At 41.2% G+C, this 72,089-nt stretch overlaps 2 protein-coding genes across 6 annotated transcripts; both read right to left on the bottom strand.

The window, feature by feature from the left end:
* Window positions 1-57,436: 57,436 nt before the first annotated feature.
* Window positions 57,437-66,918, bottom strand: LOC141599077 (uncharacterized). Of its 5 annotated transcripts, XM_074418976.1 has the most exons (11): window positions 66,641-66,918; window positions 66,261-66,394; window positions 65,703-65,817; window positions 65,459-65,558; window positions 64,101-64,328; window positions 63,023-63,230; window positions 62,174-62,255; window positions 61,974-62,082; window positions 61,288-61,864; window positions 60,766-60,883; window positions 57,437-57,756 (listed from the first exon to the last, which is right to left on the bottom strand). In XM_074418976.1, exons 4-7 carry the CDS (start codon window positions 65,491-65,493, stop codon window positions 62,202-62,204), a joined length of 525 nt encoding a protein of 174 aa, XP_074275077.1. In that variant the 5' UTR covers window positions 65,494-65,558; window positions 65,703-65,817; window positions 66,261-66,394; window positions 66,641-66,918; the 3' UTR covers window positions 57,437-57,756; window positions 60,766-60,883; window positions 61,288-61,864; window positions 61,974-62,082; window positions 62,174-62,201. The 5 variants fall into 5 exon arrangements, with proteins under 5 accessions (XP_074275077.1, XP_074275078.1, XP_074275076.1 ...); XM_074418977.1 differs by lacking the exon at window positions 66,261-66,394 and having other exon boundaries at window positions 65,703-65,840; XM_074418975.1 differs by lacking the exon at window positions 66,261-66,394.
* On the bottom strand, window positions 61,299-62,200 carry LOC141600574 (putative AAA domain-containing protein C24B10.10c). Its single transcript, XM_074420815.1, has 3 exons — window positions 62,174-62,200; window positions 61,974-62,051; window positions 61,299-61,826 (listed from the first exon to the last, which is right to left on the bottom strand). Exons 1-3 carry the CDS (start codon window positions 62,198-62,200, stop codon window positions 61,299-61,301), a joined length of 633 nt encoding a protein of 210 aa, XP_074276916.1.
* Window positions 66,919-72,089: the final 5,171 nt, after the last annotated feature.

Genomic DNA, 72,089 nt, shown 5'->3' with positions numbered 1-72,089 from the left:
ACATCAACAAACAAAACAACAATCCGTGCATGTTCAACCAAAACTCACCAGGAACAGCAGCAAACAAACAACAATATATGTTTAACTGGTAAGCACTTTCGAAAACTCGTAACATAGTCATCTCACCTACTCCACCACAACCGGTGACAACATCGCAAAATTGCCACCAACAGCCGCACCACAGTGCGAAAATACCCGCATCACAACAAAGAGATACCGTGCCATACACAATCCCATAAACACTGACTCAATATAACATCTTGGACAACAAAATTACTCAAAACGCTTTACAGTTTATGACACAACATATTATACGGAATAAATAGACAAGAATCTCATGCATACCTTCCATACTTTTCATGGATTAAACCTATATCATGAATACACATGCAAGTATAACCAGTCTTGTCAGACCACCCAACTATCACTTTTTTTTTTTTTTTTTTTTTTTTTATCATCATTCCATTAAGTTACCGTATCCAACATATATTACAAACATTCATATAACAACTTTATGACTATCACACCATACCGCATCTCGTGAGGTCACAACCTCACACAAACATTTACATACTCCTAAGACCCATAATCACATCCAAATAGCCAATCCTGATTACGTAAGTTACCACTTGACAATGAATACCTCTTATCCGGACTTAACTCAGGTGCCCTTCATAACATATCTTCTTTTACACACATTTATCACCACCCAGTGAACGTAGCCATATCATCTGTACCCAACTACTAACGAATACCTCATATATCCATACCTTAAAATCCCTCATAACCAAACATTAATCACCTTCACAAAATCAACCTCATTAGAACAACTAACTTCCCCAAAATAACATCATCCTCAACCACTAGTGACAATACTATAACACCAACATTTTTCATGTGACTACTCTCTTACTATCACTTCTTAATATAACAATCCTTTTTCTCCCTTTGGTTCTCATCCCAAACGACAAACATCAAATATATCAACAAAAATCACCTCAACACTATTTCCAATTTCATCCGTAATCGTATCGTCACCCGACTCACCACCAAAATCTCATATCGTGCAAATTCTTTACCCAAATTTTGCTTTCTTTAATTCCTCGAAATTCATGATTATCATGTTGTCCTGGAACTTCTATATAATCAGTAACTCAAATCCTCATGATAGCATCATACATCTCTACGATTCCTTACTTTTATATCACATATTCTCCGTGAACATGTTCCTAGTTTTACTCCCCTTATTCTTTTCTTTTACCCTCGACAAACTCCCTTAATGATTCAACTCTTCATTATTTCTGTCTAACTCTTAAGTGCTCCGGTTACCTTCACATTGCTCCAAACTCAATCCCCATTATTTTATGTCGATATCATCTCACTCTTTCTTACCATGGGTCTTCTCTCATTATACTATAACTCTCAATTGTCACTAATCTATCCATAAAATCAACGTTTAAAGTTCAAACAATTGCATCTCCCTTTTTACATCACTAGGAAACCAAAATTCATCTCATAACGTTAGCTGCCCAAAGAATTACTCACTAGGCTCACATCGTGAAAATTCCAAATTCCCAAACTTGGTCACCATCTACAAATCCACGTCGCGACATAACTCTATCTAAGTTCACTATATAACCCTCTTCTCTATCCCTCTAAAGCAACCTTTCATTACATATATCCTTAAGCAACACAATGCTAACCGTCTCCCTCTATAAGTCCTTACACATCCCGAAATGTCACTATTCGTATCTCTCATCTCAATCTTTCATTCTCATGCTTCTTTGCACTTACATCACCCTTGCCCATATACACTTACTTTTATACTACTCAATACACGACTATTTCACTCATCATATCTCACAAAACATGCTCTTTACCTCGATTAGCTTATCATTCTTCCCTTTCCTTTTTCCACTATCTCTCACAACCACATTAACACATGTCTTCTTTATCCAACACATGTCCCTCATAAGCCGTTATTCTCAATGTCATAACTTCCGGTAACTTACGTATCAAGACCGTCTCACATATAAAAGAATGCGTTAAGACTCAAAACATACATGTGTATATACCCTACGGCTCAAAACAATGTAAAAACATAGCCACCGGCTCAAAACAAAAGTAAGAACATAGCCACCGACTCAAAGTGGCCGCCCAAAGAGGTACTCGGTCGAGTACATAACATACTAGGTCGATTACAAGGTACTCGGTCGAGTAACTATATTACTCGGTCGAGTTTTCGACTCAGAAGCAAACTCAATTATCGCAGAAGGATTACTCGGTCGAGTATTGGGAATACTCGGCCGAGTAGACCTTACTCGGTCGAGTATGAGACCACTCGGCCGAGTTCACGACTCCAGACGCTAAACAGTATTATCACAGAGAGATTACTCGGCCGAATATGGAATACTCGGTCGAGTATAAAAGACACTCGGCCGAGTAGTCCCTACTCGGTCGAGTATAGGCGCAGTTCACAGCACCGTCCAGTTTTCGTAAAACAGTCGTATCTCACTCGTTACTTGGTCATTTTGGGCGTGTGACCTATCGTTAGAATCGTAAGAGGACAAGCTATCACCTCAACTTGGAATCACAGCAATATCTTTTCTAGAACTCGTCTTATGACAGTTTTAAGACAACCCTTCCAAAATCGGTTTGTATACAAATCAAAATTTCTTTTCAAAACAACTTTAACATGCATAAAACAAACAATAACGACCCAATGCTTCTGAAAACCAGTACATAGTTGAACATTTATCATATTCACCTTAAAATTAAACACCACATTTACATATACAGACGCATGACCTTAATCACATGCTTCTACCAACAATCAAGCATTAAAATCATCAGATTCATATGCACATGTACCACTACCATACTTCATGCTCAACATTGTATTAAACAGGTAACATGATCACATTCTTCATGCTCAATATCAACCAGATACAATTTCACAATTCACTTTTCATCTTTTACCATGTTCCAACACATAACATGCCAACATATTCCATGCTCAAAGTTTCAACATCAACAAATCGTCGATACATCTTTCAACTATTACCATATTCCACTTCTTTCCTCCTTTAATCCAACCATGCACAAGATTCAAACTACGGATATCAAACACACATAACTCAAACATATAACGCTTTCCCCCATGTGACCGGCTTGAGATCGTAAGGGCCTTAATGCGACTTCGGACGTCTCCCAAGTCTTTGCGGTAGCTCCAAACAACTCTCCCCGGGTTCATTTTATTTAGACTCCCTAAGTTCATTGAGTTCATTAGTTTTGGGTGCCGGAATCGTCGTCTCTGATACCACTTTGTAACACCCCCTCATACCAAGGTACCTTACCAAGGACTACCCTAGCATGAAAGGCTGTTACCATCTCGGTTTCCCAAGGTTAGTATATCAAAGTTACAAATTCCAAACAACATTTATTAAAGTATAAAAGTTAAAGATTTCATTATCTCAGACCAACTCAAAATAAACGTACAAGGTCTTAATACAAATGAATTCCAAGACATCTAAACTCATAACAACGGAAGCTAGACTTGACGTGGTGACTCCCCATGACCGTCCCATAGCTAAACATCTCATTACACTGTCACAATCGCTCACCATCCCCGAATGGATCACCGCAGTTTTACAAAACAACAACACGGGTCGGACTACTCAATCAATATAAGACAACAACAATACAACCAAATGATCATCGATCTCACACAAGAACCGACTACACACCGAAGTGTGTAGCCCCGCCAGATTACCCATCGCAATGTAATCCTCGCCGCCGATGGGTGACCGCACCCATCCCCACCTAGTCCAACTCATCAACGAGCGACTAACAATCCCTGTCCCTTAATGTGCACATCCCCTCCCGTGGCGGGTTCCACGGAGGGCGAACTAGGGTGTGAAGCCACTCCCGCAAGTGACTCCACCACAATCACACACACAAGATCACAAACTGTCACAACACCACAATCGTCACAGCACAACCACACCAATACCGTCACCACAACACCCAACCTCCGATGATCAGCAGATAACAACAATTATAAAACATAATGCAATCTCAATCAATTAACAGTACTGAGTAGGAGAAACCCTACCTTTTCGCAATCCGCTATGCTGCAATCAATCATACAAATGCATAACAATTACCACATCGTCACCTACAACAACAATCACATAATTCCAATCACTAACTGCAAAACCCCATTTCCCCCAATTCCGTAAACACACAGTAACCCCAACGAATACAACAACATAGAATAACACTTACCAACAGTAGGATGAGGAAATGTACGTAAGGACTCCGAAGGTTTCGCAATCAACAAAGCAAAGGGGGTGATTAGGGAATAATTAGGGATAGATTAGGGTTACGTAAGAATGATGAAGTAGAAATGATATTTTGAAACTGACGCGGATATAAAATAAATCTTAAACGCACCCTAATCAAACCGTCGAAATAACACTTCGCCAAACCGGACACTCGGTCGAGTAAGTGTATACTCGGCCGAGTGTCCCATACTCGGTCGAGTGTTCACTTTACTCGGCCGAGTGTTCCTCGGCAGAACCAAAACAATACACAACCTCGGCACTACTCGGCCGAGTAGGCTCTACTCGGTCGAGTAGTCACCAAGGAAAATCCGTAGTGTTACAATCTTCCCTCCTTAAAAAGAACTTCGTCCCGAAGTTCACACTCTACTATAAAACAAAGCACAACACTACGCCACAAGACTATACCAACCACATATAACAACACCATAGAACTATACAAGTCACCACAAAAATCATTATCCCGACTCAAAGCAAAACAACAACAATACAAAACACGACCGCGAAGTTCCAACCTAACCTATAAAACATGGACACTTAACACCAACTCCACAAACCACTCTTCCTTCCACAACATGGCTCACGATATCGTCTCAACTATAGCATAGGCTCTCAATACTGACTCCATAACATTACCCAATAACCACAATATAATGTTGCCAACCTTGTATCACTTCCATAACACTCAATAGCACTCAATCCACAAAAGAAGATCAATCATAAAAACGGAATGTTACATTCTACCACTCTTAAAAGGAACTTCGTCCTCGAAGTTTACTCACACTCCTCAACATCATCATCCAGCTGCCAAAACTCTCGAACTCATAAATATCATCATTCAACTGTCAACACTGTTGAAATATTCTCTCATTGCTAAACATCGAACTACTACAAGCACGGTCATGACCTTTAATAAAATCAACACAATTATCCGTCCTTTATGCTACACCAACACTCTACTTCCAGTTATACTACCATATGCACAACCATCAAAATCTCTTTTATCGCATCCTACTCCTCTTAAGATAAATGTTACGTCCTCGTAACTCACTAATACTAGATCCTTAGTTATACCTTTCATTATCTTCATCACCACCACATGTCAAAGATAACCACTTATAATCTGAACAGTCGCCATGCATATATCTTAGGCTCTCTTACTTAAACAACTCTCATCCTTCAATTCACTCGTCACACCCCCTAACCTATACCTCAAAATCCTTAACTTAACCCAAAACTTCAACTCTTCCACATTACCGCAACATGACATATATCTTTATATAAACTATATAAAACTCATATCACCAAAAGCATAATTCACACTCCACACTTGTTACGTACACTCACACTAGCTCCTCAAGTTCTTTTCTTTCATTACCGCAAAACTCATACATAACTGAACATGACACTAATTCCCAATATCCTGCACCCACTATCTCAACAAAAGATTATGAACCACTTGTCGCTTTCAGATCATTACAACACATATTCCACGAATCACTTGCCATGACTATGACTACCGATGCCTCATCTTAAAACAAGATAAAAATTACTGTAACAACTTCTCACAACTGTGTCCCATCAACAGAATATCACTATACCATGGCAACAACGAAAACATATACAACTCTCTTTCACATCATACTCTACCCTCATTCCCAAGCTGAAACTGGTAAGAAACATCAACAAACAAAACAACAGTCTGCATGTTCAACCAAAACTCACCAGGAACAGCAGCAAACAAACAACAATATATGTTTAACTGGTAAGCACTTTCGAAAACTCGTAACATAGTCATCTCACCTACTCCACCACAACCGGTGACAACATCGCAAAATTGCCACCAACAGCCGCACCACAGTGCGAAAATACCCGCATCACAACAGTAGATACCGTGCCATACACAATCCCATAAACACTGACTCAATATAACATCTTGGACAACAAAATTACTCAAAATCGCTTTGCAGTTATGACACAACATATTATACGGAATAAATAGACAAGAATCTCATGCATACCTTCCATACTTTTCATGGATTAAACCTATATCATGAATACACATGCAAGTATAACCAGTCTTGTCAGACCACCCAACTATCACTCACTTTTTTTTTTTTTTTTTTTTTTTTTTTTTTTTTTTTTTATCATCATTCCATTAAGTTACCGTATCCAACATATATTACAAACATTCATATAACAACTTTATGACTATCACACCATACCGCATCTCGTGAGGTCACAACCTCACACAAACATTTACATACTCCTAAGACCCATAATCACATCCAAATAGCCAATCCTGATTACGTAAGTTACCACTTGACAATGAATACCTCTTATCCGGACTTAACTCAGGTGCCCTTCATAACATATCTTCTTTTACACACATTTATCACCACCCTATTAACGTAGCCATATCATCTGTACCCAACTACTAACGAATACCTCATATATCCATACCTTAAAATCCCTCATAACCAAACATTAATCACCTTCACAAAATCAACCTCATTAGAACAACTAACTTCCCCAAAATAACATCATCCTCAACCACTAGTGACAATACTATAACACCAACATTTTTCATGTGACTACTCTCTTACTATCACTTCTTAATATAACAATCCTTTTTCTCCCTTTGGTTCTCATCCCAAACGACAAACATCAAATATATCAACAAAAATCACCTCAACACTATTTCCAATTTCATCCGTAATCGTATCGTCACCCGACTCACCACCAAAATCTCATATCGTGCAAATTCTTTACCCAAATTTTGCTTTCTTTAATTCCTCGAAATTCATGATTATCATGTTGTCCTGGAACTTCTATATAATCAGTAACTCAAATCCTCATGATAGCATCATACATCTCTACGATTCCTTACTTTTATATCACATATTCTCCGTGAACATGTTCCTAGTTTTACTCCCCTTATTCTTTTCTTTTACCCTCGACAAACTCCCTTAATGATTCAACTCTTCATTATTTCTGTCTAACTCTTAAGTGCTCCGGTTACCTTCACATTGCTCCAAACTCAATCCCCATTATTTTATGTCGATATCATCTCACTCTTTCTTACCATGGGTCTTCTCTCATTATACTATAACTCCCAATTGTCACTAATCTATCCATAAAATCAACGTTTAAAGTTCAAACAATTGCATCTCCCTTTTTACATCACTAGGAAACCAAAATTCATCTCATAACGTTAGCTGCCCAAAGAATTACTCACTAGGCTCACATCGTGAAAATTCCAAATTCCCAAACTTGGTCACCATCTACAAATCCACGTCGCGACATAACTCTATCTAAGTTCACTATATAACCCTCTTCTCTATCCCTCTAAAGCAACCTTTCATTACATATATCCTTAAGCAACACAATGCTAACCGTCTCCCTCTATAAGTCCTTACACATCCCGAAATGTCACTATTCGTATCTCTCATCTCAATCTTTCATTCTCATGCTTCTTTGCACTTACATCACCCTTGCCCATATACACTTACTTTTATACTACTCAATACACGACTATTTCACTCATCATATCTCACAAAACATGCTCTTTACCTCGATTAGCTTATCATTCTTCCCTTTCCTTTTTCCACTATCTCTCACAACCACATTAACACATGTCTTCTTTATCCAACACATGTCCCTCATAAGCCGTTATTCTCAATGTCATAACTTCCTAGAACTTACGTATCAAGACCGTCTCACATATAAAAGAATGCGTTAAGACTCAAAACATACATGTGTATATACCCTACGACTCAAAACAATGTAAAAAACATAGCCACCGGCTCAAAACAAAAGTAAGAACATAGCCACCGACTCAAAGTGGCCGCCCAAAGAGGTACTCGGTCGAGTACATAACATACTAGGTCGATTACAAGGTACTCGGTCGAGTAACTATATTACTCGGTCGAGTTTTCGACTCGAAGCAAACTCAATTATCGCGAAGGATTACTCGGTCGAGTATTGGGAATACTCGGCCGAGTAGACCTTACTCGGTCGAGTATGAGACCACTCGGCCGAGTTCACGACTCCGACGCTAAACAAGTATTATCACGGAGAGATTACTCGGCCGAATATGGAATACTCGGTCGAGTATAAAAGACACTCGGCCGAGTAGTCCCTACTCGGTCGAGTATAGGCGCATTCACAAAGACCGTCCAGTTTTCGTAAAACAGTCGTATCTCACTCGTTACTTGGTCATTTTGGGCGTGTGACCTATCGTTAGAATCGTAAGAGGACAAGCTATCACCTCAACTTGGAATCACAGCAATATCTTTTCTATAACTCGTCTTATGACAGTTTTAAGACAACCCTTCCAAAATCGGTTTGTATACAAATCAAAATTTCTTTTCAAAACAACTTTAACATGCATAAAACAAACAATAACGACCCAATGCTTCTGAAAACCAGTACATAGTTGAACATTTATCATATTCACCTTAAAATTAAACACCACATTTACATATACAGACGCATGACCTTAATCACATGCTTCTACCAACAATCAAGCATTAAAATCATCAGATTCATATGCACATGTACCACTACCATACTTCATGCTCAACATTGTATTAAACAGGTAACATGATCACATTCTTCATGCTCAATATCAACCAGATACAATTTCACAATTCACTTTTCATCTTTTACCATGTTCCAACACATAACATGCCAACATATTCCATGCTCAAAGTTTCAACATCAACAAATCGTCGATACATCTTTCAACTATTACCATATTCCACTTCTTTCCTCCTTTAATCCAACCATGCACAAGATTCAAACTACAGATATCAAACACACATAACTCAAACATATAACAGTTTCCCCCCATGTGACCGGCTTGAGATCGTAAGGGCCTTAGTGCGACTCCGGGACGTCTCCCAAGTCTTTGCGGTAGCTCCAAACAACTCTCCCCGGGTTCATTTTATTTAGACTCCCTAAGTTCATTGAGTTCATTAGTTTTGGGTGCCGGAATCGTCGTCTCTGATACCACTTTGTAACACCCCCTCATACCAAGGTACCTTACCAAGGACTACCCTAGCATGAAAGGCTGTTACCATCTCGGTTTCCCAAGGTTAGTATATCAAAGTTACAAATTCCAAACAACATTTATTAAAGTATAAAAGTTAAAGATTTCATTATCTCAGACCAACTCAAAATAAACGTACAAGGTCTTAATACAAATGAATTCCAAGACATCTAAACTCATAACAACGGAAGCTAGACTTGACGTGGTGACTCCCCATGACTGTCCCATAGCTAAACATCTGCATTACCTGTCACAATCTGCTCACCATCCCCGAATGGATCACCGCAGGTTTTACAAAACAACAACACGGGTCGGATTACTCAATCAATATAAGACAACAACAATACAACCAACCGATCATCGATCTCACACAAGAACCGACTACACACCGAAGTGTGTAGCCCCGCCAGATTACCCATCGCAATGGTAATCCTCGCCGCCGATGGTGACCGCAGCCCATCCCCACCTAGTCCAGCTCATCAACGAGCGACTAACAATCCCTGTCCCTTAATGTGCACATCCCCTCCCGTGGCGGGTTCCACGGAGGGCGAACTAGGGTGTGAAGCCACTCCCGCAAGTGACTCCACCACAATCACACACACAGCATCACAGCTGTCACAACACCACAATCGTCACAGCACAACCACACCAATACCGTCACCACAACACCCAACCTCCGATGATCAGCAGATAACAACAATTATAAAACATAATGCAATCTCAATCAATTAACAGTACTGAGTAGGAGAAACCCTACCTTTTCGCAATCCGCTATGCTGCAATCAATCATACAAATGCATAACAATTACCACATCGTCACCTACAACAACAATCACATAATTCCAATCACTAACTGCAAAACCCCATTTCCCCCAATTCCGTAAACACACAGTAACCCCAACGAATACAACAACATAGAATAACACTTACCAACAGTAGGATGAGGAAATGTACGTAAGGACTCCGAAGGTTTCGCAATCAACAAAGCAAAGGGGGTGATTAGGGAATAATTAGGGAGAGATTAGGGTTACGTAAGAATGATGAAGTAGAAATGATATTTTGAAACTGACGCGGATATAAAATAAATCTTAAACGCACCCTAATCAAACCGTCGAAATAACACTTCGCCAAACCGGACACTCGGTCGAGTAAGTGTATACTCGGCCGAGTGTCCCATACTCGGTCGAGTGTTCACTTTACTCGGCCGAGTGTTCCTCGGCAGAACCAAAACAATACACAACCTCAGCACTACTCGGCCGAGTAGGTTCTACTCGGTCGAGTAGTCACCAAGGAGAATCCGTAGTGTTACACTAGGAGCCTGTTTTAATCCATAAAGCGCTTTATCAAGTTTAAAAATGTGGTTGGGAAACTCGTTGTTTACAAAGCCCGGAGGTTGTTCAACAAACACTTCTTCATCAAGGTATCCATTTAAAAATGCGGTTTTGACATCCATTTGAAAAAGCTTTATACCTTGAAAAGACGCAAAAGCAACAAGCATTCGTATGGCCTCAAGCCTAGCTACCGGTGCAAAGGTTTCATCATAATCAATTCCTTATTGTTGGTTAAAACCTTGCACCACTAGTCTAGCTTTATTCCTTACGATTTCTCCGACATCATCTAGCTTGTTGCGAAAGACCCACCGTGTACCAATTACAGTACGTTGGGAGGGCCTAGGGACAAGATGCCATACCTTGTTCCTTTCAAATTGCTCCAATTCCTCTTGCATTGCTATCATCCAGCATTCATCAGTCAAGGCTACTGTGACATGGTCTGGTTCAATTTGTGAGATGAAAGCATTGTGTGCACAGAAATTTTGAAGCGATGATCTAGTTTTTATTCCAGAGGTTAGGTCACTGGTTAGATTTGATAAAGGATGTGAGCTTTGGTTTTTCCATTTTTTGGGAATAAGTGAGTTAGAGGATTCGGTTTGTTCGTCTGCAACAGTAGAGGGGACTGTTGCATGAGGATTGTTTGAAGGAGGTGATTGTGGTTCGTTTATGATTAGATTGGGCTGTTCTTCACCATCCTTGTTCCCCCTGGATGAGGTAGAATCATCTTGTGTAGGAGGACGATTAGTTCCCCCTGAATTTTGGACATCCTCCTCATGCAACAGTGGCTCCAACTGTTGCTTAGCCTCTTCCACCACTTGATCCATATCATGTCGTGTCATACCAATCTCAAAATCATCATCATATTCATCATCCTCATCATCAACCTGTGTGTTTGACACAAAAAGACTAGATTCGTCAAATATTACATGAACACTTTCTTCCATTTTCATAGTCCTTTTGTTATAAACCTTATAGGCTTTACTATGATCGGAATAACCAACAAAAACTCCTTCATCACTACGAGCATCAAATCTTTTCCATTATTGTGCACAAAGCATTTACTACCAAAGCATTTTAAGTGTGAAAGATTAGGTTTTCTTCCTCGTAGTAGTTCATAGGGAGTTTTCTCAGTGATTTTTCTAATCATGACACGGTTGTAAATATAACAAGATGTGTTTACGGCTTCGGCCCAAAAATTCTTAGGAACTTTAGAGCTAATGAGCATGGTCCTAGCCATATTTTCAAGAGTTCGGTTCATTCTTTCCACAACCCTATTTTGTTGTGGGGTTCTTGCGGCCGAAAAGTTATGACTAATACCATTCTCATTACAATAAGACTCAAATGACAAGTTCTCAAACTCGGTTCCATGGTCGGATCTCAATGAGACAAGTTTATAACCAAATTTGTTTTGAACTTTTTTGACCCAAATTAAGAACTCATCAAATGTTTGGTCCTTAGAACTTAAGAAGAGAAGCCAAACAAATCTTGTGAAGTCATCTACAATGACACAAATATAACGACTTCCACCTCTACTCACAATGCGCATGGGACCACATAAATCAATATGAATGAGTTCAAGAGGTAAGGAAGTGCTAACAACCTTTTTGGATTTAAATGGGCATTTAACTTGTTTTCCTTTAACACAATCATCACAAAGTGATTTAAATTCAAACTTAATGTTAGGAATGCCGTCAACTAGATCAAGTCTCTCGAGGGTGTTAAGTGTCTTAGCATTTACATGACCAAGTCGTTTGTGCCAAAGCCAAGGGTCGTTCTTTTGAACACTCATGCATGATAGTGATTGACCCAACAATGAATATAAGTTAGTCATGTAGACATATTTGACATGTTTACCTTCAAGTATGAGTTCTCTAGTTTTTCCATTGATGATTCTACATTCACTAGCAAGAAATTCAACAATATTACCTCGATCACATAGTTGTGAAATGCTCAAGAGATTGTGTTTCAAACCTTTGACAAGCAACACTTTGTCCACGCATAATGACTTTGACTTACCAACTTTTCCAATACCAATGATTTCACCTTTCTTGTTGTCGCCAAAAGTCACCATGCCACCATCGTAGGCTTCTAGCGAGAGGAATTAGTTTTCATCTCTCGTCATGTGACGAGAGCATCCACTGTCTAAGTACCAATTGTTGCTGCCCCTCACTAATGCCTATAAGAAATCAAACATTTAGTTTAGGAACCCAAACAAGTGGATTTTTAGTGTTTCTTTCTAAGTCACGGACTTTTTTTTCACAACCATTAAACTCATGACCTATTTTGCCACAATAGTTACAAATGATGTACTCAGGAAGACCAGCATACTTTCTTCTTCTGAAGTCAGTTTGACTTGGATCCTGGTTTCGAGTGCAACAGTGTGTGCTACTTTTGCATTTGAAACCAAGTCCAGCTTTCTTTGCAAATTTTTCATATTCTTGTGATTGTTTCAAGAGAAACTCCAAAACATTCTGACTTCCTTCCCATTTTAAGTAGAACATCTTAGCCTCATCTAGCTCTTTATTCAATGTTTCGATTTTAGCAAGATGATTAAGATTCAATTTACCTAAATTGTCGAAAGCTTGTTTTGCAAGTCTTGCTTCATCACTAAGTAACATCCCAATTTGTTCCAATTGTTTATTATCCCTTCGACACAATTTGAGGTCATCTAGAAGAGTGTCACGTTCCTTAGTCAAAGAAGACACTAATTCCGTGAGAGTATCTATTTCTTTTCTCGACTCAGATGCCACAAAGAGAGACCTCTCGTGGCATGAGTCCTGTTCAAACCCTTTTTAACATCTCAATTTGAGCAAGAAGGTCATCATTTGTTTTTTGAGCTCGTTCTAAGGCACTTTTGACATGACTAGACTCATCATTTAACATTTCAGCAATCTTAACAAGATCATCCTTTTCGTTGTTACGAGTAGCTAAGTCAATCAAAAGTTGGTCACGTTCTTGAGTTAGTGACGACACATTTCCTTTGTTAGAACTGGATGCAACAGTGCAGGGATCTGTTGCACCGGTTTCATCGACTTTGTTGGCTAAAAACAAATTTTGTTTTCGAAGCTTTTTGATTTCTTTCTCAAGACTCAATATGGAACTAGGTTGATCATTCTCATTTAGACTTTCTTTTAGGACGACATTTTCCTCAGCTATGTCCTCAATTTCGATTTGCATAGCTTCCAACTTATTAGTTTGGACACGACATTTATCAATAAATTGATCAAGGAGGAGACAAATTTTGTCTTTAGAGAAGGATCGAACCTTTTTCTTGAGCTTAATTACCTCATGGCCTGAATCTGAGTCGGAGTCTGCTGAATGAGCCATAAGACATTTGATGTCTTCTTTCTTTGAAGATTTGGAACCACTTTTTGAAGAGCTAGAAGAGATGCACAATTTGGCGTCTAATTCATCCTCAAGGACATCGTCCTCTTCAGAATCAGACATTTCCCAAATAGAAGTCATTACCTTGTTTTTGTAATCACGTTTTGAAAAGTCACGTTTTTCCTTAGGTTTGATATCGTTCCACTTTGGGCATTCTTTGATTTGGTGACCTTTGTCACCACATTTAAAGCAACCAACAGTGGAGTTAGATCTTCTCTTAGGAAAACGGCGTTTACTAGAGTTGTTGCTATACCTTTGAGAGTTTCGACCATTTATCATGCCAACAATGTTTTTAGTGAACATTGCAAACTCATCGTCTTCATCCTCCTCATCACTTGAGAGAGCATTAAGAGCGAGTCCTTTCCCTTTAGAGCTTTCACTAGAACGCTTCATGAGAGTTAACTCATGAGCCATAAGTGAGCCCATAAGTTCATCAAGGGTGAGCAAAGAAAGGTCCTTAGCTTCCTCAATAGCCGTAACCTTCGGTTGCCACTTTTCAGTTAGGCTACGAAGGATTTTACGGACTAAATCCTCGGATTGAAAACTCCTACCTAAACTCTTAAGGTTATTGACAATACTAGAAAAACGTGAAGACAAACTATTAATTGACTCATCTCGTTCCATATTGAACATCTCATATTGTTGCATGAGAAGATCAATACGGTATTTCTTGACTTGTGACGTTCCCTCATAAGCAAGGCTTAGGGTGTCCCAAATCTCTTTGGCCGAAGCACATCCAGATATACGATTAATCTCTTGGTCACCGATCCCATATTGAAGAATGGACATGGCCTTAGAGTTTTTCTCGATTTTCTTATAGTCGGCCTCAACATACTTATCCTCGCTTTTCAAGGTACTAGTGCCATCAGCATTAGTCACTTCGATTTTGAGGGGTCCCTTTTGAATGATTAACCAACATTCATAGTCCGCACTTTTGACATAGTGCTTCATGCGATGTTTCCACCAGGCATAGTTTTCTACCTTGAAAATGGGATACTTAGTGTGTTTTGAATCGTCCATAACTATAGGATCAACTCTTTGGATTTAACCAATATCAAGAGCACGAGGCTCTGATACCAATTGAAGAGTTAAGAACGATTAACACCTAAGAGGGGGAGGGGGTGAATTAGGTGTACCTTTTAAAATTTTATCCTTAACTTGGTTAATTAATTAACTTAAGTAAAGAATATTGAAGTACAAGACTTGAGAGACTTAATTGAATGTAAGTTCACAAGAAGGTACAACAGTTCTATGTCACAGTATAGGTGACTGTGACACAGAACTTGATTAGGTACAAGCGAGAAATAGCAAAGTGGAAGAACGTAAAAGTAAATGAACAAACAAACGACATTTTAAAAATTGGTTCAGCCTCTACTCCGAGGCCTACGTCCAACCGTTATTTTATTGCCTGTTTAGAAATTTACTCAAACTTACTAAACCCCTTACAATGAAAATAACTTGCCAACCTACTCCGGTTGCACTCAAACTTAAAGCTACTCCGCTTCAAGAGTTTATGGGTTCTATCTCAAGGTGTTACAGAATATTGAATCTCAAGAGTTCACTAAATGAACATGGAGATCACAATGAAGATCTAACACGAGAATCATGGAACAAACTCATTATGTCACAGTACAGCGAACTGATACTTGGAGGTTTTACAGCTTTTTCGAAAAACAATTTGAAGACTTTAAAATCAGAAAAACGTTTTGCAAACACTTGAAGAGCAAAGCTTTAAATGCACAAATGATTTACAAGGTTTCTTCAGCCATATCTGGAGATGTGACGGTCTCAGCTGAAGAACTAGAAATAGGAGATGAAGGTGGATCCTCCTCAAATAACTCGTTCTCGTAATAACTGGACAGAGTACTCAGCTCTTCCTCTGTCGGCAATACTCTAGATGATTGTCTCAACTCACGCAAAGTCTTCTCGATCTCAGGATCTAACGGTAGTAATTCACCACCCTGTGACCTGCGCATAAGAGGAAACTACAAGTAGAATATGAAAACAGTTTAAGGAACAGATGTCTCTTAAACTAAGAAAAAGACTAAAATAAAAACAACTAAAAATTGAACAATTGCCTCCCCGGCAACGGCGCCAAAATTTGATACCGTCGTAGAGTATCAAAGATAAAATTTATAATCCAAACTACTACTATAGATAGTGGCAGTCAGGGTCGAACCACAAGGAGGCAAGCAATTTAAAGTTGTCTAATTTAAGTCAAAAGTAACAGTTTTTAGGGGGGGGGGGGGGTTTGATTTGAATGATTCTATAACTAAAGGCAATAAAATTAAAACTAAACTAAAGCAAATAAATGGGCACTTAAAGAAAATAAATGAAATCAAATATTAAAAAGATGCTAAGATGGTCGATTCACTGTAGTTTCGACGGCAGTATCCTAGGTAAGTCTGAAATAATCACGTAAGACGGGAAAATAAGAAGTCCTCTCGGTCCATTCTTAGTAGGTAGCATCTTTCGATCTAGCTACGGGTCCCTAAGTATCACTAATACCGACTCTCGCCCTAAAAGTGATTCTTAAAAGCCTAAATTTTACCTATCTTTCGATCTCAGTATAATTTAGTCGTTTCAATTGGTAGTCTAATTCTCTCCCCTATCTTCCGATCTAATGGGTCGGTCAATTACTAAGTATTCAACTAGTCGCGTGCACTCGATTTGTCAAATTATGCAATTTAATTAATTAAAACGGAGTTGATCTCACGTAAGCGGTCGATCGACCAGTTAAGCCAGTCGATCGACCATGACGCAACTCAGGTCTACGAAATCTACGCCGCCTACACTACAGGTCCCCTACATCTTAGCACGAAGGGTTTAGCTACTCATGATAGAATTTATAACAACAACGAAATTAACAATTAACGAAATTGGATGCATGATTAAATAAACTAAGCAAATAAGATATATAAACGAAATAAGGCTTTGGGAAACTATCTATGCAATCTAAATCTATGAATGAATAAAAGCAAACTGAAATCAAGGAATCAGAATTACCGAATGAAAGCAGGAAGAAGAATCCGAAAGCACGAACTTTATTAACGAAAATAAAGCAAATTGTATTGAATTATTATTAACTAAATGCTAATCTACGAAATCTGATGCTAAAACTTGATATTGAATCCTAAAAATTTGATCTCTAAAATTCCATGATTTTCTTAAAACAAGGGTTCACGTTATATAGGAATATATCGTGACTCTTATTCCTAAAACCTAATTGCAATGGGCTTCTAATTCTCGTCCTTTTAATTCATGCGTCGGTCTCGTGGTATGGTCGATCGACCACTGGAACCAGTCGTTCGACCAAGCTCCGCTGAACAGTAGTTTCTAATAATCGTGCTCTGGTCGATCGACCACTTCAGCAGGTATTTTGCTCCAAAAGCCTCGTAAATTTGTCTTTCAGGCCTCGATACGCGCACCAAGTTTGCTTCCCGAATCTTTACTTCACGTCAGGTCCTATGCTTAGTACTCGGGGACGGATTCGGCTCATTTTCCGCTGCATTCTTCCCATTTCTGCAATATTACACAAAAACACGAAAGTAGACAAAAATTGGGAAAATAGTAGTATAAACTACATAATAGAGATCTGAAATGTGTGTAAAATAGGGTGTAAAACATCATATTTAGGACACGCATCATATAACTTAGGGGTCGTTTGGTTCAAACATTAGATGTGTAATGGAATGGATTCTAACTCCAAGAAGGTATGGAGTTAGAACCCCATACATGTTTAAAGTTGTTTGGTTCAATCCGGGAATGGGAATTATAATGTGTTGGGTGGAATGGAGTTGGAAACTTGAGGGGAGATATGGGTATGAGATTCCAAGGGGTTGGAATGGAGTTAGAATCCATCAGGTATCTAACTCCATTCCAAAATGCTCCAACCAAACATTGGAATGGGCTGAATCCATTCCCATCCATTCCAAAAGCTCCAACCAAACACCCCCTTATTGTTGTTAGTAAGACCATTCTCATGCATAGGTCGCGCTAATTAGGTCGCGACCCGGTGTAATACTACGGTTTTATGAGTCTCTGGGTACTCTATCGAGTGGGGCTTACTCTGTCGAGTAAGGGTGTTTTGATTTACGAAACAATATTTTGTATGTAGGGTACTCGATCGAGTAGCCTTGGCACTCGATCGAGTAAGTAGCACTCGATCGAGTACGTTAGTTACTCGATCGAGTAGCTCGGTTGACGGGTTATGTTTTGACGGGTTTTGTTAATAATGCGGATTAGTATATATATTATGTCGTCATCTTTATTAAACACTTTTTATAAACCTAATTCACTCAAAGGAGATTTCAAACTACGTTATTCTCTTCATCCGCATGATTGGCAAATCCCGGAGCTTGAGAGGTCGGATTTCATTGTTCTTTGTGTCTTTGTGATCCTTGCGTCAAGGGTAAGTTCTACATACCAGTTTTATAGCGTTTGGTTAAGATTGTTTAAACTCTAATTTGTGGATTTGGGGGTTTTATGATTAGTTGTGTATGTAGTAATTATACGATTATGTGAATAGGAGGAGGATTCGTAGAAGAACGATTTTGAGACAGCTGCTAGATCGTCTGCTGTTTGTGATTGCATTTCAGGTAGGGTTTTCCCTACTCGGTATTAGTTACATGATATGTGTGGTGAATTGTGCTGTAGTTAGTGATTGTTGTTTGGTTCAGGCGGTTGTTGATTTTGGTGTTTTGGTTACTGTTTTGTCTATCTGTGTTCTTCGGGGCGTGTCCCTGGCTGAGTAGAGTCACTTGCGGGAGTGGCTTCATGCCCATGATTCGCCTTCTGTGGAACCCGCCACAGAAGGGATGTGCACATTAATGGACTTGGGTTTATCGCTCGATGGAGATGAGCGGGGATTTGGTGGGTACGGCTGCGGTCCCCCACTGGCGGTGTGGAGTATCTGTTGCGATGGGTACTCTGGCAGGGCTACACACTTTAGTGTGTAGTCAGTTATGTGGAGATTGATTATGGAGATCGGGGTTTGATGTGACGATTGAGCTGTTTGGTAATTGTTGTGTTGTATCTTGTTTTGTGTAATTAGTACTGACCCCGTTTAATTGTTTTAAAAACTGTGGTGATCCATTCGGGGATGGTGAGCAGTTGTTGAGCAGGTTTGACTAGAGGCATTTGGGCTAGCTGGGATGTGTCACCACGAGCTGATTAGAGTCTTCCGCTGTCATATTTTAGTTGTTTAGACATTTGGTTTTCGAGAACATGTATTGTACCTTTTGTTAGTTTGGATTTGGATTTGTAATTACTTTAAACAGTTTGGCTATTTAAATTATGTTTCTTTATTGTCATTTGATTATCATTGCCTCGGGAAACCGAGATGGTGACGTTCTTATACCTGAGTGGTCCTGGTAAGACACTTGGAGTATGGGGGTGTCACAAAGTGGTATCAGAGCGACGATCCTGAAACCTGTAACTAATGAATTTAATGAACATAGGGTGTCAATTAAAATGAACCCGGGGTAGAAGTTGTAGGAGCTAATGCAAAGGCTTGGGAGACGTCCTAAAGTCGCGAACTCGCCCTGCAATTTTGAACCGGTCACATGGGGTATGTGTCAGGGTCGTATGTGTGTCTTTTGGTTTGTATGTGTACTTAGTGGCATGTGTAATGAATCGTTGGATGTTGAATGTGGAAAATTGGAAATATGGAGTAGCAGATGAAAGATGTGTGATTCACATGTTGAAATGGATGAAAAGCATGATTTATGTTATAATATGGCATTTTGATAATATGAAGTAAATTGGTTTGTTGATTTTATAAAGAGTTGTGTAGAAATGCATGTGTAGTTACGGTTATTTTGTTGAAATTATAAAACTTGTATATTATGTTGGGAAAGTGAGATAAACATGCGGGTAGTGTATGCGAGTCTGCATGACTCGATCGAGTGGGGGGCACTCGATCGAGTAGGTGAGGTGCTCGATCGAGTGGGTGTAACTCGGTCGAGTAGGTAGTTTGATGTTTTTCTGTCAGAATCGTGTTTTTGGGTACTCGATCGAGTACATAGGGGCACTCGATCGAGTAGGGGACGCTCGATTGAGTGGTTGGTCAGCTCGGTCGAGTATGTTTGTGATCAGAGGTCTGATTAGGTTATGGAGTCGAGGTACTCGATCGAGTTGGTTGGGCACTCGATCGAGTAGCCTCAACTCGATCGAGTGGGTTCTGGTACTCGATCGAGTGGGGTCTGAGCAGGCTATATACTTGTTTTGGGTTATAGTATGCGTGTTTATATCTACCTTTTCTTATATAGTTACAAGATGCCGCCAAAGAGAAACGCCCTTTATGCTAGAGCTGAGAGTATGTCAGTCGATGACATAGTAAAGATGTTAGAGCACCAAGATGCTCTCACAGATGCGTTGAAGAGAGTGGGGAAGGATAAAGATGTTGATCATTCAAAGATTAGTCTCTACATAGCGAGGTTTAACCCGAAAGAGTACAAGGGGACCGGGGAGCCAATTCTTCTGGATAATTGGCACAGAGAGATGGAGAACATCCTGGATTTGGTGCACTGCCCGGATGAGATGAAAGTGGAACAAGATGCATTCTACTTGAGGGAGGCGGCAGGAGAGTGGTGGGATAAGGTAAAGGTGAATGCTAGAGATATGTATGCGAGGCAGGGGTTACCTGCTATTCCTTGGGAAGAGTTTAGAAAGGCTATGAGGCGAGAGTTCGTGCCGGAGCATGTGAGGAGTAAGCTGAGAGAGGAATTTGATGGGTTTAAGATGGCATCTGATATGACGGTGGCTGAGTACTACCGACAGTTTAATGAGAAGGCTAGGTATGCTGAGGACATGGGGTTGAGTGATGAGAACTTAGCTCTGAGATTTGAGAAGGGGTTGACCCCAAGATCATGGAGAAACTACATGTGGGTGTCCTTACGGATGTTAAGGAAGCTTATGAGAGAGCTGAGAGGGCTGAGCGGCTAGTGGAGATGACTCGAGAGAGAGGTGCTGAGAAAAGAAAGGCTGAGAGTGAGGGAGGTGGCCAATCCAACTATTTGAAAGGTAACCACACTCAGGCGAGAGCATATCCATCGGGCTCGGGGTTTAGCGCTGGGGCTTCTTTCGGGAGAGGTCGTGGTAGTAGTGGTGGTAGCTGGGGTATGACCTGCTACAACTGTGGCGGTATAGGCCACAAGAGACATGAGTGCACCAGTGCGGTGAGTGGAGGTTTTCAGAGGCCGGGACAGGGGAGCTTTTCTCAGGGTCCTGCACAGAGTTATGCGGGTAATAGACCGGCTGGGTCATGGAACAACAAGGGAGGTTAGAGCAACAACGGTGGGGGCAACCGTAATGGCGGTAACTCTTATCAGAAACCAGCTACGAACACCAACAACAACCATGGGTCGGGTGCTAAACCGGCTACTTCAGCTAGTACTGTCCAGGGAGGTGGGCGAAAGACCGATGGCAAGTCGTTCATGATGGAGAAGAAAGCAGCTGAGGACGACGCTCATGTTATCACTGGTACTTTTCTTGTTAATGGTGTTTATACCTTCGTTTTGTTTGATTCGGGGGCATCACAGTCGTTTGTATCTTCGGGTCATGTTAAACAGTTGGGTCTGAGAGAGTATGAGTCTGTAAGAGAGGAAGTTTTTATACCTTCGGGTGAGTTTGTATCGTGTGGGAGGTTGTATAGAGATGTATCCATGTTAGTTGGGCAAGTTGATCTACCTGTAGACTTGCTAGAGTTTCCTTTAGACGGTTTTGAGATGATAGTCGGGATGGATTGGTTGGGAAAGTACAAAGCTAAGATAGATTGTCATCAAAAGAAAGTTTCTCTGAGAGGTCCTAAGGGGATTAGTGTGTCTTATCGTGGGTTTGTGGTCAAACCCAAAGTTAAGTTGATTGCAGTTGTGACCTTGAAGTCTTATTTGAGGAAGGGGTGCCCGATGATCTTGTGTCATATGAGAGATGAAAGGATGGAGAGTCCGACAGTTGAGCAGATACCAGTTGTGGGCGAGTTTCCAGATGTCTTTCCAGAGGAGATTCCGGGGTTGCCACCGAAGAGGGAGATAGATTTCAGTGTTGAGCCTGAAACCGGGGATGGGGCCAATCTCTAAGGCACCGTACCGGATGGGTCCTAAGGAGTTGGAGGAGCTCAAGAAGCAGTTAAATGATTTGATTGAGAGGGGATACATTAGACCTAGTGTATTACCGTGGGGAGCGCCAGTTTTGTTTGTGAAAAAGAAAGATGGGAGCCTGAGGTTGTGCATAGATTACAGGGAGTTGAACAGGGTGACGATGAAGAACAAGTATCCTTTGCCAAGGATAGATGACCTGTTTGATCAGTTGAGTGGTGCAACAGTCTTTTCTAAGATTGATTTGAGGTCGGGGTACCATCAGGTGAAGATTAGAGAGGAGGACATACCAAAGACAGCTTTCACGTCGAGGTATGGCCATTATGAGTATGTAGTGATGTCGTTTGGGTTATCTAATGCACCAGCTGTGTTTATGGACTTGATGAACAGAGTCTTGATCGATTTTGGACAAGTTTGTGGTGGTTTTCATAGATGACATCTTAGTCTTTTCCAAGACTAAGGAGGAGCATGAGGAGCATCTCAGGATTGTGTTGCAGACCTTGAGGGAGCATGAGTTGTATGCCAAGTTGTCCAAGTGTGAGTTCTGGTTAGAGAAAGTTGCCTTTCTGGGGCATGTGATTTCAAAGGAAGGGGTAGCTGTGGATCCTGCAAAGATTGAGGCAGTTACCAAGTGGGAAGCACCAAAGAATGTAGCTGAGATAAGGAGTTTCTTGGGTTTAGCTGGATATTACAGACGGTTCGTGAAAGATTTCTCCAAGATTGCTAGACCTATTACAGCTTTGATGAGGAAAGAGAACAGGTTTCGTTGGGATGGGAGTTGTGAGACGGCGTTCCAAACATTAAAGGAGCGTTTGACCACAGCTCCAATCTTAGCATTGCCTGAAGGGAGTGAGAACTTTGAAGTGTATACAGATGCTTCAAAGAATGGTTTGGGATGTGTGTTGATGCAGAACGGTAAGGTAATTGCCTATGCTTCTAGGCAATTGAAGCCTTATGAGGAGAATTATCCTACACATGATCTGGAGTTGGGTGCAGTTGTGTTTGCTCTCAAGATTTGGAGACATTACCTATATGGGGCGACCTTTAAGGTATTTTCAGATCACAAGAGTCTCAAGTACATCTTCACTCAAAAGGAGTTGAACATGAGACAGAGGAGGTGGATGGAGCTGATTGGCGATTATGACATGGATATTATCTACCATGAAGGGAAGGCCAATGTAGTTGCAGATGCTTTGAGTAGCAAGAGTGTACATTCTTTGTGCACAGCTATATCGTTGATGAGATTGAGAGATGAGGTTGGGAGGTTTGGGATACATATGATCCAGAAAGGGGATGCCATGGGATATTTGACGGTGCAGCCTGATCTTTATGATGATATTCGCGGTAAACAGGAGTTGGATCCCAAGATGGTGGAGTGGAGAGCTGGAGTAGAGAAAGGGACAGTGTCTAGATTCTCTATTCATACAGATGGTAATTTGAGGTTTGATGGGAGGTGGTGTGTCCCTAATGATGAGGAGCTGAAAAAGACAATCATGACAGAAGCTCATTGTACACCATATTCGGTACATCCAGGTGGTGACAAGTTATACAAGGATTTAAAGAAGACTTTCTGGTGGCCTGGGATGAAGAAAGAAACAGCTGAGTTTGTGGCCCGTTGTTTGACATGTCAGAGAGTTAAAGGGGAGCAGCGACGACCACAAGGTAAGATTCAGTCTTTAGAGGTACTTGAGTGGAAGTGGGAGTCCATCTCTATGGATTTTATCGTGGGTTTCCCGAAGAGTCACCAGGGTAACAACATGATATGGGTTATAGTGGATCGACTGACCAAGTCAGCTCATTTTGTGCCAATGAAAGATACATGGACTAAGGCACAGTTAGTTATGGCTTATCGAAAGAATGTGTTGAGATTGCATGGAGTGCCTAAAGACATAGTATCTGACAGAGATTCGAGATTTATCTCAAGGTTTTGGAAAGAGTTGCAGGAGTCTTTGGGAACGACATTGAAGATGAGTACAGCATTTCATCCTGCGACAGATGGTCAGACTGAGAGGACAATCAAGACTCTTGAGGATATGTTACGAGCTTGTGTGATGGATTTTGGTGGTAGCTGGGAACAGAGGTTACATTTTATTGAGTTTTCTTACAACAACAGCTATCACACCAGTATTGGCATGGCGCCATTTGAGGCTTTATATGGGAGGAGACGTAGGAGTCCGATCTGTTAGGACGACAGTGCTGAGGCAGTGGTTTTAGGACCAGAGATGGTACATGAGATGGTTGAGCAGATTAAGCTGATCAGGGAGAGGATGAGAGCGGCTCAGGATAGACAAAAGAGTTATGCAGATCTACATCGCTGGGACATAGAGTTTCAGGTTGGGGACAAGGTTCTTCTAAAAGTGTCTTCTATGCGTGGGGTCATGAGATTTGGTAAGAAAGGTGTTTTGGCAGGATTTTTATTGATCTAGAGCGTCCTGCCAGGGATTTATATGTAGGGTGATCTAACTCGAATAACTCGCCTGATTGGTATAATTAAATGTAAAACAAACTAATAAATAATGACACAAGGATTTATACGTGGAAAAACCCTGGGAATAAGGGAAAAAAACCACGGGCACCAAGCCAGGAGTGATTGTTACTATGGTTTTAGATAGCCTGACAGAGTATTGTTATATCAGGCGTGACAGGCGAATATATAGCTTAAGAATACAAAGAATATGAGTAAAAGTGATGGTCTCTCCGATGATCCTTCTCGTCTTCTCTTCTCTTCTATTTATAAGTGACTTCTTCCTCCTTCTCATGCCGTTTCGGTTTTCCTGGTAAATAGGGAATGTGCCCTATTTACCCGGAGGTAGTTGCTTCTCTCTTAGCCGTTGTTTTGACTGCTTCTTTTATCATAGCTATTTGGAATTAGTCTTCCTTTTTTGTAGGAGACATATATCAACTGCCTATTTGTTGCCTGCAGTGGCCTGGTGCTTCTCCTTTTTAGGCTGCTGGTTATCTTTCGCCTGTCTTTTACCAACTCCTGCTTGGTGCCTATCCGTGTTGAAGTAATGCCTGATTTTAGTTATCTTTTGCCTGGAAGTTGTCCTTGGTCATTGTCCGCCTATATCAGTCGGGCGGGATAATTTAGGGCCCAACAATTGCCCCTTATCTGCTTATTCCTTTATTGGGTCTGGCCAGGAATGAGGAGATAAAAATTTGGGCCAGGCAAGTGATTTGTGCAGGGACTTTCTATCGGATTCAGAATTTGTGTTTGGTTCAACTTCTTGCAACGGTTATTTGTCATTAATAGGGTAGGTTCACAAAACCCTAGGAGAGTCATGATTAGTCTCTACCACTTGCTTTTCTAGCCGTTTAGGATTTGCGGTTATAAATAGCCTTCCTTTGCCGTGATTGTTTCCATATCTCAATCTCCAAATTTCTTCTTTCTCTTTCTAAAAATTCTTTCTTTGAAAAATTCATCTTCCAGAAAAAATAATATATGGCTGGTGGCAGGAGAAGAACAGCAGCTTCAAAAGTTCCTGCTGAGGTTGAAAAAGTTCCTGTTGAAGTTGAAATGGTTTCTGTTGAGGTTGAGGGGGTCCCTGATATCATCCCTGAGGATGATGGGGTGGAGATTGTCGCTCTTCCAGAGATTCTGTCTATGTCTTATAAGGGGGTTGAATATTCTCCTAATAAGGCTTTGGCGGTTTCTTTCCATGAGGCCAATCAACTGAAACCTGCTTTTGAGCATTATATAAAGGGCAGGGGCCTCATTCCTCATGGGGCTGAGGTTTGGATTCCTGAGAATGGTCCTGTCAGGGCTAATTGGAGTAGCCCGGGTTGGTTCTGTATTTTTGAGTGGGCTTTCAGGGGTGGTGGTCAACTTCCCCTTTCTCCTTTTATGACTGAGGTGATTAGGGCTATTAGGGTTCCTCCATTTCAACTCATGCCAATGGTTTGGAAGATTGTCCATTCTATTGAGCATTTATGTTCTAAGCATAAGTTGGTTATTACCCTGGATGATTTTAAGAATGTCTATCACCCGAAGAGTCATTCTCTTTGGGAGGTTTAATTTTCGAGTCGGTCAAAGATGGCTCACCCGATCACCAATTTTGATTCAGGGGGATGATAAAGGTCTGGGCTCAAACTTATATGTTTATCAAGGTGACTCAATTGCCCCCGACCTGGACTATCTCAATTACCCAAATTGTTGAAGGAGGTAATCTTTCTTTCCCGCATTATTTTTTGGTTTGGTAATAATATTTTTGGAGAGTTTACTTACTTTGCCCCCGCTTTCTTTTAGTAAATGATTGGGTGAATGATCCACGATCTTTGAGGGGTCGATCGACCGGATAGCGGCGTTTATGGCGTTGCTCAAGAGGAGAGGGCTTGGCCCGCCTGCCTGGGGGCAAGCGCTATGCCTCGTTTTAAGAAGGCTAAGTTGAGCACGTATAAGCCTGTGAAGAGCACTAAGGTTCCAGGGGCATCTTCGTCAGGGAGTAAGTTCTTTTGCTTGTTTTGTCATTCTGTTTCTGTGGACAGCGGGCCGCCCACGGGGGCGCTTGGGACGAGGGGAGCTCGGGAACGACAAGCGTTTGCATTTTGTAAGGAGTCGCCACCAATTTTTATGGGAAATTGGAACCGTTCGAATACCTCATGTCATGTCAAGACATAAAGTAGTGACATGAACACTAAGCAATCGTTACCCTTAGCATTCTATGTCTAGAATGACTCTCGTGGATGCCAATGAACACGGGTGCTCACGGAGATCTGGAGTAAGGGGTGAGGGTACGTATTAGGAAGCTCTTTTGATCGAACACCTAATCCCGCCCGCCTCGATAGCGGCCTCTACTAATGATTAGGGAAGTTTATTCGTACTTGATATACCGTCGGCTATATGCATGCAATGCAACATCCATTGATTAATCCTAACATGTGAATTAAGACTAAGTCGGTTGACAATTAGTTAACATACAATTTATGTCGAAGTAGGATTTAATATTCATTTACATGTGAAAACATACAAGAAATAGGATAAATACAATAAAAGAAAATTACATTAAAGGAAATTACATTAATTACAACGGATTAGGCGATTTATGTCGAAAATACCTTTAAAACGGATAATTTGAGAAAAAGAAATAAAAGAATAAATTAGAAAGAAATACGAATAAGTCAGAAGGTGATAATACAGGTATTAGTCGATTAATACGTAGCTAAATAACTAAGTCAAGGCAGAAGAGGAGTTCAGAGACAGAACTCATCCTGGAACAGGCGCAGCAGACACTGCGCCCTTTGGAAGAGGCGCAGCAGTTGCTGCGTCTGTTCCAAGGGTGAGTTCTGGCTGTGAAGCCGGAACTGCAAACCGTTACCGTTAATTGGTGATTTAATAGATTGATTGCGATTTAGACTCGGATGAAAGTGATTAATGGATTATTTACATATGAATGGGTCAATAAAACAGCAAAATATGGATGAGACGGAATTAAGACGGATTAATTATGTGAAGGGTCGATGTTAATAAATGATTGATTAGACTAAACAAACAAACAAATTAATTAACTAAACATGACGAACTATCAATGAATATGGATGCAAATATATCAACGATGAACTCCAGAAACTCAACATGAACGAAATTGAACTTCTAAAACCCAGATTTGAATATTAATGACGAAAACCCGTAAATATTGATTATCTAGGATTTAAGTCGGAACAATGATGAATTAAGCGTATTAATGATGAATGAACGATTATATACATGTGAATTGATATGTTATTACGATGAACGAATTAATGAACAAAAAGAAACAAATAAAACAAACACAAACACGAATTACAGAGGACGGAGAAGAAGAAAAGAAGCAGGAACTGCGGCAGCCTCACGAAGAGGCGCAGCAGGTGCCGCGCTCCTTCGAAGAGGCGCAGCAGTTGCTGCGTCCTTTCTCTTCGTCTGTCTACTGGAAATCCGCAAAAAAGGTTTTAAAGTACGGTTTTAGAAATCGGTTTTAATGGTGTTTTCGACATAAATCTTACAATGGTGATACGAAAAGTAAATAAAAATAAATAAAGGAATTATTACACCCTCAGACTTACATGTTGACGGAACGAGATGAACTAAGATATCGATTAGTGAATGCTCGACGCGAATGCAAGGAAAGAATGCCCTCGAAAGAGGAAAACGATTTAACAAGTTGATTAATTAGATTGATTGAGTGTAGTGGTCAAATTGGTCGGTCATGCAACGGAGAGGCTGGTACCCGGAAGGATCCGAGCTTACGTGGTCGAAGGTTCAAGCACGTAGGCGCCAATTAGTAAGAACGAAGTCTAGAATGCAAAGGGAGAAGAGAAGGGCGGACACTCGCGTGAGAAATATGAGGAACGAAGGCTCCTATTTATACTAATCACACGGAGGAATAGGGTTTCGGAGACTCTTTGGAAGTGAATCTCGGAAAGATATAAAAAAGATACGTAAAATCATGCAAAGAAGGGCACGGGAAGAGGCGCAGCGAGCCCACTGCGTCTCTTGGAAGAGGCGCAAAGACTGGCTTGCGTCTATTCCCAGGAGGTTTCCTCCTGTTTAAGAAAGATTTCCGTGTTTAAGTTATGGTAGGACGGATTTAATTCGATTATCTTTTGAATATTACGGGATATTATTTGCCAAAAGATAAAATTTGATAAATATGGAATAGAAATATCCTAACATTCCAACATTCGACTCGGATTTAACAAATGGCTATCGAAAAATGGAGACGGTTTTACCCGACTCAAATGTACTCTAATTATCGCCAAAACGACCGTATCGGTACGTAGATGACAACTAAGAGGTTGACATTAATTTTTGAGCAATCACTTGACGATAATCTTACGAACCGTCACAAATCGTTCCGCGAATCAAACATGCGGCCCAATCATCACCGGGTGGTTTGCGAGGGGTGCGAAACGAGGTGTCTCTGAGCCCCCACTTTGACCGAGGCTTGGACAAGGCGAAAGTCAAAGTATAGCCATCAGTCAATCAAGATTACAACTCGACGACTATGGCGACGCGAGGCCGCTCAAGGGGTCTGAGCCAAGGACCTGTCGTCGGGAACATTTTAGAGTCTTTCGACTATCGGGAGGGTCGTTTAAAGTCCATTAGACTACGTAAGGAGGCTCGCCACCATAAGAAGAGACCATACCGAGATACCCCGGGTGAAGCGGAATCAAGACGCTTCGGCAAAAAAAACTCTTTGGTCTGAAGATAACTTGGTGTCTGAAGGCATTAGGGGGTCACAGGGATTCTGAAGAAGCTTCTTAATACTTCCGAAGGCTAACTCTGAAGGCTACCTCTCACTAAAGGGAGGGCTGAAGGATAATTCTCTCTAAAGGGAAGGTTGAAGGATACTTCTCTCTAAAGGACTGAAAAGGGGTTATCTGAAGGCTTGGGAATCTAAAAGGATTGGGAATCTAAAAGGATTGGGATCCTGTAGTTAAAAAGTCCTAATTTCGGGCTTACGAACCTAAGAAAGAAGGCTTTGGGTTTGGGAACTTCTGGAGAGCGACACCCTGTCGAACTCCGCGGGGAAACAGGAAATATTGAAAGCAGCAGGACGTCGGTAGAAACTGCTGTGGGAATCCGCTTGCGTTGGTCTCAAGCGAACTCTGGCGAAATTTGAAGTCGAATCTGCTTGCGTCGGTCTCAAGCGGACTCTCGTTGGGGAATATGTCGACGACTAGGAACATCTTGATCGTCGAAAGAGAAGGTCTTGAGCGAGCAGCACTGCAAAATACTACTGCGCTGAAACAAGAAGAGCAATACTGCAAAATACTGCTGTGAGGGATGAACTTGGACGATACTGCAAAATATTGTCGCGCTGGATAAGATGCGGGCCGGAACGAAGAAATCGTCGAAACGGACCGAAATGATAAAAAATGTCGTCGAGGAAGAGGCGCACCAAAGATGGGCCCACGAATAACGAACTCATAACGAATTTTTGAAAATTCGTAAGGAGGGAACAAAAGGAGGAGGCGCAGCAAGAGCTGCGTCTCTTGGAAGAGGCGCAGCACCTGCTGCGTCCTTTCCCCAATTCGGCAATTCTTGCGTAAAAACGCGAAATCAGAGGGGTTTTAATTCATTATTTCGAAACACAAATCCTTCAATTTCTCTCTCAAATCTTCACCATTTCCGTCAAGGTTGGATTCAAAAGCTTGCTCGGAATATGACTAATCGAGGTATGTGCTTTAATCTTGCATTAATCTTCCGTATTTGTCGAATTTTGAGCCGCGAACATTAGGGTTTTCGACCCTTTTACTCGAAAATTTGGGGCTTTTCCCCCAAATGGATTTGTCTTGCCAAATTGATGCTAGAAATGAATAATAGGCAATGTTAGGAACATAACCATGCATTCACTTTGAATTTCCATCGAGTTTCGAGCCCTTGAGCGAATTTTGAGACGGTTTCACAGCTAGATCGAAAATGGCTTCGAAAACGGCCTTAGGATTGCCCATTTGTGATGAAATTTGATATTTGGGACCCTTGGGTGACGGGTAAACTCCCTGTCATCTCGGAATTTTGGTTGGTGACAACTTTTGCAGGACACTTCTTAGGGCATAACCGCCATTGTAGCGAAATGCTGCCGAATTTTCGACTCGAACTCGGAACTAGGTCTTGATTTTGGACTTGACTTGACCCAATTTGTCACATGAGTGATTGAATTGGTGAGAACATGGCCAAGGATGGCCAGGAAGGATAGCTTCCAGGGCCCCGGAGGCCCGAAAACTTCTTAATCAAAGGCTCGCCGTCACGTGACGCGCCTAAATTTTTAATGTTGCGGTGATGATGCTTCCACTTCCGGAGGACTCCCATGGAGGTAGACGCCAGTGCGGTTGAGGAGGCTTTGGAGCAGGCTTTCACCGACGCGGTGATGGCCGCTGCAGACGAGGTTCCCGAGGAGGAGGTCGATGAGGAGGAGATTCCGCGACGGGCCCACCTCGGACGAGGGGGTCGTCACCGAGAGGAGCTCCGCGTGGGCCGAGACACGGGAGAGTAGGCACCTTGTGTGGGCTGCAGAGGGTCACTTGTCCTCAGACGGTGAAGAGTTTGGTAAATAGGAATTCCCTAACTCATTACTTATCCTTTTCTATTTAAATTCCTTTTGAATTTATTTCAAAACTAAAGATAGCTTTATTTCAAATCATAACAGAGGCCGGAACATCCTGTCGTTCTCGGGTACACGACGGCGATGGAGCATTACGAGCGGTCATCGGCGGAGGAGAGGGCCATGATCGAGCGCGGAGCGTTTGGTCCTCCTGGTTCGTGTCCGGAGAGATATCGTGAAGAGGAAGTTGCGGGCCAACCTTAGCCTGGTCCGCGCTTTCTTGGATCGATTTTGGGATACGACTTCCACGTTTCACCTGCCTTTCGGTGAGGTGGGAGTCACTTTGGAGGATTACGGCATGATTTCTGCCGCCGTGCGGATCGAGGAGATGGTATGGCCGAGACGGCATGAGGGCGGATTCGGCCGAGGCGAGGAGGTTGATCGGCTGGAACCCGTCGCCGAAGGTGTTGCGGTGCGGGTTTGGTACCCGTACCTATGTTCGGGATTACTTTGCGGGAAGACCCCGGTATCGGTGGTGATCGATGGGAGGGAGACGGCTCCTCCTCCTTGTACAAAATGAAGCGAGGGCAGGGCTCGCTTGTGGCTTTGGTGGTTCTTGTCTTCGATCTACCTTGGAGACAAGGGTGAGAGGCTATCGACGAAGCTTCTTCCCTTTCTTTCGACCCGAGTTCCCTAGGGCGTTGGGGCCCGGGTCATCACTGGTTTTGCGGTCCTCATCCGCTTTATGAGGGCCATGGTTCGTCCGGAGTTGATGGAGAAGGGGACTTCTCCTGGTCTTTGTCGGACACAGGCTCTGTTGGAGGTATGAACCTTCCTTTGATAGCGAAATAAATTCCCCCCTTTTTTTTTATCAGAGATCGAAAGATCGTCATTGACTATTCTGTTTTATAGGCGTGGGTGTACTCTTACTTCCCGAGCCTCGCGCCCAAGAGGACGGAGCCGTTGGAGAGGGCCTATCCGTGGTGAGGGATTGGGTCATGTGCTTGGACGAAGAGCAAGCGTTCTTCTCACAACATCTACCTACGGATGTGAACGCTCTTGGTGAGCGCGTGAGTATTCCGTTTGTATTCGTTTTTTTGCCGTTTGCTTTAATTTGATCATAGGAATGACCTTTGCCTTCATGTCATCACAAAGGTGCCCAGGACCTTGGGCGGAGTACGCCGGAGCGCCTCCTTTTGTTCTTTGAGGTCCTCCGTCCTAGGAGCTCGAGTCGGCTGTTGTTGTGGACGTCGATGGGTCCTGTATGGTATCTGGGCGAGCGGTTAGCTCGTCAGTGCTTTCGGGGCGCGTTGACGGTTCCCGTCGATCCTCCGAGGACGATGTTCAGGGAGCCTTCTGAGGCTGAGAGAGAGGCAGACTTAGCTGGTGCTGGTGGTGACGACCTTCTTCTGCCTGGCGAGGACTACTCGGCGTTCCTTTACGGGAGGTTGGCGTACTGGCCAGTAGTGGTGAGCATCCTTTATTTCTTTGGTTTGACTTTGAGAGTTACGACGAAAGATCGTCAATTAATGAGAGTCATTTGTCTTTACAGGAGGTTGAGGCGGCGGGCATCGAGCCCCCAGTGTACCCCGAGACTCTTGAGTACACCGACGCGACTGGGAGGACGACGATCTCCGAGTTGCGTGACTTTGACGTAGCGGTGACGGATGCTGGCCTAGACGACTGGCAGCATCTGATCCGGAGGGTGAGCCTCTAGCTTATTTCTTGTGTAAGAACACATTTGATTAAACTTGTTCAATTTGCTAAGAACTTCTTTGAAATGCAGGTCGCGCCATCTCGGTTCGTGGCACTATGGAGAGTGGCCAACCGGCTACGAGCTACCGCCATCGAGGCACTCGTCGGTGGTCGAGGTCGTCAGGTATGAACCTTATTTTGATTTTGATTTTGATTTTATTTTGATTTTTGGATGAATTGGTTGACATGAGCCAACTTGTTGTTTGTTTAAAGGCTGATCGTGAGTCGGAGCGAGAGTTGACCCAGGCTCGAGAGGAGACGGCTCGCTTGTTGAGGGAGCTCGAGTTTCGGGACGCCGAGATTGCCGCTCTCACGGCGAGGGTTGCTGAGTTGGAGGGTGCCCAGCAGTAGTTTTGTAGACTTGTATATTTGTACATTTGATTTTGAAACATTTTTGGACTTGTTTTGGGGCGCAAGCCCCCAGTTTGCCTGGACTTTTTGATTTGTTTGGGGCGAAGCCCCCAGTTTGCTTGTGCATTTGTACCTTGTTCGGGGCGCAAGCCCCCAGTTTGCTTGTGCATTTGCTTTTTGTTGCATATATGGCGGCCTGAGTGCCTTTGCTGCTGGGTTGTGTTGATTGTACCTGCAGGTTAGTTCTTGAACAAGTTTGGTAGACAACGGTTTACGCCGTCATGCTGCCGAAAATTTACATGGAAAAAAAAAAAACACGCAACACATACATTTTATATACACATAAGGCCTTTAATTAGTGCAAAATGAGACTCGAAAAGGACGCGAAAATGCAAAAAATTGTCGGAAATGACCGGACAGTAGGGAGGGCTACCCCCGCAAAAAAAAGAGAAATCTATAAGTTAGAAATATTGAAATTTGAAATTTTATTAAAATGAAAATGAAATGATTTAAAGTGTGCTGTAATGGCGGAAGTGTCGATGTCGCCTCGAAATGCGTGCCCGCGAATTTAGGAAACCTGAAGCATGGTAAATTTCTCGGATTTACCAAAATAAAATCCCGTAGGAATAGGAAATTATTCGTTATAGAATTAGGAAAGATCCAAACACGGAAATCACAGAGTGAATTGGGAAGAGGCGCAGATAAGTCGCGTCCCTTTGAAGAGGCGCAAAGTGCCGCGCTGTTCCCAAGCAGTCGATTCGACGGATTTTTGGAAACAAAGCAATTAGTATAAATAGAAGCGTCGATGAAGCTTTAAATCATATAATTCTTCCGTCTCTTCTTCGTTGATTCACACATAAAAACTCCCAATAAATTTTCAAGAGAAAATTATGAATACTTTGGAGATCCGCTTGAAGGAATGGACTAAAGAGTTTTCGAACATTGAGAAGCACGATATGGGTGCTTATAACCTTGGGTCTTTGTTGAGTTTGAAACTCATTAAGGTTGTAAAACCGTTCTTGGATGCTTGCCTTGATTATTGGGATCCAAATTACCATGTTTTTGCGTTCCCCGGAGGTGATATTTGTCCTTTTCCAGAGGAAATTGCTGCTATTGGCGGGTGGGACCCCGAACATTTACCTGCCATCCCTTCTACTGCCCAAGGGTATAAGAGCAAGTTTAGAGATTTGCTTGGACTTACTAGACTCGAGGTAGATCGTCTTGTTACCTCGAAAGGCGTGCGGATGTTGGATTTTATAGATCGATTCATCAACAGGGCCGACCCTACTGTCTCTTATGTTGCTAGAAGGAGAGCATTTGGCTTCTGTTTGCTTCATGTTTATGTCTTCCAGGGACATGTTGACGAAGATTTGAGAGGTGATCCCCGCTTATTGGGCCTCGTTGAGCAAATGGAGCTGCGCAGGAGCCCAGCTTGCTTGTGTTTAGGGGAGATTATCTTGGGTTTGGATAACAGGAAATCCAATCGTGATCTTCCATTCTTGGGGAGTCCCGTCATCCTACAGGTAAAAGACACCCTCTTTCTTTTCTCTTTTCGTTTTTTTTTTTTTTTTTTTTTTTTTTTTTTTTTTTTTTTTTTTTTTTTCGGATGTCTAATACCTGCCTTGGTAGGTTTGGCTTATGGAACGGCTCCGATTGCTCGAGCCCCCAGTTCATGCACTTTCCTATCATGCCCGTATGATTTCGATGAGGACGAGGTTGTACATGGTGGACTTCACCCGAGTCTGCGACTACTGGAAAAACAAGCTGAAGAATGACGATGGCCCGTTGATCAGGTGGGTTGTACCGTGGTGGCACCTCAAGTCTGTCACTGGAGTGTCTTCTCTCGATCCCACTCGGTCCGTGCGCATCCCTGATTGGAATTCATGGTATGCATCTTCCCTGAGAGATTGATGAGGCAAGTCGGGTTGAAGCAGATGATTCCCAGGCTTGACACCGTCCCGCAGACTGCTATGGCGTTGACTACCGAGAGTCGAAGAGAATGGGCTATGAAATGGGCCCAAAGAAACATGTGGTTCTTGAGCTTCTCCGCCAATGCTTTGTGGGTGTCGGACTCCTATCTGAGGTGGAGAAAGGCTGCAACTTCGGAAGAGCGCGAAAGACTGAGGAAGCGTGAGCCTGTCGACTACAAAGTGCGCGAAGGAGAGAAAGAGAAGGAGAAGCATCTAACTGAAGGAGAAGAAGAAGCCGGCTTTCAAGTCATTCATCCTTCGAAGAAATCGAAGACTACTCCTGTCGCAGAGATGGTGTTTGGCAAGAACGGAAGGGTCAGGCCTCGAGAAAGACCGTTGGTGATTAGGTCTGAAGTGGTGCAAGAGCGCCCGGCTCGAGGTCGTGACAAGAAATATGACAAGAACGACAAGGGCAAGGGGAAGATGGAGGAATAGCCCAAGTCTTATTATTATTATTTGATTTTTATTATTATTGTTGTAATAAAAAGGAGGGATTTTTAGAATCCTAGCTTATCTATTTTCTATTATTTGTCGTATTATTATTATTAGAAATTGAATGAAATAAAGAGGTTAAACGGTTATGAAACCATTGTGATTTTCTTTTGATTATTCTTGTCGAATTTCAAATGCAATGCAGATGTCCTTCTATTTACATTTTAAATATAACAGTGGGTTGAATCCCGTGAAGGATTGCCTACGTATTCACTTAAAAAAAGCGAAATCAAACCCTTGCGCGTAGTTCGAGTAAATGTAAAAGAATAATTGTTCGAAGCAAGAGCTTGTAATGAACATAGAAAATAAGCATGAGCTTTGCTTACTCGTGAGGTGCGAATTGAGTTTGTTTGATGATATGAGGATGACAAGTTTGCCAAGATGCAAGAGCATAATGACATTCAAATGGGCCAGGGGCCGTTTATTTAGTGCCGCAGGAGTGACACTTAGGCTTACGCGAGGCGCGTTTTTGTTCTATCCTAGGCATAGTACCGTTTCAGTTGGTCGAGATTGGTGGGGTTTGAAAACTCGTTTCCATCTAGGTCCGTGATTCTAACCGCACCCCCTGGGAGTATGGATTTTACTAGATATGGTCCGGCCCAATTAGGTTTGAATTTTCCCCTTGGGTCGACAGGTAAAAGAGCTCTGACCGATTTGAGAACTAAATCTCCTTCTTTGATGTTTCTTGGCCTAACCCTTTTGTTGAAAGCCCGTTTGATACGTGCTTGGTATGTTTGAACATTGTGTAAGGCACGTAGCCTACGTTCATCCAGGAGGATGAGTTCTTCATACCTATCCCTCTTCCAATCGGCTTCAGGGATTTGACTTTCGAGTAGAATACGCAAGGATGGTATTTCTAGCTCGATCGGTTGTACTGGCCTCCATACCGTAGGTCAAATAGAAAGGAGTGGCCCCAGTGGGCGTCCTGACGGATGTTCGATACCCCCACAAAGCAAAGGGTATTTTGCTTGGCCAATCTCTATAATTGTCAGTCATTTTCTTGAGGATTGTGACGACGTTCTTGTTAGCCGCTTCTACCGCGCCATTAGTCTGTGGTCTATAGGGCGAGGAGTGGTGATGCTTGATTTTGTACTTGGCTAGCAACTGTTCGGTTTCGGCTTGGAAGTGGGACCCATTATCGCTAATGATCTCATGTGGGCAACCATATCGACAGATGATGTTGTTTTGTATGAACTTGGCTACATTTTTGGCCGTGAGAGCGGTGTAGGAAGCCGCTTCTACCCATTTTGTGAAGTAGTCAATTGCTACTAGGATGAAACAAAGGCCTCCTGTTCCTACCGGGTTATCTTCCCAATTATGTCAATTCCCCATGCGGAGAATGGCCAAGGAGACGTCATTGTATAGAGCAACGAAGGAGGGACGTGTTGCACGTTCCCGAAGATTTGACAGTTGTGGCAATGTCTCACATATTTGATGCAATCGGATTCCATTGTGGTCCAATAGTACCCTAGACGTGTGATTTTCTTTGCCATCATAGGTCTACTCATATGAGGACCGCATTCTCCATCGTGGACTTCTTCCATCACCTTTCGTGCCTGTGAATGATCAAGACAACGTAGGACTACACCAAGAGGTGTTCTTTTGTACAACTCTCCTTGCATTAGGATGTATTGGGAAGCCAGTAGGCGTATAGCTCGTTGTCCCCTTTTGTCCATATCTGGTGGATAGGTACCATTAAGCTTGAAGTTCAGGATTGCTTGGAACCAGGGTTCTTGTGCGATTTCTTCTTCATCGGTAATCTGGTGGACATATGCCGGCTCTGACCGTCGTTCAATACACAAAGGCATTTCTATCATGTAATCTGGCATGTTTATCAAAGATGCGAGTTTCGCAAGAGCGTCTGCAAATTGATTTTCCTCTCGAGGCAGGTGTAAGTAGGTTACGTGATCAAAGAATTGAGCGACTTGGTCAATCCTAGCTTGATAGGGTGCTAGGCTTTCGCTTCGGATTTTCCAGGATCCTGTAACTTGGTTGATGATTAGTGACGAATCTCCATGCACTCGGAGGTTTTTGATGCCTAAGCTTACTGCCGCTTGTAGTCCAATTAGGCAAGCCTCATATTCTGCGGCGTTGTTTGTCACCTCGAAGTCGAGTTTGACAGCGATCGGTGTATGCTCACCTTCAGGAGAAATGAGCAACACTCCTATCCCAAATCCTCTTAGGTTTGATGCTCCATCAAAGTATAGGTCCCAGGAGTCTACATCTGTTTGAAGTATATCCTCGTCGGGAAATGACCAAGTATCTATGGCTTGTGCGTCGTTGATGGGATTTTCTGCGAAGAATTCGGCGACGGCGCGACCCTTTATTACTTTTAGTGGCACGTATTTGAGGTCAAATTCTGAGAGCATCATGGTCCATCTCGCTAGGCGTCCATTGAGGACAGGTTTCTCGAAGAGGTATTTGACTGGATCCATCTTGGAGAATATTTTGACGGAGTAGCTAAGCATGTAGTGGCGTAGCTTCTTTGTTGCCCACACAAGAGCGAGGCATGTCTTTTCGAGTTGTGAGTATTTGCACTCGTATTCCAAGAACTTCTTACTTAGGTAGTAAATAGCTCTTTCTTCACTTCCTACGGTTTGGGCTAGCATAGCACCCATGGCGCTTTCGATTCTCGTGAGATACAAACCAAGAGGTTGATCTGGTTGTGGTGGCATGAGCACTGGTGGTTTAGCCAATATCTCCTTGATTCTGTCGAACGCCTTTTGACAATCATCATCCCACATGGTGTGGTCTGTCTTCTTGAGTTTCTTGAAGATAGGCTCGCAAATCATCGTAAGTTTCGATATGAATCGACTTATGTATTGAACTTTTCCCAGGAATCCTCTGACTTCTTTCTCTGTTTGAGGTTGTGGCATTTCAATCAGAGCTTTGATTTTCGAGGGGTCTATTTCTATACCTCGTTGGCTAACGACGTATCCTAGAGTTTGCCGGATGTTACCCCGAATGTGCATTTCTGAGGGTTGAGTCTCATGTTATACTTCCGTAGCCTTGCGAAGAACTTGCGAAGGTTCGCAATATGTCCCTCTCTCTCTTTGGATTTGACGATCATGTCATCTACATATACCTCAACTTCTTTATGCATCATGTCATGTAGGAGTGTAGTCGCGGTGCGTTGGTATGTAGCTCCGGCGTTGATCAATCCGAACGGCATTACTGTATAGCAATAGGTTCCCCATTGGGTGACGAACGCGGTCTTGTGCATGTCTTCCATGGCCATTTTGATTTGGTTATAACCCGCATATCCATCCATGAAGGATAGTAATGCGTGGTCTGCAGTATTGTCCACTAATATGTCGATGTGAGGTAGAGGAAAGTCGTCTTTCGGACTTGCTTTGTTCAAATCCCTAAAGTCAACACAAACTCGGATTCTCCCATCCTTTTTGGGTACGGGTACTATGTTAGCTACCCAGTCAGAATACTCGGAAACTTTGATGAACCCGGCTTTGAATTGCTTGTCAACTTCTTCCTTGATCTTTAGAGCCCATTCTGCTCTCATTCGTCGAAGCTTCGCTTTTCTGTGCTTGAAACCTGGCTTAATCGGAATTCTATGTTCGGCGATATCCCCGTCGATCCGGGCATGTCTTTGTAGGACCAAGCGAAAACGTCTTTGAATTCATTTAGGAGGTCTATGAAGTCGGCCCGTTCGGTAGAGCTCAAGGTAGTCCCTATCCTAAGTTCTTGGGGTTCTAGTTCAGTTCCTACATTGATGGGTTCGGTGTCCTCAATTACAGGTCCCCCTTCCCCTTCCCGTAGTATTTCTTTGGCTACGTAGGGAGGTATTTCGGTCAAGTCCGGGTTTTGGTCATCCTCGGATCATCATAAACAGAATTGCACTCAAGATAACGCAAAGAGTAAGCAGAACCCGATTTATTCATATTAAGATTTGAGTAAAGTTGAAACAAAGAAGCCAACCGATCCATGGTCGGTGGCGGAAAAGGGAATAAATGGGGCATTTCCCGAACTACTGTGACTACTCGATGCTAAGCTAGGAGAAACGAAGGGAGTGGGATTGACGACGGAGTAGACTCTCTAATGACTCCTCTGACTCGACTCGACTCCGACTCCGACTCGATTCGAACTCGTCGTCTTCTGGTTCTTCTTTGAACATCTCTCCTTCTCCAGTGGTGAGCTTGAAGAGTCTTCCTTGGTTGTTGGTCCATTTGATTGATTTTCTCCACCCTTTCTGCTGCTTTGTGTTGATTTCCGTGATCAAGGCGGTGGGGTTGAAGCGATCGTCTTGAAGTATCGTAGTAATGATCTCATCCTGCGCGGCCCTAACAAATCGGTCCTCTCCAAACAGGAGGCTAACAGCTTGTTCGTCTAAGCAAGATGCTGGACGGGTTTTGACGGTAGGAACCGTTTCTGGAGGTATAAAGTAGCAATCGTGAAAGATCTCGATTCCGGCTAACTTCCTCTCAAGGTAATGCCAAGGTTCGGGAAATCCATGAAAGAGTTCCGAACTTCCTTCTTGAACGAAGTACCCATTCAAGGTAGGGAGATATGGTTTCATTTGGACCCCTACATACTTGCGATTTTGGACTTGAGCAAGCATTTCGAGAACTTCTTCAGCTGTGGGTTTGTACCCTAGTCCAAGTGGTATTCTTGATGAGTTGCCTTCCTTGTATGGCGCGAAGGTGTTCTTCCGAATTGGGTTCAAAGGCATTCCAGGGAAGTATCCCTGATTTTTGAGTATGTGATTGACCACCAAGTTAGAGTAGGGATTATAGTATAGGGGTGCCAACTCACTTTCTATGACATTTACACTTTGGAAGCCCCCAAGCTCGTATATGGGATCCGCAAGGACTTGATTATTTGATTGCTTCTCGATTATGGCCTTGATGGGTGACGAAGTGATTGTCACAACTTTGCCATTTAGTGGGATCTTGATCTTTTGATGAAGGGTGGATGTTACCGCTTTGGAAGCGTGAATCCAAGGCCTTCCCAGAAGTATGTTGAATGAAGCTTCGATGTCCACTATTTGGAAGTTGACCTTTCGTTCGATTGGTCCTGTTGCTATGGTTAGGTTAGCAAGTCCTACCACTTTCCGTCGTGTACCATCATATGCGCGTACACCTTGATTTGTAGGAGTCCAGTCTGACTCCTTCATGCCTAGCTTGTATGCCGTTTTGAGGGGTATGACGTTGACCATGGAGCCATCATCTACCAAGGTCATTGGCACATTTTTCTTTAGACAGGATGACGTGATGTATAGAGCAAGGTTGTGACTAGTGCCGAAAGGTGGCAAGTCTTAAATCGAGAAAGTAATAGGATTACTTAGCTTCGGTGATTCTTGGAAGACCAAGTTGACTACATCTTCGGGAGTAGAGTTATGTGCCACATTCAATTTGGCCAAAGCTTGCAGTAAAGCTTGGCGATGCGGAAATGAGCTTGCCACTAGTTGCCAGACTGAAAGATCAGCCTTGGTTTTCTGTAATTGCTTGAGCAAATGATCAGTGGGGTCATCTTCATTGTCATTTGGTGTGATGACGTTGGTTGGATTGTTTTGAGTAGTGCTTTGGTATGGACGACCCGAACGAGTTAGGTGATCCACATCTTGGTCTTTGCCATTTTGGACTATCTCTTTTACCAAAGAGTTTTCAATGAGGTATTCGTCTTCGTCGTCGTCGGCCCACACCCCATTAATTGCAGCTAGTTCTCTCATTCTTATGATGTCACTTTCTAGTTGTATGATTTGACCAACTAGCTTATCGACCACGGTGACCACTTCTTGCATAGTGGCATTTGAAGAGAAGATCAGAGGCACGCGTTCTTTAGGTGTTGCCTTGGGATCGCGTAACATCATTACCATGTTTTCTAGTTTCCACACTTGTCCATCTACACTCTTTGCCCATGCGATGAAGTCGGAAAGGGTAGGGGAGATGGTAGAGTAGAGTTCTTCTTTCTCAATCGCATGAATTTCATTTTCGGTGGGAGGGATGAGGTGTGAGCAATCTAAGGTAGATTCGTCACTTGTAATCACTAGAACTCCAAGAGGATTCTCAGTGTTGTTGGGCTTACCACCTGGTGGTATTGGGAGTCGACCATCTTCAATCATATCTTGAAGCACATGTTTCAATTTGTAGCATTTTTCTGTGTCGTTCCCCTTGCCCCTATGGTATTCACAGTAGGAATTTTCATCCCAAAACTTGGACTTCCTTTCAGGTTCGGGAGTAGGTCCAATGGGTTGGAGTTTGCCTTGCTTCATTAGCCTTTTTAGAGCATTGGAGTACGTGTCCCCAAGGTTTGTGAACTTCCTTGGTGGGCTAGTTTTCTTGGATGGCTCGAGAAGGTTAACTTCGTCGGTCTTGCTAGTAGAGCCGTATGAACGACTCGTGGACCCTTGATATCCTCGACCTACCGTTTTGGACAAGAGTCCTTTGCGGATGTCATCTTCAATTCGTGTCCCTAACACGGTTAAATCTTTGAAAGTCTTGATGTTTTGATATCTCAAGTGGTTGGCATATATGGGCTTGAGATTGTCCACGAACTTCTCCACAAGAGTGGCCTCATCCGGGCGTTCTACTAGTTGAGTACTAGTCTTCCTCCACCTACTTAGGAAGTCGGTGAATCCTTCTTTGTCATTTTGGGTAAGAACCTCTAGAGTACGCATATTGACTTGGATTTCGGCATTATCCGCATATTGTTTTGAGAATTCGATCGCGGCGTCCTCCCAAGTGGCGACCTTCTTGTGATCCAGGGTATAGAACCATTGCTTCGGGATGGTGTCGAGAGATGAAGGAAAGATCCTTAAGAACATCTCAGGTTTGATGCCTTTGATAGACATGTAATCCTTGAAGGCACGGATGTGGTTCAAAGGGTTCTCATGTCCCTTAAATTTGGGGATATCCGTCATGCTGAAGTTAGTGGGTAGTTTGGAATTGACGGCTTCGTACTTGCGATTGTTCTCCATGTAAATGTCATTCCCTTTGAGGTACATCAATTGCTCCTCTAGGTATTGGAGTCTTTTCTCAGCTATAGTCGTCCCTATGGGGGGATTTTCATCTTTAGACTCACCATCAGAAAAGCGTGCTTCATTTTTAGGGGAAGGCAACCTTCCCTCTACGTCAAAGATACGGCCTTCGATAAGTTCAAGGCGGTCATAGGTTTGTTCTTGAGTGATTTGCATTTGGGCCGGTAGCGGCTAGGATTCGATCACTATTCTCTTGAAGTTGTTGGAGGTTCGTTTCATCACTTGACCCAGGCATCTTGGAAACTGGATAAGAGATCGGCGACGAATCAAAACACGATCGACCATTCTATCACACTTGCTAAAAGAGGAAAAGTTTTGACTCGTGAAGTGGGTGTGTGCCACTTGTGTTGAGTGAGTTTTGAAGAAAGACAAGGTCTTTGAAAGTGTGCGTCCTAGCCAACTGTAGTGTAGTTGTAGGAGTGGACTCGAAGTGAGGTTTGAAATGGGCTTGTGGCCCGAATTTTGACACGACAAACGGACAGAGTTTTGACCGGACTTTGTACTAATTAAAGGCCCTATTTTCGAAATTTTTGATTGAAATATGGGTTTTGATTTTCGAAAATTCGTCATGGTTTTGTTTAGAATGGTGATCACATAAGGTTTTTGCATATTTATACAAGCATTATAACGGGATGCTGAGTGCATTTAGAAGGGTTTTGGTTTAAAGGGTGGGTTGCCATACCGAACCATCAAACCCGAAGTCTGTGGAGAGGCTCGTGCCAAACAAGAGTAAGGCCGATTCCTAGTCCATTTCCTCAAGTAGTGAAGGCCCTTGATACAAACAAGAGTAAGCATCATGGTATGGATGACGTCAATCGCTATCCATCCTTAGGCCCAAATAAGAATTAGGACCGTTTAGACGGGACGATTGGTCGAATGGGTTGGGTTGGGCCTAGGAAGGCCGAATTAAACGGTCTAGGAAGACCGAGTTATGAAAACCGACAATTGTCTTGTACAAACTATTCCCTAACCTTGTTCGAGTTTCACCCTAGCTACACGTAAGTGTATATCCCCAGCGGAGTCGCCAAACTGTGGACAGCGGGCCGCCCACGGGGGCGCTTGGGACGAGGGGAGCTCGGGAACGACAAGCGTTTGCATTTTGTAAGGAGTCGCCACCAATTTTTATGGGAAATTGGAACCGTTCGAATACCTCATGTCATGTCAAGACATAAAGTAGTGACATGAACACTAAGCAATCGTTACCCTTAGCATTCTATGTCTAGAATGACTCTCGTGGATGCCAATGAACACGGGTGCTCACGGAGATCTGGAGTAAGGGGTGAGGGTACGTATTAGGAAGCTCTTTTGATCGAACACCTAATCCCGCCCGCCTCGATAGCGGCCTCTACTAATGATTAGGGAAGTTTATTCGTACTTGATATACCGTCGGCTATATGCATGCAATGCAACATCCATTGATTAATCCTAACATGTGAATTAAGACTAAGTCGGTTGACAATTAGTTAACATACAATTTATGTCGAAGTAGGATTTAATATTCATTTACATGTGAAAACATACAAGAAATAGGATAAATACAATAAAAGAAAATTACATTAAAGGAAATTACATTAATTACAACGGATTAGGCGATTTATGTCGAAAATACCTTTAAAACGGATAATTTGAGAAAAAGAAATAAAAGAATAAATTAGAAAGAAATACGAATAAGTCAGAAGGTGATAATACAGGTATTAGTCGATTAATACGTAGCTAAATAACTAAGTCAAGGCAGAAGAGGAGTTCAGAGACAGAACTCATCCTGAACAAAGCGCAGAGACATCGCCCTTTGGAAGAGGCGCAGCGATTCTTTGCGTGCATTCCCAAGGGTGAGTTCTGGCTGTGAAGCCGGAACTGCAAACCGTTACCGTTAATTGGTGATTTAATGGATTGATTGCGATTTAGACTCGGATGAAAGTGATTAATGGATTATTTACATATGAATGGGTCAATAAAACAGCAAAATATGGATGAGACGGAATTAAGACGGATTAATTATGTGAAGGGTCGATGTTAATAAATGATTGATTAGACTAAACAAACAAACGAATTAATTAACTAAACATGACGAACTATCAATGAATATGGATGCAAATATATCAACGATGAACTCCAGAAACTCAACATGAACGAAATTGAACTTCTAAAACCCAGATTTGAATATTAATGACGAAAACCCGTAAATATTGATTATCTAGGATTTAAGTCGGAACAATGATGAATTAAGCGTATTAATGATGAATGAACGATTATATACATGTGAATTGATATGTTATTACGATGAACGAATTAATGAACAAAAAGAAACAAATAAAACAAACACAAACACGAATTACAGAGGACGGAGAAGAAGAAAAGAAGCGAATCTGCGCGGCCTCACGAAGAGGCGCGGCAAAGTGCCGCGCTCCTTCAAGAGGCGCGGCGATTCTTTGCGTCCTTTCTCTTCGTCTGTCTACTGGAAATCCGCAAAAAAGGTTTTAAAGTACGGTTTTAGAAATCGGTTTTAATGGTGTTTTCGACATAAATCTTACAATGGTGATACGAAAAGTAAATAAAAATAAATAAAGGAATTATTACACCCTCGGACTTACATGTTGATTTTAACGAGATGAACTAAGATATCGATTAGTGAATGCTCGACGCGAATGCAAGGAAAGAATGCCCTCGAAAGAGGAAAACGATTTAACAAGTTGATTAATTAGATTGATTGAGTGTAGTGGTCAAATTGGTCGGTCATGCAACGGAGAGGTGGTACCGGAAGGATCCGAGCTTACGTGGTCGAAGGTTCAAGCACGTAGGCGCCAATTAGTAAGAACGAAGTCTAGAATGCAAAGGGAGAAGAGAAGGGCGGACACTCGCGTGAGAAATATGAGGAACGAAGGCTCCTATTTATACTAATCACACGGAGGAATAGGGTTTCGGAGACTCTTTGGAAGTGAATCTCGGAAAGATATAAAAAAGATACGTAAAATCATGCAAAGAAGGGCACTGGGAAGAGGCGCGCAGCAGCCCATCGCGTCTCTTGGAAGAGGCGCAGACACTGGCTGCGTCTATTCCCAGGAGGTTTCCTCCTGTTTAAGAAAGATTTCCGTGTTTAAGTTATGGTAGGACGGATTTAATTCGATTATCTTTTGAATATTACGGGATATTATTTGCCAAAAGATAAAATTTGATAAATATGGAATAGAAATATCCGAACATTCCGAACATTCGACTCGGGATTTAACAACTATCGAAAAATGGAGACGGTTTTCGACCCGGACTCAAATGTACTCTAATTACCGCCAAAACGACCGTATCGGCGCGTAGATGACAACTAAGAGGTTGACATTAATTTTTGAGCAATCACTTGACGATAATCTTACGAACTGTCACAAATCGTTCCGCGAATCAAACATGCGGCCCAATCATCACCGGGTGGTTTGCGAGGGGTGCAGAAACGAGGTGTCTACAGTTTCCTGTATTGGATTCATGCTTATATTGCTGATTTAGAAACTCGTCGTGCAGCTACCAGGGCTTCTGCCAGAATTGCTAGTTTTGGTCTGTCTTTGGTGAAGGCAGGGGTTTCTCAAATTACAGGGGAGAAGTCAAAGAGTAGTGAGGCAACGGGGAGTGATAGTGCTGTTCAAATTCAGGAACCTGTGCAGGGGGCTCAGTTGGTGTCGCCTGAAAAGATTGTTGATGAAAGTCATCGTCCTGAGAAGAGGAAGAGAGTGGATGAGTCTTTAGGAGGAGTTCATGAGGTCAGGGGAGTCAGGGCTCGTATGGATGAGGTCCAGTTTGCTAAGGATCAAATTCAGGCTCAGGCTTTTGTGGTTGATGATCCCTATTTCAAGTACCAGGCAGAGGAAGCTTCTGCTCGTGCTTTGGCTGCTATGTATCGTTCCAGGGATTATGCTGCCAACCTGGTTACCATGCTTCAGGAGGTATATATTCTCTGTCTTTGTTTGTTGTGGGTTTTTGTGTGTGTTTTCTTTTTTGTGGCTTAGGTGGGTATTTTTCTTTTGTTTTAGAATGTTAATGATGTGCTGAGGAGCGCCTGTCAACTGGAATCAGTCCATGGTCTAAAGAACACCTTGGATTGGAGGTACAAATCTTGAAAAAAAGATGCTGAGAAGTTTAAAGCTGATTTGGAGGTGTCCAAGGCTGAGAATCATTCTTTGAGGGAAGATAATGAGGCAGGGAAGGCTCGGTTGCTGGTGGAGTCTTCTAAGCTGAAATCTGCTCAGGATGCTCTGAAAGCTCTTCGTGCTAAGTTTGATATTGCCCGGAAGAATTGAAGGTGAAAAGCGAGCTATGCAGGGGAGCAGATTAAAGGTAAATGAAGAATTGGCTGTAGAGAGGGATGAGGTTCAGGCCAGGTACAAAGATGCTGCACTGTATTTCTTTGGCAAGGGCCGTGTGGATGCTATGAAAGAGCCTGTTGAAGTCAGGCCTTTTTGGAATCCTGATCAGGAGTTGGCTGATCTCAATACCACTTATCCTGAGCTTTGTAAGTTGCATGCTGACGAGGAGGTGGACTCTCCTCCATCTAAAGGGAAAAATAGTGATGCTGAAGGGGATGGAGATGAAGAAGAGGAGGCTGCTGATGAGGGGATTGGCTCTGCTACCGTGTCCAAGGTGGGCTAGTTTGATATTTTCTGTTTGTGGGATTTTGTGTTGTTTTGGCCTATTCAGGGGGGGATGTTCCCTGAACAAATAATTTAGGATTTTGTTTTGGTTTTTGTTGGCTTTGCCTGGGTAAACGGTGTGTTCTTCCTGCCTGGGAAGGGTGTATTACTGGGTAGGTTTTAATATATATATCCTTTCTTTTCTTGATTTTCTTGCTGTGTTTGACTGGAATTTGTACCTGTACATTCATGTGATATTTTTTGTTAGAGTAATGCCTGTCAGGAGGGCTTATGGCCCTCATTCCTGTGTTTATGGGAAATGGTGGCTCTATCTGCCTGTCAGGAGGGCTTTTAAGAATGAGGGTGGTTGCCGGTCGGGAGGGCTTATGGCCCTCGGCTGTCGAGGAGGGCTTCTTTGACAAGTACTATGGTCTATTCCACCTTTGTACTTGTCTTTTTATGTATCTTGAGCTCGGTTTAATTTTCGGGTTAGGCGGGCGGTGCCAAATTAGAGCATTTTTAGAAATGTTTGTTCGGGTTGGGTGGAGTGGCCCTCAATCCTGAACATTTGTTTAAGCCTAAAGTATAACATATAATAAGTGAAAAGAAGGCGTAAAACAAGTTTTCAGGATTTGAAATAAAGTTTTAGGTGAAATTAAGAATAACAGGCAAGTAACTTAGCACATAGCAAGTATGAAATAGTTTTAAGTGGGAACTTAGCACATAGCAGGTATGAAATTTAGCACATATATATAGGGTGGGTAGTTTTACCTGCTTCTCAGATATGAAATAGTTTTAAGTGGGAAATGTTCCAAGATCTAGGGATCATTTCTCCTTCCAAAGTTTGTAGCCTGTAAGCTCCTTGTCCCACTATTGAATCAATTAAGTACGGTCCTTCCCATGTAGGGGCTAGTTTGCCTGCGTTCTTTTCTCTGGTGTTGGGGAAAACTTTCCTTAATACCAGGTCTCCTTCTTTGAATACTCTGATGTTGACATTTTTGTTGTAACTTCTGGCTACAGTCTGTTGGTAGGCGGCTATCCTGACTTTGGCTGCATCTCTCAGTTCTTCTGTCAAGAGTAGGTTATCTTGTAATAGGGGCTTGTTCTCTTCTATTGTGTTCAGGCTGCTTCTGGTAGTTGGCACATGAATTTCTCGCTTGTATTATCGCTTCGCCCATAGACCAGGGAATATGGTGTTTGGCCTTTGTGGGTCGTTTTGGGTGTGGTCCTGTCACCCCATAGGACTAGGGGAGCTCTTCCGCCCATCTTCCTTTTCTTCTTTTCACTTTTTCTTCGTGCAACGATTACTACTTTGTTGCTTGATTACGCTTGCCGTTGGCTTTAGGGTAGCCTGGTGTAGATGTGACTAGATTTATATTCCATTGTGCACGAAGTTAGTGTTCTTTTTCCCACAAATGCGTACCATTATCACAGATTATTTACAAGGTATTCCATATCTACATATGATATTCCTTTTGATAAATGATATGACATCTTTTTCTTTGACTTGCACAGGAGTCTCCGCTCTATCCATTTGGAAAAGTAGTCAGTCATTGCTAGCATGAAGACTTTTTGTCCAGGTGCTTGAGTTAGCTTCCCTACTATGTCCATGCCCCATTTCATGAATGGCCGGGGAGATGGAATGTAGTAGCTCGATGGTTGATGGATATAAGGGGAGTGGATTTGACAAGCTTCACATTTTGAGCTATATGCTATGCGATCGGCTCTCGGGGTTGGCCGTAAGTAGCCATCTGAGAATTTTGCTTGCCAGCTCCTTCCACCTTTATGATTTCCGCAGATCCATTATGTATGTCTTCTATGACCTGGTCAAGCTTCATTTGGTTCCAGGCAACGTAAGTAAGGTCCAGTCTGAGACTTTTTAAACAAGGTGTTATTTATAATGGTATAAGTGGATGCTCGATTTTCGGGGCCCTTGCTTCGTTTTTATTTGTAGGGAGTATCCCCTGTAGGAACCAATCATAGTAAGGTTTAGTCCAGGAGGTTGTATTTTCCTGGATAGGGCAAATTTGTTCAGGCCTTTCTATGGTTGGTTCCAGCAGGTGGACGATGGGTATTTTGTCAAACATAGCAGGGCTGAAGTTTGATCCTAGGCTGGATAGGGCATCTGCCTGGGTATTTAAATCCCTTGGTATTTGGTCAATGTCAAAGGTTTTGATTTTTTTGCAAAGGTTTTTGACATATTCCAAATAGAGTATCATCTTTGAATCTTTTGCAGCATATACTCCTTTGATTTGATTGGAAATTAAGAGAGAGTCAGTTTTTACCTTGAGATTGGCTACACCGAGTTCTATACATACCTTTAATCCAAAGAATCGTGGGCTTCATATTCACCTCATTATTCGTGGCTTTGAACTCACAATTAATAGCCCGTGCAATCGATCGTCTCCCCGTGGTGATTTTAGGACTAATCCTAGGCCAATGCCTTTCATATTTGTTGCCCCATCTACATGGAGAGTCCATTCCCGGTCCTTTTTTTGGGTGTCGAGAAGATTGACCTCTTTTATGAGGTCTGGTTCTAGGGTAGGACCGAATTCACCACGAAGTCTCGCTAGTGCCTCGAGATTTAATTGCGTCCCGGGTTCAAAGGTTATGTCATAGGTGTTGATTTGTACCGACCATTTTGTCATTCTCGACAACTCGGGCTTTCTCAAGACAGATTTGATAGGCAAGTTGGTTCTTACAATGATTGGGTGACTTTCAAAATAAGGTCGAAGTTTAGTGCAGGACATTACTAAAGCAAGTACATATTTTTCAAGTAGTCCATACCTGGTTTCTGCGTCTAGGAGACTTTTACTTACATAGTAGACTGGATGCTGTTGGCCATCAATTTCCTTGGTCGGGACTCCACTTACTCTTTGTTTCGTGACAGATATAGGTAGACCGTCAGGGGTTCTTCTTTGTCTGGTTTGGCAAGTAGCGGAGGTGTAGTCGGGTATGTTTTGAGCTCCTGGAAGGCGACTCGTGTTCGAGCAACCATTTGAATGCTTTGTTCTTCCCGAGTAGGTCATAGAATGCTTTGCACCTTGCGATGATCCGGAAATGAATCTATTCAGGGCTGCAACTCGTCCCGTCGCTTTTGAATATCTTTGACGACTTGGGGATTCCAGTTCTAATATGGCTCTTATTTGTTCTGGGCTGGCTTCTATTCCTCTTTTGGTCACCATGTATCCCAGAATTTTCCGAGGATACCCCAAAATGGCATTTGGATGGGTTAAGTTTCATATTGAATTCTTCTAGGATCTTAAAGGTCGTTTCCAAGTCCCCCGACATGATCTTGACTTTCTTTGATTTGACTACCATGTCATCAATATAGACTTCCATGGTGTCTCCTATTTGGTCCTTAAACATTGTATTGACCAGGCGTTGGTATGTTGCCCCCGCATTTTTCGGCCAAAGGGCATTCTTTGTGTAGCAAGATATGCCCCTTTCCGTGATAAATGCAAAGATGTTCCCGATCGATGGGTGCATCTTGATTTGGTTGAATCCACTTGAGGCATCCATGAATGTCGGGAGTTCATGTCCTCGCCGTAGCATCCACCATTGCGTCTATGTGTGGGAGTGGAAATGGGTCTTTTGGACAGGCTTTGTTGAGGTCTGTGTAATCTACACAAACTCTCCACTTGCCATTCTTTTTTTGTACCACCACTACGTTGGCTAGCCAGCTAGGGTACATGACTTCTCTTATCATCCCCATGTCCAATAGTTTTTCTACTTCTTCATTAATGATAGCATGTCTTTCAAATGCAAACTTTCTTCTTTTCTCTTGGACAGTGCTTATAAGACTCATCAACATTTAGTTTATGTGTAATAATATTGGCATCTATTCCGGTCATATCAAAATGTGACCAGGCAAAACATGAAGATTTACCTTTAAGAAAATTTACTAATTACGGCGCCTGATATTATCATGGACATCGATCCTACCGATGCGTGCACTGCCGGGGTACTCGGGTCTAAAATTACTTGATCGGTTTCCATTTTGGTTTTACGCCACATGAGTTGTCCCGACGAGTGGTACGTAATTGCTAGGCGAGGGACTTACCGCCTTGAAGGCTTCATGACTCAAGATAACATTCCCGGGCGATTTTTGTTCACCTTTAATGGTTGTTACTCCCCATTCTGTTGGTATTTTGATGCATTGGTGATAGGTGGAGGGTATGGCATTTACGTTGTGGATCCATGGTCTTCCCAATATGGCATTATAGGATGACAGTACCCAAGACTCCGAATCTTTCATATGAAGATACTCCTTCCACGTATGTGGCGGGTGTATTTCTCCCAGTGTGTTTCTTGTTTCTCCACTGAATCCTACTAGGACATTAGACTTCTTTATGATTTGGCTTTCATCAATCTTCATTGCTTTAAGGACATCAAGCATGATCGGGTTTTCGAATCGCCTCCATCTATCGATTCTCATGACGCGTGCGGTCCCTATTTGCATGGTGATCACCAGGTGTCATGGTGGAGGTCCTGAATGCCCCGCATATCGGTGTCGTCAAAAGTAATTTGAGGTAAATTGATAGGTTTAAAAGGAGATTTCATTTTTGACTCCCTGGCAATTTTCTTAGCAAATGAGCTGGTCAGCCACAAATTTCGATCCTCCATTGATGAATTTGACTTCATAAATGGGTGGTGCAGGGGGTAGGTCACGTTGTTGCCTTTCTGTGTTTCTTCTTGTTCCATCGTCTTCCCTGTTCTTTGTTTGCATCAAGTCTTTAAGGTATCCTTTCTTTAGCAGGTAAGCCACTTGTCTCCGTAATCCCAGGCATTCCTCTGTTGTGTGACCTATGTCCATGTGAAATTCGCACCACCTGGTGGTGTCCTTCCTTGAGTTGGGGTTGTCTGACTTCTTTGGCCACTTGACAATGTCTCCCATATGGTCAAGTCTCTTGATTAATCCTGCAATGTCAACAGAGAAGTTATATTCCTGGACAGGAGGATAAGTATAGGAGTTACCTCGTTGTTCATGTGTATAGTTGACTTCTGATCTGTTAGGTCTTGTGTAGGGAGATGGCCTGGAACTGCTTCCTTTGTGGTTAAAGCTTTTTCTGTTGGTTTTGTCATATCCTGAGTTGTTGTCAGGATTATCTGCCTTGTAGCCTTTATCTTCTTCCAGCCTGATATAGCCTATGGCTAGTGCTTGGACATCTTCAAAGGTATGACAGGGCTTCATGGTCATTTCATCGTAGAAGTCACTGTCCAGGGGTAGCCCTTGCCTGAAAGCTTCAACGGCTGTTCCAACATCACATCTGGGGATTGACACTTTTTCTTTGTTGAATCTTGTCATGTAGGATCTGATGGATTCTCCAGGCTTTTGTTTAACCCCGTACATGTCACCGGGATCTCTTTTCTAGTTCCCCTGCTGGCAAACCGATGATTGAAAGAATTGACCAGTCGACAAGGACTTGATGCTTCCATTTGGCGGGTTTATGTACCATTGCAAGGCAGTCCGTTCGAGTTGTTCCAAATCCCTTGCACATGCATACTTGACGTAGTTCATCGGGAATTGATGCCGCCAAAGATCCTTTGCTTGTAATAGGCAACATGGTTTTGTGGATCCGTGGTTCCATCATAGATTCTCATTGAGGGAATCACAAATTTCTTTAGCGGCAGTCTATTTTTGCTATTTCATCCACAAAGGGTGAATCAAAGATAGCTCTCTGGATTTGCTTCTTCAATTGGGGTAGGAACTCCTGGGATCTTTTCAAATCTCTCGTGAAGTTTTTGGATTTCCTGGAGCATAGCCATCATAATGGCCGTGTTAGTTTGATCTTGGAGTTCTTGATTTTGGAGTTCTCCTGAGTCCGTTTCTTCTCCTGCTTTGGATTTTGATGGAGTTGGAGTACCAATATTGGAGAAGTCAATGTTCCTTATGATGGAGGAGAATGGTGTGCCAGTGGACTTTCAACTTTGATCCTGAAGCTTTTTCTCCCACCGCATCTTTAGGTCGGATTCGATTCTTTCAATTTTGCCACTTCGCCCGACTGGATCATTTTTTGTTTCGGTTGTTCCATCTCCAACAATCGTTGTTTGGCAAAGCTAAATTGTTGTTCAATACTATCTCCTGCCATTTTTTCTTAGTTTTTTGTGGTATTTGATGGTGGGCTTTTGATTATTTTTGAGTTAGATGCCCCACGGTGGGCGCCAATTGTTTTGGCGGGATTTTTATTGATCTAGAGCGTCCCGCCAGGATTTATATGTAGGGTGATCTAACTCGAATAACTCGCTTTGATTGGTATAATTAAATGTAAACCAAACTAATAAATAATGACACAAGGATTTATACGTGGAAAAACCACGGGAATAAGGGAAAAAAACCACGGGCACCAAGCCGGAGTGATTGTTACTATGGTTTTAGATAGCCTTTGACAGTATTGTTATATCGGGCGTGATGAGTAATATATAGCTTAAGAATACAAAGAATATGAGTAAAAGTGATGGTCTCTCCGATGATCCTTCTCGTCTTCTCTTCTCTTCTATTTATAAGTGACTTCTTCCTCCTTCTCATGCCGTTTAGGTTTTCCTGGTAAATAGGGAATGTGCCCTATTTACCCGGAGGTAGTTGCTTCTCTCTTAGCCGTTGTTTTGACTGCTTCTTTTATCATAGCTATTTGGAATTAGTCTTCCTTTTTTGTAGGAGACATATATCAACTGCCTATTTGTTGCCTGCAGTGGCCTGGTGCTTCTCCTTTTTAGGCTGCTGGTTATCTTTCGCCTGTCTTTTACCAACTCCTGCTTGGTGCCTATCCGTGTTGAAGTAATGCCTGATTTTAGTTATCTTTTGCCTGGAAGTTGTCCTTGGCTGTTGTCTGGCCTATATCAGGTCAGGCAGGATAATTTAGGGCCCAACAAAAGGCAAGCTGAGTCAGAAGTTCATAGGACCATATGAGATCTTAGATCGGGTTGGAGAGGTTACTTATCGTTTGGCTTTACCGTCTGCTTTGGATAGGGTACATAATGTGTTTTATGTTTCTCAGCTGCGGAAGTATGTGAGTGATCCGTCACATGTGTTAGAGGTGGATAACATAGAGCTAGATGAGTCTTTGTCTTATCTTGAGGTGCCTAAGCAGATTCTTGACCGGAAGGTTAGGAAAAGTAGACATGGTGAGACGGTCTTGCTTAAGATTCTTTGGTCAAATCATGAGGTTGAGGAAGCTACATGGGAGGCAGAGGAGGCCATGAGAGAGCGCTATCCGTTCCTTTTTGATCAGGTATGTATGGTTCCGGGGACATAACCTTGTTTCTTTTGGGGGGTAGGAGATGATCGCGAAGAGTTTTTGCATCTTTTTATGTTGTCTTTAGTGTAGTTAGTAGTGGTTTGAGTCGAGTTGAGAGTGGGTTGGTAGTATGTGTTGGAGTTTTTATATTGAGTTTTGTTTTTGTTGTTGCGTCGGGACTATGTTAGCATGTTTTTATTTTTGTTGTGGTTTGAACTTCGGGGACGAAGTTCTTTTTAAGGAGGGAAGACTGTAATACTACGGTTTTATGAGTCTCTGGGTACTCTATCGAGTGGGTCTTACTCTGTCGAGTAAGGGTGTTTTGATTTACGAAACAGTATTCTGTTTGTTGGGTACTCGATCGAGTAGCCTTGACACTCGATCGAGTACGTTAGTTACTCGATCGAGTAGCTCGATTGACGGGTTATATTTTGACGGGTTTTGTTAATAATGCGGATTAGTATATATATTATGTCGTCATCTTTATTAAACACTTTTTATAAACCTAATTCACTCAAAGGAGATTTCAAACTACGTTGTTCTCTTCATCCGCATGATTGGCAAATCCCGGAGCTTGAGAGGTCGGATTTCATTGTTCTTTGTGTCTTTGTGATCCTTGCGTCAAGGGTAAGTTCTACATACCAGTTTTATAGCGATTGGTTAAGATTGTTTAAACCCTAATTTGTGGATTTGGGAGTTTTATGATTAGTTGTGTATGTAGTAATTATATGATTATGTGAATATGAGGAGGATTCGTAGAAGAACGATTTTGAGACAGCTGCTAGATCGTCTGCTGTTTGTGATTGCATTTCAGGTAGGGTTTTCCCTACTCAGTATTAGTTACATGATATGTGTGGTGAATTGTGCTGTAGTTAGTGATTGTTGTTTGGTTCAGGCGGTTGTTGATTTTGGTGTTATGGTTACTGTTTTGTCTGTCTGTGTTCTTCGGGGCGTGTCCCTGGCTGAGTGGAGTCACTTGCGGGAGTGGCTTCACGCCCATGATTCGCCTTCTGTGGAACCCGCCACAGAAGGGATGTGCACATTAATGGACTTGGGTTTATCGCTCGATGGAGATTAGCGGGGATTTGGTGGGTACGGCTGCGGTCCCCCACTGGCGGTGTGGAGTATCTGTTGCGATGGGTACTCTGGCAGGGCTACACACTTTAGTGTGTAGTCAGTTACGTGGAGATTGATTATGGAGACCGGGGTTTGATGTGACGATTGAGTTGTTTGGTAATTGTTGTGTTGTATCTTGTTTTGTGTAATTAGTACTGACCCCGTTTAATTGTTTTAAAAACTGTGGTGATTCATTCGGGGATGGTGAGCAGTTGTTGAACAGGTTTGACTAGAGGCATTTGGGCTAATTGGGATGTGTCACCACGAGATGATTAGAGTCTTCCGCTGTCATATTTTAGTTGTTTAGACATTTGGTTTTTGAGAACATGTATTGTACCTTTTGTCAGTTTGGATTTGGATTTCTAATTACTTTAAACAGTTTGGCTATTTAAATTATGTTTCTTTATTGTCATTTAATTATCATTGCCTCGGGAAACCGAGATGGTGACGTTCTTATACCCGAGTGGTCCTGGTAAGGCACTTGGAGTATGGGGGTGTCACACCCGGTTTTACTCTTAATCTCATTTTATTTATCTTGACCTACTTTCACCCTCCCAATTAGAAGGTCACGACCTACGAAGTCAACTCAATCATTTTTCACTTTCCAACCAATTACATCTCTCTACATTATATCACCTTTTTATATATACTAGTTGTCTCTCCGCGCGCGTTGCGCGCGGAGATCCAAGACGCGTTTCTATTTGTTATTGCAGCGAATCTGTCTATGTCTCAGTTTTGGCGAGAATTACCGAATGTATGTAGATGTAGTTGCGTTTTGTTCTAGTGTAGAAACCTTTTTTTTCACGTGTAATGTTCAACGTAGTTGCCTTAATTTGACGTTTTAGTTTCTTAATCTATTGCACTGTCTTCAAATATTTAATGATATTGTCATTTGTGCTCTCTATCAAATTATTCGGTGCACCAAGAAACAATTGATGATAATCGCTACATCTTTATTTAGTAAAAACATTACTTCGTATTAGATAATGACTATAGTCGGTCATATTCTCTTAAATAGTAGTACACATTCAACCTTGCCCAGAGTTGTGGTAGTTCCATTGCTGAATAATACAAAATATGAACATGCATCAATTTGACGAATGGTGAACATCCAACTCTTTTGATGTCCGACAATCATCCAAATGGACAATCATCCAAACCTGGGAACACTCTTAAAAAAATTATTAATAACCACTTTGACTCGGTACCGCCTCCTACCTCGTAAAGCTACTTCTAAGGGGGCTTGCTATTTGAGTGCAAAATATAATAACTCGCATATTCAACCTAAATTGAACTTGTTTTTCACAAGAAGTCAAAACTATGACTAATGCAATGTCTAGCAGACACTCCAAAACAAACACATAAGTCAGCCCGAAAAGTTGTAGCATTTGATGATACGTAAAAATCTGAATATCTTATAGTATAATCGAAGAACTTCCGAATGTGGGATTCCAGCAAGGTCATCAAAATTTGAATGCCTTGTATTAATAGCTTGTTAGTTTTACAATATCAAAGTAGATTAACTAATATACAGAACACATACTTTAAAATGCTCTGATGCTGAATGCACTCCCTCATCAAATTGCCGTAATGTAAGGCCAATCTATGAGTATCATACTTGAAATGGAATGGATTCAACAGGCTTGAGATATTTTAATTACACGAAAATTATTGAAAACGTCATGCCAACACACATAACAACATTAGATGAGAATGAAGATAGTTGTACACTTTGTATGCCAAGGAGCTACTCTTCAAATTAGTTGTCATCTTGAATGACGGGTATATCACACATGTGAGCGAAACTAATCTGGAACGAAACAAATGCTCTCGATACCTTCCTCACATCTCCCACCCCCTCCCTTTCCCTGATATGGGCTCATCACTAAACCTAATGCAAACCACACCTGACAAAATCAACGAAGATTAGCATTATCTTTAAAGTTGATGCACCTTGATAAATAACTGAGAGAGGTGTCGAAGATCAGCAAACACGGCTTCTATCCCTGCATTGAAAAGTATGAATGAATGTTAGAAATAAGAGATAATTAAAGGGAACAAATATTTCAATTTTAACAAAATGGAAGGAATGTACCCAAACAAACAGTTTATTACCTGTATGATATGATTTAAGAAAGACACAGATTCCAATATTGTCCAACGGGATGAAATACATCCACAAACAGCTAATTACTTGAATGAATACGATCTTTCAGTTAGGGTCACTGTTTTCTCTAACATAGTTCTTTAGAAAAAAAACATCATTCTACTACTAATTATGCCTTAACTCATAAACCGTCAATCCGACTGTCACTCCCCTACTCTAACAACCTTTCAAATACGGATTACAAAAATGTCATTTTATCGTTCTGAATTTTTTTTCCAAACAGAATATAGCACTCGTTATGGTAGGTGTTAGGTCTTTATTTCACCTATCAAGATCATTTAAACTCAGTTATCCTACCCATCACTCAACTTTAGAACATTTGTTAAACCAAAAACATTACTCCTAATCTATCCCTCAATTACCCATATATATTGAACATATTAGAGTTGCTCTTAATTACCAATTAGCAATCAATTCACACAAACTCAAGAACAAGACCGTCTGAACTCTGAACAACCAATGAAAATGTACGAATGCTATGCTCAAAATTGTTTGATTCTTGAATCCTAAAGACTTATCCAGCATATAAAAAGAGAATTTCAGGTTAGATAAACTATGTTGTACTTTCTTTTATGACAAAAACAAGACTACATGACATATGTGGAAAAAAAAAGGGAATTACCAACTCTTTTTTACATTTACTTCTATCAATATTTTTTATTTTGGATTTCATGATCGATCACCTCTCTACTATTCATCGCTTCCCTATTACCTCTCCCTTCTTGTCTTCCCTCCCTCAATCCCTTTATGTGTCTCCCCGCCCCGCCCCGCCCGACCATCTATCCCTCCTTCCTCTCAATACGGGAAAAAAAAAAGCATAAACGCCCTCCCTCCGTTCTTGTCACCCTCCGCCCCTCTCGCCTCCACACCAAAGTTATTGATCGTTAATACTGCTGTCTTCATTAAGATAATTAATGCCTCTTAATTACTCTATACCCTCCCTCCCCTCCCCTCGGTGCAATTTTCCACGACATGCCTTCTATTCTACATTGAAATTTAATGTTTATCGCTTAGTTCGCTTCCTCATTGTTTTATTTCATTTTCAAGAACGAATACTAAGAAAAGTACAAAATATAATATCAAATTGATGTTATTTCTCCTAAAGACAAGAAACTATTGATAATACACCCCTCCCCGTCTTTCCTTCTAATTACACCTCAACACTAAAAAACAACCTCCTCTTCTACCTTCCAATCCCTCCTCCTAGGCCATCTCTCACAAAACTGAATAATAATAAATCTGGACAACCCATCCCTCCCTCCGTCTATCCCCCTTCCCCGTCCGCTCTAAATCAACAAAACCAAACTAACATTGCCGCTCCCCTCGCCTTCCTATCCCTCAATCTCAACAAAACAGAATATAGACCATCTCTCCGTCACACGCATTCCTTATCCCTTCCTCTTTCCGCCAACCTCCCTCCTACTTTCTCTCTCCTCTAACTCCGCCCAATTATCCATCACTTTCCTTTCTCTCACTCTTAACAAAACCAAGCACATACGCTCTCACTCTCACTGTTTGCCCATCTCCTTCTTTCACCACCCCTCCCTAAATATGAACATAATCAAGCAAAGACATCCTCTCCCTCCCTCCAATTCCTTTTTTCATCCCTTCATCCCTCTAAATCTGAACAAAACCAAGTAGGGAGACACGATCTTTCCCTTTCTCTATCCCTCTCCTTCCCTCGGCCATCAATCGAACAAAGCTAAACATACCCTACTCGCTCGTCCTCCCTCCCTCTCTGGAGCTTAGCAAAGATCAAAGCCATGGGGTAGCAAGCAGTTATTGTCATACAAACAAACAGGTAGAAACTCAATAATGAACTTAATAAACTCCCGCTATCTAAAAATTTAATGAGGAGGCGAACAAGTTCAAGTTATAAGGCAAATGACAACCACAATAAAATGTTGTTCAAAACCAATACGAGGAAGGTTGGACTTCATTTGTTTTCGAATGACCCAAGATGAAAATTGCATCGAGAACTGCATCGAAGGACCGCTAATTCACAAAAGAAAATCCATAGCCAAAGAGTAATGAGTCTTTGGCTCCACCGGAAATATAAAAAAACTCATGTGACGAATGGTTTTAGTGTCACAATACCAGGAAACCTCATTTTGAATCTCATTTACTTAACTAATTTGCCATTGACACATTTGATATAGTATACATTGTGACGAATGGTTTTAGTGTAATGTACTAATGTGGGACAAAGTTTGTTATAATACGAATTACGGTATTAATTTAGAACACAAAAACTGATTCATTAATTTACTGTCATAATACCATGAAACCTCATTTTGAATCTCATTTACTTGCTTATTGACCAACTAATTTCCATTTGACGCATTTGATATAGTATACAGGTTTATAATAGACAAGTCAACCTAAGAACTCATATCAACATCAAGGTGACCAGTAAGGGGGAAAAGAGCATAGAGGTTTCCTTATAATATTTGTCTCTACTTGTTCCGAGGAAATCAAAAGGCATTTATACCTCAAATTGTCTTTCTACTCGTTAAAACCTTATGCCTGTAACTTCACCTTAATCACCTTAGGTAAGACATCTAATCACACAGATCGAAATACCACACTCTAGCTTTGGCAAATTGTAAGCCCGTGTAAAATGAACTAATATGGGGAAATGTGCGAGTTCACTCATTTTGATTCAATAACCACCAGGAAAAAAAATGTTCCTATGAGGCTTAGGTTTAAAAATAAAAACATGCATACACCCTTTGTTCCACCCAATCCTTGCACATCTACACCCATATGGCTAGCCTCTTCACAAATTTAGCTTTCTGAGAAAAGAATTCGAGGATAAAAAGGCTGTCATTAAAATTCAGAAACTTACACATGAAGCTTAATAGTCGGATCCCAAGAAAAAACACCATCTGCTTCTGGATTCCGAGTAAGATATCAGCGGCCTCACAGTCTATCACTCTATCACATACGTGCATTCTTAGGAAGGTCTGTCAAATAACAAAAAAACCGTTCAAAGAACTTTTCGGCAACGCGTGGGCTGTGTTGTGGATGAGTAAGACATACAAATAGCATATCAGGCAAAACAAGGCCTTAGAACCAATGAAATACACCACCACCACATCCAAAAGTGCCTATAAGACATACAAATAGCATATCATGCAAAACAGGGCCTTAGAACCAATGAAATACACCACCACCACATCCAAAAGTGCCTATGTGTGGCGAGATAAAGGGTTAGGTGTATGCAGCCTTATTCATGTGTCAGTTCTCTCTAAAATTTATTTCAAAATTACTGTCACCTTGAAAATTTAGTAAGAAAAAAACTTAATCATCCTGCGAGATTAGAATTTGTGTGAAACTTAGTGTCTGAAATCAAAAATATTGAACGAACCTGCGCTCAAATCACCTAATGATGACTTTATCAAGCTCAAAGGGCCTGTTAGTAGCAGCAAGAACAAGAATTTGTTCACCGGCTTTGGACAAGAGTCCATCCCAGTGAGTCATAAACTCATTCTTGATTTTTCTCATAGCCTCGTGTTCCCCAACTCTGGTTCTTTGTCCAAGCATGCTATCCACCTCATCCACGAAAATAATTGCAGGGGACACTTTCGCTGCAAGCGAGAATAATGCTCGGACATTCTTCTCATATTCTCCGAACCATTTGGAAGTAATAGTGGACATGGAGACATTGATGAAACTCGCCCCAGCTTCATTGGCAATGGCCTTGGCTAACATGGTTTTTCCAGTACCAGGTGGGCCAAACAGAAGGATACCTCTGCAGGGCTTCAAAATACCACCTTTGAACAGGTCTAGCCTCCTAAGAGGAAGCATTACAAGTTCTTGAAGTGACTCTTTGATGTCGTCCAATGCTCCAATATCACCAAATGTCACACCAATCTCGTTCGCAGGTATGAGTGTATGACCTCTGCCCTGATGCGCTTCTCAAATTCGTTGTCCGGTAGAACCTCCTGCTCAGAGTAAATCATTTTTAGCATAAAGCAAAATCATACAAATGATCAGTACATACCAATAAAGCTCAGTCCTGATACTGGTCACATTTATGTGATCTGTGTTTACCTTCACAGGAGCAGCATATTCAGCATTCTTTGTCGCGGACTTGTCAAGATCAATAACAGGAAGTAACAGGCTTGTTCTCTGGGTTCACAGCAACAGAATCATCCACTTCCTGAAAATTTATAGAGCAAAACTAACTTCAGCATCTTAAATACACTTTATTTCATACTATTGCAAGACCGACAAAGATCAAGTAATTATACCTTGCCAATTTCACCATTTGTTTCCATTTTAGCTTTCCCCAATTTTTCCCCTCCCTGGAATATACTCAAGCCAGGGCACAAACTGTTGCAAGAGAGACAAAGATCAGATTCAAATACTTTGATCGACTTCTAATGCTATAAAAAGGGAAGAGGGGTAATCCTCTATTACGAACACGAAGGAACTGAACACAGTAAAAATCCTACGCCAAAATAGCAGCCACAAGTAACCTGAATCGCTCAACTACAGCGTCTATTAGGTAAGCCAGGTTCAATAAAATGCCCAAACTGGCGAGAACTAAGAGATGTGGACCCGGGAAAACTACGCCAGTCCCAAAACTCAGATGGCAGGCCAAATAATCCTCCACAATCGATGACAGACCAACACTCTTTTTGATACTGCATATATGATACCCTAATTGATATTGCAGGCACGAAGCTATTCACCCCCGATAACACGCAAAGATAGAAAAACATTAGGCAAAAAGGAACCTCAAAAAAATACTAATGACTCAATTCATTGAGGAGAAAAAGACCCACAAAAATGAGGCAAAAGCTCAATACATATGATGCTAGTGAATATCATTGCCATTGACATTAAGCGTCAAACTTTGCAGAGTTGCCAGATAGTACTGAATTAATTACAAGAATGCAATGACTTCTGATAATTAAGGGTCAATCTACAATGACGAAACAGATCACTAATTGAAATAATTGAAGGGTTGGAGAGGATACTTACCCATGTTTCCTCCTTTAACTTCCCTAACATCCCCGGTGAATATATTATTCCCAACCAACAATTTATGTTTCGGAAAATGATGTGAGCTACAAAGTGGTATTGAAGATGTATACCGTGCAGGGGACTTTCATTTCTGGATCCAAGGTGATGTTTACACCAAGAGAATTGTAGAATTTCTCTATTGCCTCCAGATTAGAAACTTTATTCCCACTTGCAAGCTGCTTCACGCCTTGCAGAATGGACATATCCTTTGCGCCATGTTTATTGAGGAACGACTTGTAAGATGAAGGAAGAGATTCTTGCTTCAAAATGTAGGCAGACCTGAGAAGGGACATCCCTGCTTAAATCATATAGCTTTTCGAGGAAAAGATGACAAAGTTACATCATAAAGGACACTTGAACAAAAAATATTCCCACCATTTTGCGATCTTACAAAACAATTCCTACTTTTGGTGAAACCCAGGAATAATTATACTTTCTAATAATTGTAACATCTCACCCTCTTTGCTAGATGATAGAAATAAATTTTGTCAACTTTTTCATCGGTAAAAGGAAATTTCCATTAGAACTTAATAAAGTGGACGTAATAAGGACTCATAAGGAGAATGATTAACTATGATGGAGCAAACAGCCACACAAGAAAAACCTAATTACAAGACTACTAACAACAGCAAGAATATTACCCCAATGTTTTAAAGATTATTTCGTTCATAACAAGATAAGGGGATATAACGAAAACTTTTCCAAACACAGAAAGATTTTTTCCCGATGATTAAAACTGATAATTGTCTCAAGAATTTAACCAACTGTTACTTTTACAATATACAGAAATCAGAAGAGTTTAGTAGGACACTAAGGATAGTGAATCTTATGACTCCATTCGTTTGGTTCAAACACTGCTGATCAGAAAAACATGTTGATAGCTAAAAACATGAAACATGTACAAAGCAATACTCATGTTCAAAAGGAATTGGACACGAACCTAGCAACTTGTGCTAGCATTTCATATGACTAATACTTGGATGTGTAATGCATCAATTAAGTAAAAATAATATTAAAACAGCTTTAAAATACAGTAATTTTCCTCCATCTGTTCTTTAATTGTATATATTCCGATTTCCGACGGATTTTCCATCAAGAATTCAAGTGTATTATGATGCCTAGCTTGGTATGATGAGAAAAGACACTCACAAAATTTGGGAGGATGAGAGGCACATGAGGAAAACATCTCCATGCGCCCACGTTAAAGGTTTGCAAATGCGCCCAAATCGCCTGCTCTTTATTCCACAGCGAGATGCCAATACCGCTGCTCTCATGAGAATATAGATAGACAAACTGTTGTGCTGCGTATTCGGCCCAGTTAATAACATTGACGGCCCAGCAATAGCACCTGCTACTAATGCCCTCCATTTTGCAGTCCTGAAAACACAATAATTCAGTATCAGGTCATCAGCTTCTATCACCAACACAATCATGAAAAAATGAATTGTTTCACAGGTCTACTGAACTTGTATGAGCAGCATACAGACTTTATTTGAATGCATTCAGATTGAAAACAATAAAAAGCAGGCATCAAATATGATTGGGTACTCTACGACAGAGTTTGAGTTCTCGAAAAACTAATTCATTTGTTAAGTGCAAAAGGTTAGGCGAGCATGGTAATGAAGAGTCACATCTGCAACATACATTAGAAATTGCGGTGTATATCATTATTTAGATCAGTAGCTGCAAGATTAAGTGATTAACATCAAATTCTGTCCTTTTGTTTAGATTGACATGTGTCTTCGATTCTATGATTCACTGTTGTCAATCAATAATTTTAAAGCACAAAAGAGTAAACAGATTTGTGTAGTCATGTACATCAATAAAAAAATTTGATGCCAGTCACTGCCAATCCATAAAATTAGGTTTCAGCTGTTCCATTTAGTAGTTCGAAAATATTACGAAGTATTATACACATATGGAGTACAAGTCTAAGGACCCTGTATCCCAAGGCATAGAGTCGTCCCCGCTGTCAGTGTCTTGTCACATCTCTTGTCCCACCACCTTTGTGATTTATCAAATATCCCGCAAACAATAACTTCTTTCACCTATCGCCACCGGATGGCAATAAGGCAGGAAAAGAAGTAATCAAACAAGCAATTATACCTATCTCGTATTTCTAATTCATACCCAACAAAATCAAAACAAGCCCTGATAATAATCAAACAAGCAAAAAAAAAAAAAAAAATAACCCCAGAGCAAATAAGCAGTAAAGGAGCATATAAATCCAGGTAAAAAAATTGCAAAACGAACTGAAGTTGGGTAAAAGAAATTCGGACAAAATGTGATTAAATGAACTTGGACATTCAACACAACCACGAACGAAGCAATCGAAAGCAACCAGATATTGAAAACGCAACACATTAACCCAAAGATCCAATGATAAAAAGATTGCAATTTTCAACATAGACATCAATCGGGTGATTGATTGAATTATGGTACATATCTGGGAAAATTGTGACTAAGAATAGATTGGCGAAGGTGTAGAGATTTATAAGTAGACTTACATATCATAGATGCAATGAATTGAAGAATCTTTCATAGCAGTCAGGACTCAGGATTATACACGGAACACATCTGTGCCAGCACCAATGCCCGCATCGACACCTGTAAAAAGCCAGTTATGCTTGCGTAAATAGGGCGAATTATAAAAGGACAAACACATCGCTAGAATATGAATCACTGTAAAGTCTGAGACATTAATATTTGGAATTGATTTGATTTATGCCATAAATAATAATAGCCAAATACCTGAAATGATAGAACATAATACTGACTCCAGATAGCACCGCCTAACCCAAACTGCTTGATCATCTGAAATGCTATGACCTATAATCAGAACGTTGTGCAAGCTATCTGGCGTCCTCTGCAACAACCGTCGGAAAACGACTGTTACAATCATCAATCAGACATGAAGCCACATATTTGCTACAACAGTTTTCGGTCAATAGGATTGTGGGGATTATTTCTACTCTAATCCTAGCATTTCCCCAACATTACAACAATAACATAAAGTATAATTCACAGTCCAACAATCAAATAAATTAGCAAAATAAACCCTAATAAAATACCCTAAAGCAGTCAGTGAAATCCCAGGAACACAAACCACTAATAAAAACAAAGAAATGAGGGATGAAGCACGTAATTAATTTCAATTTAAAACTTATGAACAATATAGTTTTATGAGAAGTCATCAATTGCTTTATCTTATTGATGATTGATTGTATGATTAACATTATAGTCAATCGTAACAACAATCATCAGTTGAACATTGGACTGTCATCTCGGTTTCCTAAACCAAATAATTACCTCACAACAACAATCCTTGCACGAATAATCCACCTTTTAAGAACAATAATAAATATCTAAGCTCCGTATGCCGAGCCTCGAGAATCGCGATAGAAGATGATGTTGGATTGGGGAGGACAACAGCAGAAATCAATCTAAAATGAATAAATGAATCAATCTAAACTGAATAATCAAATAAATAAATAACAAAACAAAATACAATGGCAGATGAATAACACCTTACCTATCAAATTAAATCTTGGGGAAAAAAAACATTCATACAAAATGTTATTAAATGAATTTGGACAATTAACACAACCAAGATACAAGCAATCAAAAGCAAATCAGCAAATGAGAGAAAAATAATAAATGAAATCGTGAAAAATTAGCAATGCCTACACCTGCCGATGTAATTGTAATAAGCTGCACCCAGATCTCAGATTCACGATCTCTGTTAAAACCGTGTGCAATAAAATGATGATTGATGACAGATGAAGTAAGAAGCAATCAAGAAAGAAGAAGGAAAGGAGAATAAAAGAGGAAAAGGTAACCAGGAAGGAGAAGGAGAATGGGAGTAAGAGATAATGAAAGAAGAATAGAGAAGTGTAAAGAAAAGAAGAAAGAGCAAAACACTGCTCATCACGAGGGACGCACAAGAAACACTGCTCTACTGTTCATAAGCAACTAATTTCCACAACTTCACACATTTATAAGGGCTTTAGATATATTTTTATTAATTATTAATATTGTCAATCAATTATATATCTCCACATATAGGTCATGAGTTGAGTCAATTTGCTCTACTAGCAAAGGTCACAAATTGACCTTTTCTCTCCAAAGGTCACCATAATTTTTTGGTTAATTGATAATTAGTGTGACCAAGCAAGGTCATAATCTAGCAATTGACCTTGCTTGGGAATGGTCTAAACGAATAAACACCATAAACTTGAAAACATGACCCCTTAATTCAACACCTGTCAGCTCACACAACTAACTACTCTATCTATAAAATCAGTCCCGATTTTCGAGAGATATGAGAGATCACGTGCTATTGCTATTCGTGTTATCTAGTGGAGTACTTATAAGTTATGACTCATGTACACATGTAAATTGGTAAGTACTATCCCTTAAAACAATGTTATCCATCTCAAGTTAAAAATGATTAAGTACTTCAACACCTATCAGCTCACACAACTAACTACTCTATCTATAAAATCAGTCCCGATTTTCGAGAGATATGGGAGATCACGTGCTATTGCTATTCGTGTTATCTAGTGGAGTACTTATAACTTATAAATTACACAAAATCTCATTTGTGACGGCACGTATCCGTCACTTTTGAGTGACGGATACCATTTTTCCTCACAAATGACCCAAATAGAGGAGATAAGGAAGCACATGGGGGTCCTCCCACCTTGTTCTCCTTATCCGTTTTGTGAGTGACATTATCCGTCACTTGCTCCGACCCGTCTTCAGCAAGACTAATTGTATAAGTTATGACTCATGTACACATATAAATTGGTAAGTACTATCCCTTAAAACAATGTTATCCATCTCAAGTTAAAAATGATTAAGTAAGTACTCCCTTCTATTATTTAAGATCTTTCACATTTCTTAAAACGGTAAATTTACAAAATTCTTCCATTTTTCTTATTTGTTTATCTTTTGTGGTTATAATAGTTTATGACCCCACATTCTCTCTCTTACTTTTATTTACATCCACATATCATCATCTCACTAAATTCTACCAAAAAACAAATGTGGAAGAACCTAGATAATACTATAATAGGAGGGAGTACATGTTATTTGTGTGTATAAAAAGTTATAGAAAAGGGTAATTTGTGTTTGTACATAACTTGGTGGATAAATTATAAAGTCGTTAGAGGCTTGGAGTCCTAATATCGGTTTTATACTCTAACACGCTTCCTTATACTAATGTCTACAGGGGTTGAAATGTGGATGATCTGGTGTTTAATATTCCAGTTTAGAAATAGAGGTAATGGGATTTGAACTTCTGACTTCTCAGTCACATTACTCGAATACCATGTCGACTGTCAAGAAACATCTGAACCAAAAATTTAAACTAATCGTTGAAGTAGGGGCGGATGCGGGATTTTCCCCGAGGGAGGTCACGGGCACACTGTGAACTTCTTTTGATGGAGTAGATAATACTCCCTCCGTACCATATTATATGACATTTTTGTTTTTTTAGAGGTGAGCCTTTGAATTTCATTTTTACAAAAAAATATTAGTCTAAAAATTATAAAAACTATACCATGAAATTCATTATGAAAAGACCTTTGATATGATTATACATTTCATCATGTTTACTCTTATATTTTGAACGATATTAAGACCATCCACAATAGAGAGTATGCTATATTTCTCTTAATTTTTCTCTTTCCTTCTAAATTTTTGACATGTCATTTTCTCTTTCATTTATCTTATTTCTCACCATCATCATCCTCTTCCATTACTTTGCCCAACAATAAAGATGATCCTCTTATATTACCTCTCATACTTTAAATAATCTCTAAAATTTTAAATAGGAAAAAAACAAAAGTATTGTTGTGTAAAAGACAAATAGTGATTGGTTGGTGGACAATAAGGCCAAGTCGCCAAGATAAGGTTTCCTCTAGTGGAAGTAAACATCTTCCTCTGACTAAGAGAACATGTAACATGTGACTCACAATAGAGAGAATGTCCTCTTAGAGAAAAGAGAGTGTTAAGAAGATCCCTCATTTTCTCCTCTCTATTGTGGATGCTCTGAAGAGAGAAGGGGGTGTCACAAAAAAGAAGAATGACATATAAAAAGAAATAGAGGGAGTAATAAACAAATGATTTTTTTATTCTAAAATTTGTATTATCACAAAATCTCATTTGTGACGGCACATGAGTGACGGATACCATTTTACCTCACAAAGTACTCACTTTTTCTCTCTCTGCAACACTATTCATGTGGTCCCCTTTCTCCACTAACCCATTTTGTTACCATTTTAACTCATAAAATATCCGCCACAAATAGTAACCCGTCACAAGGGAGACCAATGGTTGTATTATTCATTCAAATCCCGAGATCTGGCAAGTACCGTAGGTCAACGACCTTGAAGCGCGGAATTCATACTCACCAAGAGTATCTCCAACGGAAGATTTCTTGCTCCGCAATAAATTGAGGATTAGTGAGTTCAGCATGATCGTCCAATCTCCATTGTAAAGAACAAGCAACATGTTGAGGAAGAAAACGCGCAGCATCATTTAATAAAATACTTATGAATATGTGAGTCAGTGAGTGTCAAGAGAAGCAACGATAACATGCAACTTTTATATTGGTACAGTGAGAGTTAGCTCAAGTTGTAACAATTTCCAATTATAAAATTGGGGATTTGATTTTATCCGTAATATGATTGTGTATATTTGAACAAAAAAAAATTACTTTTTCATAATTTCAGCCTTTCATTATAAATATATAAAAATAAAATAAAAATATTTACGTGTTAATTTTATTTTTCTTTATAAATAGACTTCACTATCGATAATATTTACACTCAATTTTAAGAGAGAGAAGATAATTGTGACACCCTCATTTATTGCGGAAAAGTAAACACGTAATTCTACAGAAAAACTGACAGGATATGTTTGTAATAGGTTCAATTGGGTAAAAACCTGTAATTTTTAAAACCTGAACCTGTTATAAAGATATCCAAAAGGGAAGGTGTCAAACATGCAAGGTCCAAAATATGAGAAGTTATACAAACCAAATATGAGAAAGGGAGACATATGTCCCTAAAATGTACGTGACATAAAAAAGGTTTAAGGGTCACAATGAAATAAAACCAATCTAGGTCCAAGGTTACTTTGCTCGCTAGCTCGTCCATGTACCCCATATATGCATCACCTACCTGTCATTCGCATTTTATACAAATACGAAAGCCACAGTCAGTGGGGAGTAACTCCGAGTTCTCCCAGCCACGAAATGTCATAATTAATATAACATGTAAACATAAGAATATGAATATGAATAACACATAGCCTTAGCATATAGATGCTAGACAATCGTGCTTATCATGTGAACAACAATATAACAACACATAGTCCTAGCCAGTGAATACTAGACCGACTCATACTACACTATCATGTGAATCACATAACATCCAGGAATCCAAACTCTATCAACCATAGCCGGCTTGCATCTCACCTTCTATGATTCATAGAATCACCATACAAGAAAGGGCAATATATCAAAGACAGGCATAAGTTCTTAGCACCGTCAATAGTCACTCTGTAACTCGAGTCTATACCACGAGGTAGGGAAGGTAATCGAACCGGTATCTTGGCTCAGAGGTTCTATCAAAACATGGCCAAGACACAACACAACCCTAGTCCTAAATCTGCGCAGACCTAGACATGCGGATACACACCACCGCACCCAAGACCCACAATTTTATAAAACCATGTGAGTACCCCAAGAAGTCCACCAAAGGGTTGGCTAGTACTTAAGCTGACCACTTACTCTCAAAATAAGTAACGAGGTCATGCCCCAACTTGGATATAAACCCACCAAGTCAGGAACACAAAGGCTATTAAGCCGTGAACATATACTCGTCAAAGACTATAATGGCCTATCTATGATGAAGGCCGAAATACTCACCTAGGACCTAAATAAAACCAATCTAGGTCCCAGCTTGAATATTTTAGCCCACACCACACAAGACAAATAGGACATCCACTTAACCATAAGAGGGCAAAGAGTCCAACTTACCAACATAAATGCTAACATTCTATCATGTGAAAGACTATATAAATGTCTATTCAGCAGACAATCCAACAATATCCTCAATATCAATAATAATCCAAATTCCAGCTGACCGTTAATCTCATAATTCATGAGAACAAGCTAAAATGGCAAAGAGGCAACAAGACTAAGCATAAGGCATCCAAAGCATCCAACAACCAACATGTGAAATGATAATTACAAATATCAAGGCATAACATAAAACCTCCAATAACAACTAATCTCACCTCAAAGACAAACCCTCGACCCGAGTCCCGCGACGGGTCATCGGTCAAATCGAGGCTGACTGGTTTAAACCTAGCTTGACCAAACTCGTTCGGTCAATCTGGCCCAGCTCAGAGTCTTGGCCTACTTTGGCCCAAATTACAAATTTTATCGCTATATTATTCTCATTCTATTTCCAATTTCTATCATGTGAAAAATGAAAGTAAAACATTATCAATCACCTAAACACTTAACAAACAACATGCACCACATTTACTACTAATGTGACATTAATTCGTCGAGTAACTCGGAATAGTTACCTTAAGCTAGCAAAGAGACAAGCAATAAACTTGAGAAAGCTTCTAAAACCCAAAATTACTCTTCATCTTCAACCACATATGAGTCACCTAAAATAATTATGTGAAGGGACGATATTAACGAATTATCGTTATATAAAATATGAGACGGAAATTAATTTAAATCAAAACATGTAAATCATATTCATTAGCTACTGTCTTATGTTCATAAACCATTATGACCCTCCCTTTTGACAGGCATACCAAGAAAATTGTCACAACTTTTACGCCCTAGAAACAGTCCCATAAAGCACCATTTTATCTGTCCCAAAACTGAGCCCAACTCAGCCTGTCACGGCTCCCAAAACCGAGGCCAAAACAGCCCACACGACCTCCATTTCGACTGTCCCAAAACAAATCCAAGGCTGCACAAAACTCGGTACCAAAACAGTTCAATCTATCCTAAACCAGTCCTAAACCGAGTCAAAACAGTCCCAAAAATGTCCCAAAGTACCTGCAAAGCGGACTCAAAAATCAAATCCTAATTTATCGCACAAT

This window comes from Silene latifolia, chromosome 9 (assembly GCF_048544455.1).
Source record: "Silene latifolia isolate original U9 population chromosome 9, ASM4854445v1, whole genome shotgun sequence".
Taxonomy (NCBI): Eukaryota; Viridiplantae; Streptophyta; class Magnoliopsida; order Caryophyllales; family Caryophyllaceae; genus Silene; species Silene latifolia.
The sequence above is the reverse complement of the archived record's forward strand: the minus strand, read 5'-3'. Positions and strand labels throughout refer to the sequence as shown.

Excerpts from the sequence above, each read along its gene's own strand:
- LOC141600574 (XM_074420815.1), bottom strand. The coding sequence starts at position 62,200 with ATGGAAACAAATGGTGAAATTGGCAAG. Across the intron at positions 62,052-62,173 it reads CAAATGGTGAAATTGGCAAG|AGAACAAGCCTGTTACTTCC; the intron begins GTATAATTACTT and ends CTGTGAACCCAG. Across the intron at positions 61,827-61,973 it reads AATATGCTGCTCCTGTGAAG|GGCAGAGGTCATACACTCAT; the intron begins GTAAACACAGAT and ends GAAGCGCATCAG.
- LOC141599077 (XM_074418976.1), bottom strand. The coding sequence starts at position 65,493 with ATGAAAGATTCTTCAATTCATTGCATCTATGATAT. Across the intron at positions 63,231-64,100 it reads CTCTCATCCTCCCAAATTTT|GTCTGCCTACATTTTGAAGC; the intron begins GTGAGTGTCTTT and ends GTCCCTTCTCAG. Across the intron at positions 62,256-63,022 it reads AAATGAAAGTCCCCTGCACG|TTTGTGCCCTGGCTTGAGTA; the intron begins GTATACATCTTC and ends CTCTTGCAACAG.